This window comes from Amblyomma mixtum, chromosome 3 (genome assembly GCF_055824585.1).
Source record: "Amblyomma mixtum isolate Tamu chromosome 3, ASM5582458v1, whole genome shotgun sequence".
Taxonomy (NCBI): Eukaryota; Metazoa; Arthropoda; class Arachnida; order Ixodida; family Ixodidae; genus Amblyomma; species Amblyomma mixtum.
The window spans coordinates 264327670-264385697 of NC_143014.1; the positions used below are offsets into that span (position 1 = coordinate 264327670).

Sequence of the window (58028 nt, forward strand, 5' to 3'; positions counted from 1 at the left end):
AGAAATTCCCACATATTAATGATGCGCGTGCGCTCTATGGCTTGGCGGGATCTTGCTAACTGATATTGTGGCAGTGCCCTCGTGCTCGGCACAGCGTAGCAGACGACGCTCTGCCTTCGTGCGCGCGCGCGAACTCTCACCTTGTTGCACGCTTATCGCCATTATAAGGCGCTGACCAGCAGTTCGGTCGACGATCACGCCATATTATTAAAAATCAGGGCGGCTGTACATGCTGGTACCAGACAGATAGAGCAGATTTAGAATGAACGTATGCTCTCGCATGTCTACTAGGCTTAACTACGTTAAAGATTACCTGAATAGGGTCTTGGAGGTTGGCTATAAAATGCTTGCATTATGTACAATACAGGCTACCGAGCATTCATGCCGCATACATAACCTCAAAGGCAAGCCGATAATCTATGATACATTTCTAATAACTTCAGCTTCCGCGCCTCGCGGCTACCAGCGGTTTCTGGTTTTTGCCCCAAGCCACACGCAACGCGTCATGCAGCGCTCGTTACGTCAACAGCGGACTGCTGTGATTTTTCGCCATGCCAAATTCACGCAACCGCCCGAGGGGCTGAGTCAGTGGGGCCGGCGGAGGAGCGCCGTCATTTTAGAGCGCAAAAACAGACCAGAGTCGATGGAAAGGGGCGAAGATCCAGCAATGCATATTGACTACAGATAGCCCAGCTTCCACGAAACTAATTAAAAAATTCTTCTTGGAGGATATTTGTGAAGGGCTTCATTTAACATCCTAGGCATCCAGGTACGTTCTTGCACCCCCCATTTTGAACGCATGTAAAACCGTACCACTTTTTTTTTGTTGCAGCCAGCGACCAAGCTCTGTCCTGGCCTTTTGTCAGGGGTAAGACGCCTGTTTTTCGCTCCATGCATCTCCTCGTGGGCTGTGACAGCGAGCCACTATCATCACCGCTACTTTGGTGCTCTATGCCGGCACTGGGGGCGCCTCTGGGCACGGTGCTCTCCGTGCTGGCTTTTTCTGGATTGCTGCAGCGATTCTCTGCGCTGCTATAAGGTGAGTAAAGGTCCATATTCGCCTTTATTCTGGCGTCCACGTTTAACTCGGGTTGCATGCAGGTCGTCACGACCTGCATGCTTTTCTGTAGGTCATCAGCTATCCAGTGCAGATGTTTGAGCGGTCCTCTGAGTAGGCCGTGGAGCTAGAGCCAGCTTTTTCAGTTCATCATGAACACAACTACGGAAGAAATGAAAGGTCCTGAAAGCCGTTTTACTGATTTGCGTCTTCCCGTTCGATGCCTTTATTCTTTCTGAAACGACCGCCTAGGTTCCGCAACACCTGCCGTAGACACTTAACTTAGGACTACGCATTTTTTCCGAGATTTGTATTGGGGCCAGACATTACACGAAAAAGCGGCATTCTTCTGAGCTGTTCAGACTACATTGAAATCCACACTTATGTACTCCAATTGCGTGACGGCCGCATTATAAGACTAGGCACCCTCTCTAGAGAAATTCTGAAACATATGGCGACCAGTGGGAGTAGAGCACGAGAAAAAAAAAATTCGCTGTGGTTTGACCAATTGCCATCCCGAGTGGAATTGCGGAAGCAACGGCGCGAGAGTCGCAGTGGCGGCGGCGCCTCTGAGTCACCCGCGTAGCGGAAGAGTCCGCGGTGGATCCAGCGCCGCAACTGTGCGCCGTGTGACGTCACTCCTCCTGGAGAATGCACTGCTGGCGCAGCAGCGATGACACCTCTGAGTCACCCACGCAGCAGAGGAGTCGGCAGCGGCTCCGCGCTCCTCTGACGTCAATCGCTCCTCGCACTTGCGCGGCTGGGGCTCTCCGGGGCTCCGTGAAATCGCTCACACTTAGCGTAGTGTTGCTTTCGCAACTAAAGACTGCTAGTAAAATCTGCTGCACCCACTGGTCATGTGTAAGCTTTTCCGAATAGAGCATCAAAGCGTAAACGTGTGTATAGCGATGAGGTTTAGCCCTCAACCGTAACTGAAAATGAATTGGCAAAGAGATTTTTGAAGAAAGGAAATGGCGCAGTATCTGTCTGACATATCTCAGTGGACACCTGAACAGCAACATAGGGGAATGGAGGAAGGAGGGAGTGAAAGAAAAAGGTACCGTAGTGGAGGTCTCCGGAGTGATTTCGAGGATATTTAACGTGCACTGACACCGCACAGCATCCGGGTGCCTTTCGCGTTCCGCCTCCATCCAAACTAGGGTGACGCGGTCGGGTTCGGACCCGGGTTCACCGGCTGGGTAGGCGATCGCCTTAACCACTGAGACCCCGCGGCGGGTCCGTTACTACGGTTATTCATAATACAACATTTTGGACGAGTTGGTTACCTACATTCATTATTACAGCGCAAAGACGGCACAGAAGAAGAACGGGTCACAACAGCCCTGAAGACCCAAGACATCAAGCGGCCCGCGCACGCCCGGCGCGAATACCACAGCACCCGTCGTTACGAGCCCGAACAGGCGACGCCGCCTTTGATGGGCAAAGCGCCCGGAGCCGGCCGGCAGCCCAAGACGGATAGTCTGCTTCCTCAAACGGGTCAATGCAAAGAGCCCGCCGGGAACAACCGACGCATCAGCCCTTCGGATGACGCCTGCGCCAGGGGTCAACAGCAACCTGCCAGAGGCGGTTGTCATTCGGCCGGTCGCAACCGAAATCCTTCCAACCGCCAATCCAACGGCCACAGCCAGTGGAATAAGGACAGCTCGAGACCAGACAATCCGGACGGTGGAAATCGCGGCGGGGGTGTGGCCGCTCACCTCAATCCGGGCACTTACGGCTGCCAAAAGGCGACCGGAGCTTCCAGACCTACAAGCCCAGCCGACACAAAAGCAGCGACGCCTCCGCCGCCCCCGCCACCGTCTCGAGGACGACACTACAACAACAAGCAGAATGGAGGAGGCGGACAAACGCAGGCCTGGAGGCAGTTTTCTAACGCCAGACCGAGTCCTCAACCTGTAACCCCTCCCGCCGCAGCAGCGACCGCTGCCCCTAGGGCGGCAACAGCCTGCAACAACACCAACAGGTCTCCGACGCATAAGAATAAGGGCCCAGCCACTGGCGATCCTCCGTGCCTATCGCGAAGGTCCCGCCGACAGCAACACCAACAGGAGCAGCGGTCTGACTACAACCATACCCGCAACAGCCGGGTTAACGCTCTGGCGGCGGACACGTCTCTGCGGCAGGGCTCCCGCAATTTTTAGCGTTCTGCACGCGGGGCTGTGGCCGAGGTATCGCCGGAAGGTGCTGGCGACGATCTGCCGGACGATGGGTCGCGTAGGCGCTCCATGTCCCTCAAGGGGCTTTGGGAGAAAACCAACCTGACCATTTTTCGCCGGCGGACGTCGCAGTGAACGTGGTGCATGTTTGCACACGCCCAAGGCCGCCCGACTGCCGGACTGGAGCCATTCGTTTCGCCTGCATCAGCTGGCAACCAGAGTATATGCGGCCGCTTCTGATGTGACGAGAGTTTGGTTCAACTCGGTGTCACTTGATTTTAAGGTTATCGCTGTGCCCACAGACTCGTATTTAGCGCACTGGCAATTTTGCACGAACTGTCCTTGTGTGAAAAATGACAGAAAGCTATTTTACAGCGGACGGAGCAAAAGGTTGAGCTGGCGAGGATGAAATTGAAGGCACTGACTGTCCGAGCGCGTCGGGTTGCTGGCTTAGAATGACAGCTCTCCTGTACATACCTTAGGTGTTTCATGAACATACGTGACTATATTGACGTCCTCCCTATTTCGGCGCTGTTGTGTCCCCTCATTGTTCTGTGCCGGCCTGTGCCGCCTCATTGTATTTCTGTGCCGCCTTATTGTATTTAACCATCCAAGCTTTTCTGATAATTAACTAATTAATTTATGCCAATGAATCTTTTTTGTTCGCTTAACTATCACTGATGAAATGCATTACAAATCATTTCAAACTTTTTGTTTTATTCTAGTGCCTATTTTTGCACTGTTTTGGCTGTCAAGGGCGGTTTTCCCTTCCACTCACTATACCGACGTCCTCTCTATTTTGGCGCTTTTTCGACAATTTTGGCTCTAATTAAATAACTAATCATACTGTCGAAATATTTTTTTTTTTTTGAGAACATCGCAAGTGCTGCGGACACGTTTTGCAGGCACATTTTGGGGACACGTTTTTGTGACACGGCCACGCCGACGTAGCCTAGAAATGCCTTCGCATTAATAATACAATTCTACACGTTATCGAGTTTCCGAGCTCTTCCCGGTGACTTTTTCATGCTCGCACCTTCCTCCGTCGCTCGCACCTGGGTATATAAGTTGAGAGGTGGCTATTGGTGAGATTCTTTCAGACGTTAACCAGCTACCACGGCTACCAATAAACCAGCTACCAATAAACCGCGTAATTCCTGCGGGTCAGGAAGCTTCGCTCAGGCAGGTTGGGCTGGCGTAGGAGCGCCGACCTGCCTACGTGCAAAAAGTGACTGTACGTTTTCACTAAAAATTTTAACTACAGAAAACTCAGCTTCTATAAACCGAAGTAAAAATTCTTGCTGGTCAATATTCGTGAAGCGGTGGGCTTTAACAAGCCTGCATACTCCAACTTCATTTTACCACTTCACGAACCCCTTTAACGAGCTTCAGCTCTTACGCAGGTGTACACAGGGTGTTTCAGTGAACACTAAAATTTTCTGGAATACCCATTTTGAGGTGGAAATATGGCAGTGTTCGCGGACACCACAAAAGCAGTGCTTGGTTTAAAGTTGTAAGCTGGTTATCTAATTTTCAATAATGAGTCTTTAAACTACGAGAGTTCGGCACCTAGTTCCAATTAGAGGTTTGTAGCCGGTCGTTAGTAGCACCCATATTAGTTTTCAGAATTTAGAAAATGTGATTACCCTAGGCACGGTGGCTCGACAAATTCTGGCTGCATGCTGCGAATATAGATGCGCTTACGAAAGCATGCAAGCAAAGGAACCGCTCCAGTACACGAAACTAGACGAAAACGCGAACATTTGTTGCGCGACAGCGCCAAGGATAATCGTGTTTTCGAAATTCTGGAAAACGCTATGGCAATTACTGTCGACAGGCTATATATATCTCATTTCAACTAGGCACCTAACTTCATTAGTTAAAAGATATTTATTAAAAATTAGTTAACCAGCTTAGTGCTTCAAATGATTCGATGGATTTTTGGTGTCCGCAAAATCTATAATACTACACCGCAAAAGCCATAATTTTGCCCCAAAATAACTATATCTGAATATAGGCCTATTTTTGCCTCTTTTTGCAGAAAGGCATTCTGGTGTCAGCGAACACTGGTAACAATATGCGGCAAAAGCCATATTTTTTCCCCAAAGAAGCCTATGGCTGAATAGATTTTTGAAAATATACACACTGAAACACCGGTACATGGTCAAAGCCAAGAGCACCGTAATGCTTCCACTAACCTGTGGGATATGAAATTTCATTTGCCGAGACTTATGGAATGGAGGAAAAAGGAAGGAGGTCAGGGCTTTTCAGCAAATTAGAGAGATCTCTAATATGTTTTTTAATCTTCAAGGAGGTAACTGGGATACCCATGTAAAGTCATATTCACTGCAATTTACGGCTGAGAGATTCGGTGTGGTTCTGCCTACGTGCTCTTCCATAGTTTGCAATAGAAATGTTCGCGGAAACACGTTCCTATTGATATGTTGCAGTGACGGCAGTCCACCGGTCAGGAAGACAGCAACAAGACTTGCAAATGAAGGTCTTTATTTGGGCTGACTTGCCCCCGAAAAAGAACTAAAGCAACAAACGTGCACGTCAGTCGTCGAACTACGAATGCCCGCCGCACGATGCATCGCTGAATATAAAACCGGCAAAGAAACTTCAAGATAACAGGTCAAAATTTATGTCAATAACGTGGAAAAACGTAGACGCAGTTCTTCATCGCTGCGATCAATCGAGATTAAACAGGTCGCTTCTTGCCTGGCGAACAAAATTGATAACGGCCCACTCCTGCGGCCTTGAGCGCGAACGAACGGACGCTACGATGATACGTGGCACTATGAAGCCTCCACTTAAATACAGTGCGACTTCGCTCACTGGAGCGAAGTAAAATACCACACAGCGACGTTGCAAAAACTTTGAACAATGATTAACCGCTGTTAATCCCTGCACACCATTTCAGTCTCTTTTTTCTTCGTACTGCTCTCTCTGCTTTGCAACTTGGCGTCTAACCCAACATACTTTATAAACTCTGCATACGTTATGCGTTTTCTTTGCAGGTTTTACACAACTGCGAGGCATCGGTCTTGTTCCTACTGCATAACTAGCGAAACAGGGCGAGAACGAAAAACAAAAATTCACCTACCTAACATATCTTGGAGACACCGGTTGATCGTCAGCCTTCTTCTAGCAGCTCTTCCTTGCCGCTCTTTTTCCTTTTTTCCCCTTTGTTCCCCTCCCCAAGTGTAGGGTAGCCAACTGGGCATCGCCTGGTTAACCTCCCTGCCTTTCCGTCCTTTTTTCTCTCTCTCTCTCTCTTCTGTTACAGCTGCCCTCGCGTCATAAAAAGATCATCACAATGTCATCACCCATCACAGCTGATGCGTCACAGTTTACGCACGTCGACATACCGGAGGTGGTTCCTAGCGATAGCTTTTTTTTTAATATAAGAATTTATTGGGTACATATTGGTTACATAAATTCAGTATACAGGCGAGGGTCCCAAATTCAAGCGACTGTCATGGGACCGCCGGTAGATTAATACTAACTTGAATAAAAAACAAACAGCACCACAGACAGGGACATTTAGCAGTAATAACAATGCTAATAATAACAATGGCAGTAACAACAACGATAGTTTTTTGCAGGACTGCAACAGGGTGGATGAAGCCTCAGAAGAAAAAGCGTGCATCATTTCAATCGGGTATTTCTACGAAGAGCTACGGCCGCCTCTCTCACTGTATTTTACGCAAAGACATCAAGCAGTTTTTCACATATAATCCGCTCCTCTGCAATTGACGCTTGAACTGTTTTACAGTGAGGACCTATGTCGTATCTACATCGTATGTCTAACGGTAGCGTTTTTTTTATGCAGTATGGGGATGTTCCTGCTGATGGCTTCATGTTCTCGAGGAGGCCAGGGACCGTAAAGGAGCCCTGACGGTTCCTTTGAGATATTTTCAGTAGTTAATTATAGAATAATGCGTCAAACATAGTTTCGCTTATTGCATTACTACTGACACAAAATGTCATGGTATATCGATGTCCTTGCCAGTGGTTTTTGAACCACCACTTACATTTTTTCTTCTAAGCAAGAATTCCTCCGAAAGCATCCCCACACAGCCTCATCATGTAACCGCCTTTTTCCGAGGTTACGAAATTTGCAGGCGATTGGGGGGAAGCCCGTTAATTTAACAGCATGGTGGTCTCAGGCTTCTTCGAACTAACAGCATCTTACTCGAGTTACTCTGATCACACAAGACGAGATACTGCATCGGAGTGGTTACGTCGAGACTAGTGTTTGCACAGTAAAAATTTTAAAAATATTAGGAGACCCTAGAGCTCCGGGGTAAGAATATGAAACGATAGCATAAATGGGTTCATTCCTGTATGCGGAATCGGTCATTCTCTACATTTATAGCCGCTGGGGGTTCTCATGCACTCCTGGTGCAGTGGTGCAGCGGTTAAGGGATGCGCCACTGCCCATTGATAGCAAGCCGTGCCACCAGGGGGGTTGTGCGATTGCATGTTGGAAAAAACAGCGCCAAAAAGACGACCACGGAAGAAAGGGGACGCGCACGATGGTCCCCTTTCTTTCGTTGTCGTCTTTTTTGCGCTGTTTCTTTCGACAAGCAACCAGTCGAACTCGCCCAGTTTTGATCCTTGGTCTTGTGCCACCCGGGCAGCTCTTCTCGCCCAACCTCTCGCGACGAATAATTCATTTATTTGCCTCCTGCCGTGGTAGTCAGTTTCCTGATAATCCCGTGGGCAGGATGGGATCACGCCACAAGGTGGCCCACCTAGGTTGCCGCAGCGGCTGGGGCAACCGGCCGCTCCGAATGCGAGGGTAAAACAGTCGCCAACGCCGACGCCGGACAATATTTTTCCGACCTGGACGTACTAAAGCTTTCGCGATAAGAATGATTACAAAACTAACTTTACATTAATTAACACCGCTGAATGAAACATATCGCACAGAGCTTTTTTTGTCTGAACGGCTATGGGGATTTCTTTGGAGGCAAAATGCTTGAGACCCGTGCACTATGCGATGTGAGTGCACGTTAAGGAAACCTAGGTGGTCGAAATTATCCGGGGCTCTCCACTACCTCATCCTTCATAGCATGAGGCACTTTATACACACACTTAACAATCAATCAACACTTTTATATCACGTCTTACTAAATGAATGATTTGATGAGCGAAACATAATGCTTCAGTTGAGTACAGAAACACGTTGTACGGAGATATGGTTTTTAAGCTTCATGTGATTTGCGCGTAATATGTTTTCTGCTTTTTTTTTCACGCAGGCCTATACGACCAGAAGTGCCTCGCTGCCGCACACAATCTGTGTTGTCAGGTTTGTGTCGATCTTAGCATTGGGAAGTGCACACCGAGATCTGTCTGCAGGTGTAGCGGCTATTTGCTCACCAGTGCACACGGCAACGCGACTGCGGGCGAATATTACGGAATTTGTTCACGATTAAGGCTCGTTCACATGCAAGCGACTCTTGGTTCGGTAGAGTCCAGTGAGTCTTCTGCTATAATAATTTTGCGTATTGAAATATCTGTTATTGTGTGAAATAGAGGCATCGCTTATTTCAGTTGTATCGGGACGAATTAGCTATATCTGGGTGTTATACCGAGCGCTTCATAGCAGTTTGCGAATCGCTAGCCATAACAATTTTTCTGAAAAGCAATATTTTCTCTGAAAGCTTCGGAACACATTGAGGTTAGAAATGGGCATGATTACTTTTTCCCCGCTTGTCCGCGGCTGAGAGTTCAAACTGCCGACAGCATAACTGGTTAGTGCGCGCTACCGAGCGCACTTGAATTAAGAAACAATGAGAAGCAAGCTACGGCATTAACACCAGCAAGCCACAAAATACGCTAAGGAGTCGAGGTCGTCCGGCTAACCAACAAACTTAGCTGAGAATGCTAGACCACGCTGGGGATGTGCCATGAGATACCCCGTGGTCGGATGGGGCCAGCATGCCCCGCTCCGTGGGAGCGAGGGAACGCCACGTGGGAACGAGGCTTCGCCCCGGTGAAGAACAACAGACCAGCGCCGAAACGTCCTCGAGGGTCGACTTCGCGAGTTCGAAGAAGCAGAGAGTGTTCCTGTGACTCAGGCGCAATTTCTTGATAGTTCTAACTTTAGAGAATGCGATATTTTGGGGAGACGAACCCAAAGACAGAGAGCCGGGCGACTCCACAGAGCACAGAAGTAATCTCCTCACGGCGTTGTCCCGCTACTACTTATGCATGTAAATACCCTTAGGAAGCCCATTCACCTAACCGCACTAAACTGGCGGTCTCTTATGCGAGTTCTGAGAACCCCAGCTCAGGCATGCGCTTTATAAGATACCTTAAGTGCCTGGAGTCGCAGGCATAGAAGGCAACGAGGGTGCTGACAGCTAATTGAACACCAGCGCAAAGGGTCACATCTACGCTCAATGCATTTGCATGTGTGAAAAACGTGTGGCGTTTGCACCCTCTATCTTCAGAGATATTTCAAGCAACTAACGCCACAGCCCACATTAAACCATTCCTTAGGAACGGGAGTAGGTCTGCGGTGAGTTAGTGCTTGCTATTCTGGTAGTTTGCTCTTCAAAGGTGCGTAAACCCCTTTTCGGATGTGTTAATGGACCTTGCTTGAGTCCCCCACAACAGGTAATATTTCTCGCCTTTCTGTCGAGCGGGTGCGCATTAAGATAGAGACGACAATTACACCAAGTATTTGTATAGGATAGTAGTGCAAACACTACACCTCCGTACGAATTGGTACTTTAGTGAAAATAACAAGAGTAACAACCAGAAAAAAGTGCCACCATGAAAAGAAAAGCTTCTTGTAACTGAAGAATAATAAACTAAAGATTTCAAGCGTTGAAAACGCAGCAACGTTCCATGAGAAAAAAATTGCCGCAGATTTTGTGAACAAAGGCGGAGACCTTGGAGCCATGATCTACGACTGATGACTTGCAGAAGCCCCACCTCTACATTTACTATGCCAGCCGCATCAATCGGATCGCAATGGGAGCAGTCGGTATACGCCTCATTCCAGTTATTTGCCGCGCTTCGGCGGCGCCGCTCAGATGGTAGGACTGCTTGCGTCATGCTTGTGCATGGTCGCGCGGTGTTGGCTTTATGGTGATAGCTCTGTCCTACTGCTACACCACGCATCTGTCAGATTACTGCTTCCTACCCCTTCTTGTGAAGCCTTCGCCTAATCCGCGGCATGGCGCATTTTCCAACTTATGTCGGCTCGAACAGGCAGCTTTGCTCGCCGTTTGCAGAAGCGGGCTGAGGCTTTGGCGCAGCCTGTCACTTCAGGATGTCGGCTGGCATACTTCAGGCACCGCCTCAGGTGCTTGCGCCGCTTATTGCTGCTCCTTGCCTGACGAATAGAGCGTTGTAAGTTGTTACGTTCGTTCGTTTCGTGGCATCATCGGTAACGAAAATTGTTTTGCATGGCTAAATGATGCGGTCCGCGACACTCACGAGGAGTCCTCGAAAGTAGCAATAAAAAGGCACCGGTTACTTATGTTTGTTCACTTCGGCTGCTGCTTTCAGTTTTGTGTGAAGTGTGGGAGATGTTAAGGTCGTTTATATGGAGCTGAAGAACTTCGCTGCACAGACTGTAAAGAACAAGGGGACGTTTACGTGCATTCATTTACATATATTTACAACTATTTGGAGTAATAGCATATGCAATAGTTTGCGTGTATCTGCTGCTATATACATTGCCACTCTTTGTATTTATTTGCATTTATCCGTAGAGAATCGTGTCTATTTGCTTGTATTTACGCGTGCTTACAGTCATAAGAAATTTCAATTGCAGAGCAACTACTTTTACGTGCGAGGAGGACAAAGCATATCGCGTGCGAGTTGAATACAAGAGCGAACGACAAAAACACACCTAACGGTTGCCTTGAGGGGCCATTTCGCGCGCCATCATATGTTTGATCACTCTTTCCTGCGGCGCCGATCGACAACGGCGGTAGAAGAGCCGCTGCCTTGTGGTTCGACCTTTACGGTGACTGCGCTTGAATACGTGCTGAAGCAGGGCTTATTTCTGTTTTATCTGCCTCCATTTCTTCGAGGGTTTTTTTTTTCGTTTTCCATCGTTTTATAAGCGCCTGGTTGTAGTCAGGACCAGGCAGAACGTCCGAAATGCTTGGAATCAGCTGCTGCGTCATGCATTTCGCTTAAAACAATCGTATCTGTAGGCTGCCACGGGAAGAGAAAAATCTTTATCTAGTTGTCGTAACGATGACAGATTATCATAGAGAAAGAACGAATAAGAGAGGACAATCCCATAGACCACAGCGGCCCTATCGATTGTAGCGCACCTAGCGGTTGGTGAGAGCAACAGGACCGGACTTTGCTGTTTCGATTTCACTGGCGCGAATTTGAAATTGCTAACGCGGCACCCATTCGATCCGAAATTATTTGACTAAGTTGTACAGACAACATAACTATAAAACAGGCAGCTTTGGATTCATAAATCAACAAGGGCTCTTTCTGTGCGGCGGGCTTGTCTCCTGTACGGAGCAAGTGGTAATTTAATATGCAGTATTTAATAAACAGACGGAGTGTCAAGGAAACTGTTTATTCCAGGGCAATATAAAGAATGAGCACATAAAGGCTGCACCCAAACCGAGAACAGCATGGTACAGAAAGGTTAGATAGAAATATAACCCTGTTCCTTGATATACGCAAGTCTGAAAGTATTAACAGAGAAGACAAAAGACAAGTAGTCACTGTAGACACTAGGCACGGCGTGAAATCTTGTAGTGGAAACCCTGTATGTTGCATACAGTAGGCTGGCCGGCTTTCTCAGAAGGTCGTCTGTTTCAGTGCCCTGCACCCATGCTGTCATCCTGCAATGACGATGATGTACCTAGCGTAAGAGTAATTGCTTGAATAATATTCTTACACTTGGTATCACAAGATGTTTGTACCAGAGGCAGTTAATATAGCTACACTTTAAGGAATAAAAAATTCAGGGGTCAACAGCAAGCTTATGACAGGCACTGACCAAAAAGCATACCTTTGCTTTCTTGAGGGGGTCTTGTATTAACACCTACGCCGATTGAAATAATACGTATCAGACAAAGCGAACATTGTTGAGAGCCCTGCTTACATATCCTTTTTTGCCGCTTTTTTACGGCTTATCTAAAATAAAAAAAATGTTTAGTCGCTCCGCCACTGGAAGCGTTCGAAATAATCGCTACAATATTTGCTAACCTGTAATGGCAATAACTTACAATACTTTAAACTCAAATAAAGAAGCCGTTTTGCCCAAGCATTCCTATTATGAAGCTTGCGCTATAAATGTGAAAAAGCGATTTTTGTTTTCACCCTTCATGCGCAAATAGTAAGCGTAAAGAAATCCAAAACATAAGAAACCTCAACGCACCTACTGCCCCGTGGAATACGGAAGAAACTCGTCCCTGGCTTCTTGTGCGTTCTGCCGTTGTTCTGGCACCACTACAAAGAGCAGTAGTTGCCGTAGGAAGGGCCGCCGGTCGGCATGACAGGGTGTTCTGAAGGGTGTTAATGCATGCATCGACTAGTATGAATAATCAAAACAATACAGCAAGCCATAACTACGCTAAAAATTGTTTTCAATGTAACAGCAAATCTCGCCACAATACAATATCGCCTCCACACAAATACACGCAGTACATTTTGAGTCTAAATAGGAGCTGAACAAAGGCGCAGTTAACATGCACCCGAAACGTGCAAATACGAGCCCTTTCAGGATTTCCTATTATACGCGCCACGCCGCGCCTGCACAAGGATACGGAAATATGGCGTGCAATGCGCGATCCGCTTTACCTCGAGCAAAACCATACATTCGCATTTGTCACAGTAGTAAGGCCGAAGATTTCAAGACTGCGCAGCAATATGGCCTAACACTGCACCGCGCAATCAGTCTATGCTTACGTCATTCGTGCTGTGGGCCCCCCATGCCTTCCTCACACCACTCCCTTACAACCACCCACACGGCCAACCACCCGCGGCCAACCACCCACACGGTAAACAAACCACCCACACGGCCAACGCGGGTCTTACGCCGTATGTTAACAGCTCACTGCGATGTAAAAACGCAACAGTTGTTTGTGCTGACTCTTTATGTCAGTGTTTTCAAGCATAATTTTTGCAAGAAATGTGTCTCACCTGCTGTTCAGCACGACAGAAGTAGATTCTGCAGAACAGCAACACAAACGCAGCCGACGCCCACAATCACGTGCAAATGACAGTGCTGACGACGGTCGAAAAAAAACAACTTCGAAGCGTTTTTCAATAAATTGCTTCTTCATATATATGTTAAAATAGTGGCGTTGAAGCATAACATAGTTATTTAGCGACAAGAAGTGTGTGTGCTTTAATATATAAGAACATTTATTTTCGCGTTTGCGTCCTCTGGCGTTCGGTGAGAAAACTAGACGCTTGCGTAGCCGTGACGTACTTCCTGAGGCCAGTTTCTGCCGAGTGTCCTCTCTTTTTTTTTTCTTTCTCTATCAGATTATCCTGTAAAAAGTAGAGCTAAGTCTTGAAAGCACTTGATTGCTAGATGGTACTTTCGAAAAATGCCTTTTCGGGTACATTTACCATACCTTCTTTATTTCATTCTCCCATTTGCCTTACTGAACATGATTGAAACGCAAACCAATGCAGCAAAACGCATTAACAACTACTTTTACCCTATGATTTCACATTTGCGCCCAGCAACTTTAGTGGCTCTCCCGGAATGTTTCCGCGCTGCAGCTAAAAGATGAACATCATTCGAACAAGCCGCCACATTCTTCCGCCGTTGCAATGCCAACGCCGCTGCACTGCAATCTCTGTGACTCCTTTTTAAGCCAGCGCCTGCAGCGGCTCCATGAGGAGCAGAGCCACGAACGGCGCGCTCTGTGACGCGTTCGTACTTGACAGGCAGCCTGGTGATATTGAGAAATCCAGAGCGCCACCTCACGAAGAAAGTGAGAATTGTCTTCGTCCGCTTTCCGTCACCACTTGCTACTCAGATTGTACTACGCTACTCAGATTGCACGCTACTCAGACTGCACGCGTTACTCAGATTGCAGATTGCACACGCAGAGCAGGCGCGAAGACAAGCCGGCTAGGGAGAGTAGGAAAGGAGGATAGAAAAGAGGCTTGGACAGTGGGATCGACAGTATTCAGTAGGCATTGTCAAAACAGAGGAGGCGCTGCTTCTACAGCACCGGACGCATAGAACAATGCTCATATAATGTTGACCTGTAAGAAGGGAATCGGACACGAAAAATTATACCACAACGAGCTCCAATTTCGTGACGTAATTGTTCCTAAAGTAAGAACAATAAAGGCCTTCCATTAATCGGGGGAAGACGACACCGTTTTCTAACTTAGGCGAGGGACCCGACAATGCCCAAAGGGAATTCAACTCAGAAGTGCAACGTAATTTGCTTAGGCAGGAAGCCTAGCCCGTAAATGAGAAAAGAAAGATGAGCGGAAAGCGCTCGCTCCCTTCGACCAAGCGAGAGTGCCCTTCAGAGCTAGTACAGGCGAGGAGACACGGAATGCCCTACCTGCTGCGGACTCAGCACTTCAGGTCGAGCGCTGGAGGGAGCTAAGAGACGTCCTAAGCGTCACAGCTTCGGCCTGTATTGAAGAAGGATCGACCATTCCCGCCTTTGGTTCCACCTGTAGAAAACAAAATTACTGAATACAAAGAAGTGCTGCTTTGTCTAATGTACGCAAAAAACCAGTGCTTCTACTGATAGGCGGGCGTATACTGCGCCTTTAGCGAAAACGCAGCTTTATTACCTCGCTACTTACTCAATAATAAGCCGCATGGTAGTACTAACTGATGCAGGAAGACTCAGCTCCTTGCAATGATCAAGAAAGATGACACCGCGCGAATCCACTAAGAAATAGACGTGATGTGAAAGCGGGAACCCATTTCAAAAGGTAAAATGACATTGATTACGCGTGCGTTTCATAAGCGCTCCGAAACGTCGCGTTATAGGTTTTTGTTTTATCCAATCTTTTCAATGAGACCGTTCTACTGTTTTTTTTTCATTTTTTTTTCTTGATCGCTACATTCCTCTATAGGTCAAGCGCGTATACAAATTTTGTAATGTTCCTGCACGTGCCACATATTGTCAGCATTGTTTCTTGCCCACGCGCCAGAGAGGACAGGGAATAGAAGGCAAAGAAGATTACCTCGTGGTGTTCCCAAATTTTAGATTTAATTATACTCCATTCCCTGTACATGAGTTCGTTTGTATCCGCTATGCACCCTGGCCAATCCCCCGCCGTGGGTATGTGCCATTCAGCCCGAGGACATCATCATCATCATCATCGCTGGATGGGCTCTCCTATTCCTGTTGTTGGATTCACCCCAAAAGATCTTTCGTTGATGAGACGAGGCCACATTGTACGCCTGGGCCGTCCGCCGTACGTCCAAGCCATGGCTCGCAAACCCGGCACCGCTGATAGAGCTCCTCATTGCAACGGGAATGGCTGGGCGTCGCTGAACACGGAGCCGGACACTGCAAAGGCAGGGGTGGTCACACAACGACCAGCGCGGTGGCTTGACCTTGGCGGTCAGCGTTCTCCGAGCTCGTCCAGCGCCTGTCTTGTGTCCGGTTCAACATCTCGAAACGCCGGGAACATGGCGCTGGTGACGGCAGGCACCACTCTACTCGAGCACAAGGACCACGGATGTGGTGAGTTGGCCTTGAAACTTGGGAAAAAAAGACACCTTGGCGCAAATAATTTCACAAGGACACAAAAAGAGACGAGGAGACAACGGACAGGCGCCAGCTTCCAACTGTTTATTGCTCGAAAAAAAAAACACATACATTTATAGTCTCGCGCAACGCCCACATTTACACACCACGTGCCTTATCGCAGCCGTGACTTATCGCCTAGGACGAACATTACTGCTCAGAAAATCGTACTCCGCCGCATACAACTTAAACGAAGTGTCACTCACGTACAAGGCTGCATTTTTCTTTATGTGAAAGGCTTCCAATGAAAGCCTCGCCTGCTTGAATTTGCTCTTGGCTAGAATCCTCGCCTTTTCCAGTCGAGGTGCACACTTGCACGTGTTAACGTGGCTCACCAAAGTGGCGTATTTATCTTTATTATTCGCTACCTTTTTGTCATGTTCCCCAAGGCGTTTGATGATGCACCTTCCCGTTTGCCCTATATAGGGCAATATTCCCCCTGACCTATGGAATGTCCTATATAGGGCAAACGGTGAGGTGCATCAACGAACGCCTTGGGGAACATGTAAAAAAGGTAGCGAATAATAAAGATAAATACGCCACTTTGGTGAGCCACGTTAAAACGTGCAAGTGTGCACCTCGACTGGAAAAGGCGAGGATTCTGGGCAAGAGCAAATTTAAGCAGTCGAGGCTTTTATTGGAAGCCTTTCACATAAAGGAAAAGGCAGCCTTGTGCGTGATTGACACTTCAGTTAAGTTGTATGCGGCGGAGTACGATTTTTTTCGCAATTTTCGTGCTAGGCGATAAGTCACGGCTGCGATAAGGCACGTGGTGTGTAAATGTGGGCGTTGCCCGAGACTATAAATGTATCTGTTTTTTGTTTCGAGCAATAAACAGTTGGAAGCAGGCGCTTGTCCGTTGTCTCCTCGTCTCTTTTTGTGTCCTTGTGAAATTATTTGCGCCTAGGTGGGGTTTTTTTTTCCAAGTTTCAAGATAAACTCAGTGCAGTATCTTACGGTATTTAATACTTCCACGCAGTATGAGCTCAGGACCAGCGGCGTGGTTCTTCGTTCTCCCGGCGAGACCCGAGCCAGGCACTGCGCGAGGACCCATCGTTGAACTTTGAAACGTATTTAATAATATAAAAATAAATTTTGTGTGCAATTCTGTAAAAAACTTCATCTAACCATATCAACGCAAATTAGGTGTCTCTGGCCGTTCCAGTTTCACCTTAATATCATTTTGTGAGCCGCAAACAACAATTCAACCTAAAACAAAACATACGAAGAGCACTCCTGATTCTCTTCGAATCCTCGTCCATGCGTGTACTTAACGTACAGGCCAGTGAGGATATGGTAAGTATATGTTAAGGCCTAGGTATAGTTCGTCTCGTTCAACCCGTGCCGGAGGAAGTACTGAGGGGACGCAGAGCCTGATTCGCCACCTGCCGAAAAAACCCTTGTGCCCTTCTGCCCTCGCGAGAGAAGCGGTACACAGAAGTAACTCTTCTGCATCTTAAAATTCGTCCAAAATTTCTTGAGTGGTAGATGACGAGGCCACTACCCGTACAATGCCTTTAGTGCACGCTAGCTGCTCAGGAATAAAGGCTATAAAGGAATAGAATTGAGTGTATTACACTGGAGCAGATCCGATGCGCACTCCACCATGATGATGATGATGTCTCCTCAGGCTTATTGGCACATGAAAACCACGAGGGAATCTTCTTTGCCTTCTGCGCAGTGTTCTCTAAGGCGCGTGTGCAAGAAACAATGTTGACACTAGGTAGCACGTTCAGCTGCACGCCAAAAAGTTTAAAAGCAAGACAACAAGGGCAGGAAAAACCCAAGGAAGAAAAAGCCCCCTGGTGTCAGAAAAAATAAAAAGGTAAAATCCACTTATTGGAACACTTTCCTAATTTCAGTGAGAAGTTATCTTTTTCGCAGCTTATGAAGCGCTCATTTTTTTTATTTTACATTTTCAAGAGTCTTGCGCCCTAGACATGCTTATTTTTAAACGGAACATAAAATTTGCCTTTTACTGTTACCTGAATACACTTGCGCTAATTAGGGCAACGGACGACTTTCATTTGAGCAAGGTGCCGGGCTGAAAAACATTCCCAGTGATAAATGCAAAGAAATCCGCTCGCATAAGCTGGAACCAAAAGTGTTCTCACCGTTCCCGCAACGTTCTTGCGGGTGAAACTCGCCGTCTTCATTTGCGTTAGTGGCAATCGTACGACCACGAGACCATTGACAAAAATGAAGAAAAACTAGAGAGAATGTTTACTTCATTCGAATTAGGGCGAAAACATGGATTTCTGCGACGTAGAAGACGACGACGAACGGGCAGTGCCGCGGGACGGAGTGCTCGCGATAGGCCGTATGCGAACAAACAACGGAAGAGACAGCGGGCAATTTTGCTCATGGTTGCTACCCTGCAGAGTCATGCTTTCGCACAATAAAAGTGTCACTTATTTAGATTCTCCTTGTTGTCACCTGCAGTACCGTAAATTAGAAGCTGACAAAAAAGCTATAAAACTGGAAAACCTATGTTTCCCGAATGTTTGTCGATGGCCCATTGCGGGCATGAGCCATTAGAACGAAAATGAGTGATCCAAAGGGGCAATGTTTATTTTCCGATATAAAGTGCGCATCTTGGCATAAATTTTCATCGTCATGAGAATTTCCTTCGTTATTAGTGGTTAACGCTTCTCAAAAGAGAATCACGGAAAGCTGCCGTAATGAAACGTGGGCGGAGAAACATTTAAGCTTCCAAATGATTACCAGTAATATTACTAAAAAACGAGCGGTGTGTGGATGCATTTGCACGTTCCGGAGGCACTGCCCTAACGAGAAAAAAAGTGACTCACAGCACCTCCAATCCCCGAACGCTGCCGTTCTGCATATAGGCGTCACCCTACAACTCCCTCCTTCTCTTGCCGGTCTCGACTCCAGGAGTGCATCTTCGGGGAACGTCTGCATAAGGTGTGGCGTTGTTGGTAATTTGAGTGATGGATCAGTTACTTTTGTCCCCAGTGTACATCAGATATAGAATTTAAAAAATTCTATCATTTTCAGATCCCAACATCTGAGGTATATAAGAATGTACCACTTAAGAGTTTTCGCAGCTCTGACAATTTAAGTGCAGTTAATAATGACAGCAAAGGTAAACTTTTGTTTCGGTTTGAAGTAAAATGAGAGGCAAGACGAGAAGAACACACTAGAGAGCTGAATTCAACTTTATGTACTAAAATCCCCAAGCCTTTGTAGAAATTATTGCAAAAAGCATTCACCAAAGCTACAGAGCATCTGCACACGTTACCACTGAGCAAGATAGACAGGAGCGCCGACTTCGCTGTTAAGAGGGGCTCTGTTTTGCTATATCCGAGAGAGATTGGGGAGTCAAAATAGAGGACGCTCGGATTTGGCACTGATGCGCTCGCGGTGTAGACGCTTTCTTCTCCTTTTTTTAAAAAACACGCGCATGCATCATGGCATGCATCGCGGTTGTCTGCTGCGTGACGCTGCACTGGCGCCATCATCTGTGTCACCACAGTTGTCCTCTACTTCTGCCTCCTCCCTACAGCTCACCTGCCGTGTTTCACAGGCTCCATTATGCGCACACTCCACATGCTAACTTGTTCCCTTCTGTTCTTCCACTATTATCTCCTGTATTCCATAGACGGCCTTGTAGTGAGTGTCAGTACTGCATCAGGAAAAGAGAGAGGCATGCCGGGATGCGCGTTCGCCAAATGCAGCCGGTACAGCCAGCGATGACAGCGCCGCCCACCGGCAGGTAGCAGCCACCAGTAAGGCTCGTTATAAATATTCGTTCAGAACGACAGCTTGACATCGCCGCTATGGCGCAGTGGATTAGAGGCACGTTTTGCGTATGGGAGGTCGGCCGTTCGACTCCGCTCCCTGTACTGTAACTTTATTGTTTTCTTTAATTTCATTTCTTAATTTTTTTCCCTTTTAGGTCGCAAATCGTGATGCTTAGTGCCATATAACGCCGTTTAAGCGTTATTTAGGGAATAATTATCCCTTTTAGGTAAGCCGTTGTGACAATCTTCAGTCACCGTCATCAATTCACCGTGGTTTCAAGCCTTGTGGCTGTACAGGCTGCAGTTGGCGAATACGCTGCCGGGCTTAACGTCCGGCATCTGCTTTTGAGCTAACAGTCGAGCTTAGTGGATGGCGCTCGAATAATTTCGGCCACCTGCGGTTCTTTAATGCACAGCGACGTCGCACAACACCCACATACTGTGCGTATTTAGCAGATTTCCAAAACTCAGCTTGGAAGATGCAGGACGGGTGGCGGAATGGCTTTTCCCTGCCGTGCACACAAATTTCCTTCGCCATATCATGGTTTACAGCAAGCGACAAAACAGTTCATCGCTTGCCCTGTCTTACGGAGCACCAGCATTCAAATACCGCTGCACAGTATGCGCTTCTCCCGTCAGCCATGCCCTCTGCGTTTCGGGAAGCTCTTGGGTTCATTTGTCGTCTGCTACGACGCCCCAATACGAAGCCGATGGTGCACACATGGCTCGGCAACAAACGAGATGCATTTTGCGGAGCTGACTCTCCAAGTACCAAGTGTGAGTAACAAATCAAATTGCTTAATAGGAAGTGGCTGGCTTGTTGGTTCATCATGCCGAGGATTATAGCGCAGTAGCAACATGGTCAAGAAAGAGGTACACCTGTGTTTGCGTCCGTCTTTCTTGTCAATGTTGCTACTGCACTATAATCCTCAGAACAAAAGAAAGCCGGACGAGAGAGCTGAAAAACAAAGATTTTATTACGTCCTAAAGCAGCAATAACGCTAAGTTTATAAACACTTCAAAGGGCCAGGCATCGCACCTTGAAACTGAAATTTACCTGCACTCGTACGGACATTCTCACAGCTAATATCGACTAATTTTTTTTTAGGATTGAACTGTCGTTCAGGTTTCATATGCCGGTTGTTGTGCATCGGCCGATTCATCAAAGGAAAAGTGTTATCTTAGTAAACAAAGAGGCTATTGTGCGCTGATGGAAAAACATGATTCCCTTTACAGCTTCGTCAGAAGTAGACAACGCGAAAAACGGCATCCCACCGGCTTTTCGCCCAATGGTCGCACAGAATTTCGTTTCGTGGTAGTGTCGACAGGTGGCGCGTCGATAGGCTACTTCTGCAGAGGAAAAAGAGTACTCAAAGCATTTTCGTTGAGTGAAGGCGAGTGGATATAGAGAGTAGAGCGCAACGCTGGGCGCCGGACGTGCGCTAGCGAGGCCTTCCGAATGCATTGTGGAGCGTCAGAATCGGCACTGCTGTCTATCTTACTCCGTGAACGTCAGAAATGGCATGGGAGAAGCAAATGCGAAAGCTAGATTCCATGAAAAACACGAAAAAAAATTCTTCCCGAATTCAGTGAACTTCAATAACCTCCAAAAAACAATCAATACCAATACAGACAGGAAGCCAACGGGGCGCATCATTAAGCAAAAGAACAAAAGAATGCTAAAAGGAAAATTTTAGTGACAAACATTGCAGAATCCTTGCCAAAAAAAGGTAACTTGATAACAACGGTAAGAAAGTTAAAGCAAGGTTTTTGGTACAGAAATGATATCTAAAGAGCTATCCCGACGGCTTGTTATATTCAAGCAAGAAGTTTTGCAGGTTACTTCACAACATCGAATATTTCGACACCTAGGTTAAAGCTTCTAAGGCTTTTGCAGAGAAACATGCCTCTGATCTGTTAGCTGACAGTAACTAAAGAAATTTCCGTTGATGGATGTTTAAAGTTATGTGACGTTATGGTTGGTTAATGTTCCAAAGCAACTCAGCCTATGAGGAACGCCGTAGTCAGAGGCTCCAGAAATTTTGACCACCGGGGGTTCCTCAACGCGCACTGACATCGCCCAATACGCGGATCTCTAGAATTTTGCCTCAATGAAAATGCGACCGCCGAGATACATTGGTTCAGCTATGTTTATGTTATCAGAACGACATCTGCAGCACACCTGTCAATGACAGACAGTAAGTCTCCTTGCTTAGGTAGCAAACTACGAAAGTTAGCAACAAAAAATGATATCGGTCGATTTGATTCAAAGACCTTGATTCTGCAGTTATCACCGGAAATGGGCTGCTCTCGGCTTGATTGCACAAGACGGTCATGAATGTCATCGTATCTGTAAGTTCTCTCACTTATGATCAGCTCATCATATGACAACCTAAATTTGCGTTCGCCTGCATTAGCCTTTGCAAATTACCTCAACTTTACCCATGCCACTTGCAGTTTTGGTGAAATCTCTTCGTCGATGCATACTTTAGGTGTGGTTAGGTCCTTCAATTTCAATGCATTTTTCAGACGGAAATTTTCCTTTTGTATTTCAAGAACATCATTACTATCGGGGAATGGAAGTAGACTTGCGCCTACCAATACGATGAACGCGCTCATTTACTCCTGCCTCAACGCTTCAACGCTTCAGGCGAAAGCTTCACCACGGGACCTCGTGGTTCCATCGCCGAGTGCCTAGTTTTGACCTTTAGCTGAGTTTGAAGTCAAACCAAGAAAAAGAGAAAAGAATTGAATCAATGTCCATGACTCGGAGTGGAACCCGCAGCTGCGCGATCAGATCTCCTTTAAGGGCCGCAGAGAGAAACCATAAGGCTATCTTTCTTATGGAAATAGTGCCGAAAAGAAAAATGAAAGCATGCTTACGCCACAAAACAATACGTCACCTTACCCCTGCATGACCCCACCTTCCAAAACATCAAAAATCTGGGCGGCACACACATGCATCCAGTTAGGGCAGCCAGCTAGGCGCTATTGCAGGGCAGCATATACTTCCCGCAGCAAAGCGCATTCTTCACTACAAAAGATTTCGAAGACCGTGGTGATTCGGCATGGTGGTCCACCATGTGGCTCTTCCCCAGACTAAAAAGTCCCTGCAACATAAATAGGTCCTATGGCAAAAGACAGTTTTTCTCCAGAGGGAAAAAACGGATACTCTAGGGTGTGCGGTCAATGTCGTTAATTGTTTGTTGTAATGTGTCCCAGAAGAAAACCTCATCAGTGCACAGAATAAACCAACTGTCAATTGTCTCTGGTGTACTTCTCAGGGAGCAATACAGCGTATATGCCGCCTTCATGCTGAGGAAACCACTGAGCTATCGCCAAACCAACACGCCTCGTGTTAAACTGCACCATACTCTCGCGCTGTGCATGGAGGGCACATCTTCATCAACGTCCATATGCTCCGTCCCGCTGCAGTGCCCGCTTACCGTAGTCTTCTCCGCAGCAAAAATCATTGGTTTCGCTCCGATTCAAATGTACTAAACATTCTCTGTAATTTTCTGTTCCCAGCTCGGGTACGCCGTTCACTATAAAGTTATCTCGTCTAGGGCGATTGTTAAGGTACAAAGACTCGCTGTGTGAAGTAGAGGGCTCCTCCTTATGAGCAGTTCTCCTCCACAATGCTCACTGAAAGTGTTTCTCCTCAACCCCCCGCTGTCGCTTTCTAGTGGCAGCACCTATTCTATGTCAATTCCCGATGTCCACGGACGGAGACTTTCTGCACTTTCTCCAGAGGCATGTGCCATCGACGCACTCCGGCGAGGACGCTGTTGCCGTTGCCTTCCGCAGCTGCTATGAGGTGGCCGTCTCTCTAAAGACACCGCCATTTCTCTCTCGTACGACTGTCCAGTGCCTCGGCTGGCTTGGCGCTCCCGTGCTTCGGATGCGTCCTTGAATCGGATAATGCGGCTGTAGTGAGCTCCAGATCGGACGGCAATTCCTGCAAACGCCTAACTATAGAGACATCTGGAGAATCGGACAGGCGTGCCTGATGCAGGAAGAGTGCAAATAAATGGCGTTCACTCTGTTGTGATGGGATGAATAAATTTGCACTTCGTGTCACTATTTCTTCTCTGTGATTTGAACACTAGGAGCACGCGATGGCTGTTATCACTATGGGATTCATTTATTGTGCTCGCGAGCCAACCACGCACCACTGGCTGACGTCGCCTAGCCCTTGTATTTACTCCGCTTCTCGGAGGGTGTGAGAAGCGTCAAGTTACATTTCCTGACTAATGAAGGTCATTTTATTCATCATTGCGTGTGAATAGGTTCCATGCACGAAGGAGAAACCATTGGGGCATGTGTTGAGCTGTGACTCGTGACTGTTAAGTTTGTCGTCGTGCAAATATGCCTAGGTTTGTAAGACATCTGCATATTCACAAGCGTGCCCATGTGCATTACAATATAGTTCAGCGTTTTAAAGGCGGCAGTCAGGCGGCGATACCTAGTAAGAGTACCACTCGAGAGTAATCTAGCGTGAAAGGTGCGCCAGTGCGAAAGTGGTTCGTGGCACTGCTAGGAAGCCCGACGGAGCCGAGAGGACAAATGATAATACACACACAGCGCTGATCTTTCTAACCCTCCTTTAATAACAGCACTACATGGCTGCCTGCTCACCTCTGTGCTCGCCTTTTTTTCTTAGATGTTATTTGTAGAGAAGAAATGCAACTTGTCCAGATCGCAGTTTCCCACCTTGAAAAAAATACGCGCGTATATATTTCCGCGTAGCCTTTTTTTGGTATCCCGAACAGCATTGAAGGACAATAGACACCTAATTTTATAGCGCGTTTTCTTCTTTCAAATGATGCTTTATCAATTAGAATACATAGATCACCGCGTGGTTTTTGCCTACGACAATTAAATAACATATAATTGAATTTCTTCTTGCATGGTGTTTCGGTTTTATGAATGGAGCGGTGGCTCTGACGTGCACTTGATGTTTAGGTCGCATGTCAAACGAAGAAAGGGTCATATAAATACGGGTACATAGTTTTAACTCACTGCAACACCTAAATCAACCCGTTCCAGTAGTTAGAGCACACCAAATGACGTATCAGCAGTTATAATGCCTTTTTTGTGCCTTACGTGACCTAAACACCAACTACATGTCACAGCTATTGTTCGGTTAATTAAACTAAAACTGTAACAGGGTCGAGAACAAATGCAATTATAAAAAATTTAGCGGTCGCAGATGAATACTATAGGGTGATCTGTGTATATCAACATCTGGCGCTTCGTCTGAAACAAGAAAATATCAAGCAAAAATATTGTGCCTAAAGTCCTTTAACCTTTCAGTGAGGGCCGGCTTTGGACGATGCTTCTTTACGTAGCTGTTCAGAAAGCATCTAGCTGGCATTGTAATGGGCGTTTGAAAATGTGGAGGGAAGGAAGCTGCGGCTTATTTCCTGGCATCATTTAAAATCAAAGAAACAGTTGTGTATCTTGCTATGCATACAATATTGATTGATGTCAGTTTTCCTCAGCTATGCTCATTACAAATATAATACGCTTAATCATCTTTTACAAAGCTGCAGGTAGTTTATCACCATTTCAAACTTTTTACTTTTATTTGTGATCAGAACTGCACTCATGTTGTAATGTGAGTACATACCAAATTTACTCCTGTAATTTTCGTTACACTATCCGAACGAAATAGCAGACATATTTATAATGTTCATTAGAATGTAATCACGTTCTGGTGACCCATTAAAGGGAAAAATCGCTTAGTTCATTTTGCGAAATGTCGGAATTCGTCTCGGTTGTCGTGCCAACTGTGGGCCACATGCCCGCACAGATGCCTCGAGCAGTCTGCACGCTCGGGATTTCAATATAATATGTGTGTCAGTCAGTCTGCTTAAACATGAATTTTACTTCAGTTTTTCTGGCATACCTACCTTCTTTTTCTTTTGCTTCAGTGTTTTATGCCCTACGTTCAGGCATTTACAATTTGTTGCATTTACCTCCACGTGCCAGTCATCGCCAGCATTTACTCTTGCGCACGCACCTTCAAGAACACAGAGCAGAAGGCAAAGAAGATTCCCTCGTGGCGTTCGTTGCTCCCGCTCTCCTGTGCCAGCTGTCCGACTCAGGTTACAGGCTTTGTCGTCGCTGTGACGCGGCCGCGTTGTGCGCGTCTCCCTACCACCATTCGATCAACCAATCGCTTACAGACTACGCTCCGCAGAAGAGGCTCCTGATTGTACTGTGGTTGCTTGGCCGTCCCTGAACATGGAATCAGCCTCTGCGATCGCAGCGGCGGTGACACCACGACCAGCGCACAGTCTTCAATTTGGCGGTCGCCTACCTCTAAACTCGCCCAACGCCTTTCCTCTGCCCGGTTCACCCATCGGACACACGGGGCATTCAGAGCTGGCGATGGGCGGCACCACCCTGCTCCAGAACAAGGACCGTGGACCCCAACACAAATATCCCCCCGAAACTGCACCCATCCCGGCAGAGCTGTTACCCGACCTCCCAGTGACCGCCGCGGTGAGTCATTTCGAAAATGTCCTTAGTTCCTGAAAATAGACGCCTTGGCCGACATCGTATTCGGTCTCAACCAAGGGACACACCACATATCGAAACATGAGCAGGAAGCTCTCTAGGGTAGCGCTCTGAATGGTTAAGGTGCATTTTTTCCGCGAACCGACAGTTTAACACAATAAAAAAAATGCAGGCGGTTTAGCATTGGTAAGCGCGGAATATCGTGCAGTATCGCATTAGTTACGGGAAGTACTTAAGTTCCTGACACGCTAAATGCATTTGACCTGAATGTCTTTACTTGGAAGGTGTTTTCCTCGAATGTCTTTACCCAGGCCTTCACTCAGGTGAACGCCTGCTAGGTGTGCACAACTGGCATGTTGCAAACGACCTGCATTCCATACACCAGGCTTCAGGCACCCAAGTACGTGCGTACTGTACGTACCCATGCCTGAAATCGAAAAATGCGTATGTTAGTGCTAATGCAGTAAAAAATTAACCGGGGCACTTGACCTCCTACTTAAATGTATCACATGATTGCGTTAATCAGTCAGTGCCTCTAGGGGATTGGTCATTCTCTATTTGATACTCACAGGTCCCCGGAAGTCCTCCTACCACTCTAGCGCAGTAGTCCAGCGGTCAAGAAAAATTCAGGGGGCACTTTGTCTAAAGTGCGTAGAGGTGAAAGCGCTTTCCGAACCACTTTCGCTGCTTCTGTGGCACTGGTGGCGTCACATATAACTGAGTACTGATTGCTAAGTGATGACAAATCACTAATTAATGATTAATTACTGATTAATGCCTGAATACTAATTAACTGCTAATTAATGACGTTTAAGCTTCGCCTTTAGGAGTGGAACGCGACAGCGGCCTCTAGAATTTCGCCTCCATCGAAGGTCGGCCGCCGCGGCCGGGATCGAACCCGCGTCTTTCGGCGGGTCCTTCTTTATTTCGTCCTCCCATTTGCCTCCCCTTAGCTTTACCTTATAATTTCACGTTTGCACCAAGCAATTTTAGTGCCTCTCCCAGAATATTTACGCGTTGCAGCTAAAAGACGAAGATCATACGAACAAGCCGCCACATCCTTCCGCCGTTGCAATGCCAATGCCGCTGCACTGCACTCTCAGTGACTCCTTTTTAAGCCAGCGCCTACAGCGGCTCCATGATCACCACCGCCACGAACGGCGCGCTCTATGACGCGTCCATACCTGACAGGCAGCCTGCTGACCATGAGAAATGCAAAGCGCCGCCTCACGACGAAACAGAGAACGTTGCAAAAATTGTCTTCGTCCGCTTTCCGTCACCAGAAGCCACTGAGATTCCACTCTCCCCCACACATGCAGAGCAGGCGTGAAGACTAGCCCATGGGGGGGAGTAGGAAAGGAGGATAGAAAAGGCGCCTGGGCAGTCGGATGGGCCGTATTCGGTAGGCATTGTAAAAATAGAGGAGGCGCTGCTTCTACAGCACAAGACGCATATAACAATGCTGACATAATGCTGATCTGCAAGAAGGGAGTCGGGCATGAAAAATTATACCACAACGAGCTCCAATTTCCTGGCATAATCGTTCCTAAAGTTAAGAACAATAAATACTTTCCATCAATGAGGGGAAGACGAAAAGGTTCACTAAATTAGGCAACGGACCCGACATTGCCAGAAGGGAATTCGACTGAGATGTACATTGTGATCACCTTAGGCAGGAAGCCGAACCCGTAACTGGGAAATGAAAGCTAAGCGGAAAGCACTCGTTCCCTTCGAGTAAGCGAGAGTGCCCTTCAGAGCTACTACAGGCAAGGAGACACGGAACGCCCTACCTGCTGCGGAGTCAGCTCTTCAGGTCCAGCGCTGGAGGGAGCTAAAGTTTGGCGTAAGCGCCGCGGCTTGGGTGCTGTATTGAAGAAGGAACGACCATTCGCGGCGTTGGTTCAAGCTGCAGAAAACAAACATTATTGAATACAAAGAAGCCCTGCTTCGCCTAAATTACGTAAAAAACCAGTGCTTCCACTGATAGGCGGGCGCACTTCTTCGCCTTTAGCGAACACGAAGCTACATTACCTCGCTATACTTTCTCAATGATAAGCCGCACATAGAAGTAACTGATGCACGCAGATTCAAGTCCTTGCAACGATCAACAAAGCTGACACCGCGTTAATCCACTAATAGACGTGGTGTGAAAGCGGCACCCGTTTCAAGAGGTCAAATGGCATAGATTAAGCGTCTGTTTAATGAGCTTTTCACATGAAGTAAGTGATTCATTGCGGTGATACATGAGTTTTTGGTTTTTCCACTCCCGTCAATGAGATCGCTGTACTGTTTTCTTTTAATTTTTTTTTGATCTCTAGATTCCTCTATAGGTCAAGCACGTATACAAATTTTGTGGATGTTCCTGCACATGCCACCTATTGTCAGCATTGCTCCTTGCCCACGAGCCAGAGAGGACAGGGAGTAGAAGGCAAAGATGATTACCTCGTGGTGTTCGTTGCATGCGCTCTCCCATTCCGGTTGTTCGATTCATCCCAAAAAAAAACCTTTCGTCAATGAGACGTGGCCATATTGTACTCCTGGGCCGCCGGCCGTTCGTTCAAGATATGGCTCGCGAACCCGGCACCGCTGAACAAGCTCCTCATTGCAACGGGAATGGCTGGGCGGCGCTGAACACGGAGCCGGACACGGCAAAGGCAGGGTTGGTCACACAACGACTAGCGCGATGGCTTGATCTTGGCGGTGGGCCTTCTCCTAGCTCGTCCAGCGCCTGTCCTGTGTCCGTTTACACATCTGGAAACAAGGGGCACAAAGCGCTGTTGACGGCAGGCACCACCCTGCTCTAGAACAAGGACCGCGGATGTCGTGCGTTGTCCTGACTTTGGGAATTTACCCGTCCCTGCATAGGCAACTGACTTTGGGAGTGTCCCATCCCTGCATAGGCAAAAGTCGACAACCCGCCCACCGCCACGGCGTCTTTTTTTCCCATAAGCATGTTCACAGACTTTACCGTATAGATGCCGTCACCTATAGTGGTGAGCCGTGAATAGACTGCGTAGTCGCTTCGCTTCGGTTGCACATTTGCCCTTGAAACAATATTCCTATATAAAAATGGGGCCGAGCGCGAAAACAATTGCCTGAAACTCTACTACTTGAGTCCCCATTATTTAATATTGCAATTCACCAAGCGGTGCCCTTTTCGTAAAGAGCATGCCGTTGCGGCTCGCTCACACTTTGAATTCGACGTGAAAAGCAAGAAAATTCTTTTCGCTGCGGCGAACTTTCGAAGGTAATCCTGCATGAAAGGCCTATTACTACGGAACAGTTGCTGTCGGCGAAAAAGCTCGTTGCATGCGACTAATGAGTATGAATCTGAGAACAAGGTTTTACTGAATCCTTTTCGCCGTAACCATCTATCGAGACACCGCATTCACTCAGGTATCACCTGCGCACTGAATGTGAGCGCCGCAGGATTTTGGCGTGGCGAGCTTCACTCGTTCTTGTGCCCGAACGGCTATATGTTGTCGTTCCGTTAGTCTGTTCACTGCAGAGTTTCCAATGCCGGTTTTATCTGATCTTTCAAGGCGATAGCGTTAAAATTTTCGTCGTCATCATCGACGCTACAGGTGTTGTGGGCAAGAATTCGGCGGAGAAGAAACCTACGTTGGCTACCTTGGTAACGTGATTTCGTAGCGCCATCACAATCTCCACACCGGATTGTGAGCACACTGTACACCGTAGCAGGCGACAGTTAAATTAATGATTGGCCGCGAGAAGTTGCTCTGGACGAGCAGCCTGGGTCGCACAGGCCCTACCAGTGGCAGCACCTGCCATCGCAGGGCATTGAAGCATCGCTTAATCACTGCACTACTCCGCCAAGAGTGATTTGAGGACTCGCAGTGATCTTTGAGTGTAAAGCAGAGAATGCAGTTCCCCATAAGCAATTCCGCATTTATGTCATTAAGGCGGATCTGAGGTGTTTCCTCCAATTTTTCAAAATTTTAGCTCGAAAGCACTCCTTCAGACGTACCCACCTCGAGCAAGAATCTTGTGTTGTGCGACCAAATTAACTTGGGTAAGCTCGGGAAATATCGGTGGAGCGCCACGCCAGCTGTAGCCAATGGAAGGAGCGCGTGGCACCAGCTGCTTCTAGAGTGAAGAGAGGACGATGAATGTCAAGAAACGCGGTTGTGTGTACAGCCGCCCCGATTTTTAATAATATAGCGCGAGTGGCGACACAACTGCTGGTCACCGCCTTATAATGACGATAAGCGTGCAACAAGGCGAGAGTTCGCGCACGCGCACGAAGGCAGAGCGTCGTCTGCTACGCTGTTCCGAGCACGAGGCCACACGCCCTGCCGCAATATCAGTTCGCGAGATGCCGCCAAGCCGTAGAGCGCAAGCGCATGATTAATATGTGGGACTGCACGAGACGTGAATTCTTCCTCTCTCTTTTTTTTACCTATTACGGGAGGCCAGCCTGGCGATTAAAAGTTATGATAAGAAAAAATACAAGGAAAGAAATTCCCACATATTAATGATGCGCGTGCGCTCTATGGCTTGGCGGGATCTTGCTAACTGATATTGTGGCAGTGTCCTCGTGCTCGGAACAGCGTAGCAGACGACGCTCTGCCTTCGTGCGCGCGCGCGAACTCTCACCTTGTTGCACGCTTATCGCCATTATAAGGCGCTGACCAGCAGTTCGGTCGACGATCACGCCATATTATTAAAAATCAGGGCGGCTGTACATGCTGGTACCAGACAGATAGAGCAGATTTAGAATGAACGTATGCTCTCGCATGTCTACTAGGCTTAACTACGTTAAAGATTACCTGAAAAGGGTCTTGGAGGTTGGCTATAAAATGCTTGCATTATGTACAATACAGGCTACCGAGCATTCATGCCGCATACATAACCTCAAAGGCAAGCCGATAATCTATGATGCATTTCTAATAACTTCAGCTTCCGCGCCTCGCGGCTACCAGCGGTTTCTGGTTTTTGCCCCAAGCCACACGCAACGCGTCATGCAGCGCTCGTTACGTCAACAGCGGACTGCTGTGATTTTTCGCCATGCCAAATTCACGCAACCGCCCGAGGGGCTGAGTCAGTGGGGCCGGCGGAGGAGCGCCGTCATTTTAGAGCGCAAAAACAGACCAGAGTCGATGGAAAGGGGCGAAGATCCAGCAATGCATATTGACTACAGATAGCCCAGCTTCCACGAAACTAATTAAAAAAAATTCTTCTTGGAGGATATTTGTGAAGGGCTTCATTTAACATCCTAGGCATCCAGGTACGTTCTTGCACCCCCCATTTTGAACGCATGTAAAACCGTACCACTTTTTTTTTGTTGCAGCCAGCGACCAAGCTCTGTCCTGGCCTTTTGTCAGGGGTAAGACGCCTGTTTTTCGCTCCATGCATCTCCTCGTGGGCTGTGACAGCGAGCCACTATCATCACCGCTACTTTGGTGCCCTATGCCGGCACTGGGGGCGCCTCTGGGCACGGTGCTCTCCGTGCTGGCTTTTTCTGGATTGCTGCAGCGATTCTCTGCGCTGCTATAAGGTGAGTAAAGGTCCATATTCGCCTTTATTCTGGCGTCCACGTTTAACTCGGGTTGCATGCAGGTCGTCACGACCTGCATGCTTTTCTGTAGGTCATCAGCTATCCAGTGCAGATGTTTGAGCGGTCCTCTGAGTAGGCCGTGGAGCTAGAGCCAGCTTTTTCAGTTCATCATGAACACAACTACGGAAGAAATGAAAGGTGCTGAAAGCCGTTTCTTATCGTCCTTTCTCTTTACTGATTTGCGTCTTCCCGTTCGATGCCTTTATTCTTTCTGAAACGACCGCCTAGGTTCCGCAACACCTGCCGTAGACACTTAACTTAGGACTACGCATTTTTTCCGAGATTTGTATTGGGGCCAGACATTACACGAAAAAGCGGCATTCTTCTGAGCTGTTCAGACTACATTGAAATCCACACTTATGTACTCCAATTGCGTGACGGCCGCATTATAAGACTAGGCACCCTCTCTAGAGAAATTCTGAAACATATGGCGACCAGTGGGAATAGAGCACGAGAAAAAAAAAATTCGCTGTGGTTTGACCAATTGCCATCCCAAGTGGAATTGCGGAAGCAACGGCGCGAGAGTCGCAGTGGCGGCGGCGCCTCTGAGTCACCCGCGTAGCCGAAGAGTCCGCGGTGGATCCAGCGCCGCAACTGTGCGCCGTGTGACGTCACTCCTCCTGGAGAATGCACTGCTGGCGCAGCAGCGATGACACCTCTGAGTCACCCACGCAGCAGAGGAGTCGGCAGCGGCTCCGCGCTCCTCTGACGTCAATCGCTCCTCGCACTTGCGCGGCTGGGGCTCTCCGGGGCTCCGTGAAATCGCTCACACTTAGCGTAGTGTTGCTTTCGCAACTAAAGACTGCTAGTAAAATCTGCTGCACCCACTGGTCATGTGTAAGCTTTTCCGAATAGAGCATCAAAGCGTAAACGTGTGTATAGCGATGAGGTTTAGCCCTCAACCGTAACTGAAAATGAATTGGCAAAGAGATTTTTGAAGAAAGGAAATGGCGCAGTATCTGTCTGACATATCTCAGTGGACACCTGAACAGCAACATAGGGGAATGGAGGAAGGAGGGAGTGAAAGAAAAAGGTACCGTAGTGGAGGTCTCCGGAGTGATTTCGAGGATATTTAACGTGCACTGACACCGCACAGCATCCGGGTGCCCTTCGCGTTCCGCCTCCATCCAAACTAGGGTGACGCGGTCGGGTTCGGACCCGGGTTCACCGGCTGGGTAGGCGATCGCCTTAACCACTGAGACCCCGCGGCGGGTCTGTAACTACAGTTATTCATAATACAACATTTTGGACGAGTTGGTTACCTACATTCATTATTACAGCGCAAAGACGGCACAGAAGAAGAACGGGTCACAACAGCCCTGAAGACCCAAGACATCAAGCGGCCCGCGCACGCCCGGCGCGAATACCACAGCACCCGTCGTTACGAGCCCGAACAGGCGACGCCGCCTTTGATGGGCAAAGCGCCCGGAGCCGGCCGGCAGCCCAAGACGGATAGTCTGCTTCCTCAAACGGGTCAATGCAAAGAGCCCGCCGGGAACAACCGACGCATCAGCCCTTCGGATGAAGCCTGCGCCAGGGGTCAACAGCAACCTGCCAGAGGCGGTTGTCATTCGGCCGGTCGCAACCGAAATCCTTCCAACCGCCAATCCAACGGCCACAGCCAGTGGAATAAGGACAGCGCGAGACCAGACAATCCGGACGGTGGAAATCGCGGCGGGGGTGTGGCCGCTCACCTCAATCCGGGCACTTACGGCTGCCAAAAGGCGACCGGAGCTTGCAGACTTACAAGCCCAGCCGACACAAAAGCAGCGACGCCTCCGCCGCCCCCGCCACCGTCTCGAGGACGACACTACAACAACAAGCAGAATGGAGGAGGCGGACAAACGCAGGCCTGGAGGCAGTTTTCTAACACCAGACCGAGTCCTCAACCTGTAACCCCTCCCGCCGCAGCAGCGACCGCTGCCCCTAGGGCGGCAACAGCCTGCAACAACACCAACAGGTCTCCGACGCATAAGAATAAGGGCCCAGCCACTGGCGATCCTCCGTGCCCATCGCGAAGGTCCCGCCGACAGCAACACCAACAGGAGCAGCGGTCTGACTACAACAATCCCCGCAACAGCCGGGTTAACGCTCTGGCGGCGGACACGTCTCTGCGGCAGGGCTCCCGCAATTTTTAGCGTTCTGCACGCGGGGCTGTGGCCGAGGTATCGCCGGAAGGTGCTGGCGACGATCTGCCGGACGATGGGTCGCGTAGGCGCTCCATGTCCCTCAAGGGGCTTTGGGAGAAAACCAACCTGACCATTTTTCGCCGGCGGACGTCGCAGTGAACGTGGTGCATGTTTGCACACGCCCAAGGCCGCCCGACTGCCGGACTGGAGCCATTCGTTTCGCCTGCATCAGCTGGCAACCAGAGTATATGCGGCCGCTTCTGATGTGACGAGAGTTTGGTTCAACTCGGTGTCACTTGATTTTAAGGTTTTCGCTGTGCCCACAGACTCGTATTTAGCGCACTGGCAATTTTCCACGAACTGTCCTTGTGTGAAAAATGACAGAAAGCTATTTTACTGCGGACGGAGCAAAAGGTTGAGCTGGCGAGGATGAAATTGAAGGCACTGACTGTTCGAGCGCGTCGGGTTGCTGGCTTAGAATGACAGCTCTCCTGTACATACCTTAGGTGTTTCATGAACATACGTGACTATATTGACGTCCTCCCTATTTCGGCGCTGTTGTGTCCCCTCATTGTTCTGTGCCGGCCTGTGCCGCCTCATTGTATTTCTGTGCCGCCTTATTGTATTTAACCATCCAAGCTTTTCTGATAATTAACTAATTAATTTATGCCAATGAATCTTTTTTGTTCGCTTAACTCTCACTGATGAAATGCATTACAAATCATTTCAAACTTTTTGTTTTATTCTAGTGCCTATTTTTGCACTGTTTTGGCTGTCAAGGGCGGTTTTCCCTTCCACTCACTATACCGACGTCCTCCCTATTTTGGCGCTTTTTCGACAATTTTGGCTCTAATTAAATAACTAATCATACTGTCGAAATATTTTTTTTTTTGCGAACATCGCAAGTGCTGCGGACACGTTTAGCAGGCACATTTTGGGGACACGTTTTTGTGACACGGCCACGCCGACGTAGCCTAGAAATGCCTTCGTATTAATAATACAATTCTACACGTTATCGAGTTTCCGAGCTCTTCCCGGTGACTTTTTCATGCTCGCACCTTCCTCCGTCGCTCGCACCTGGGTATATAAGTTGAGAGGTGGCTATTGGTGAGATTCTTTCAGACGTTAACCAGCTACCACGGCTACCAATAAACCAGCTACCAATAAACCGCGTAATTCCTGCGGGTCAGGAAGCTTCGCTCAGGCAGGTTGGGCTGGCGTAGGAGCGCCGACCTGTACGTTTTCACTAAAAATTTTAACTACAGAAAACTCAGCTTCTATAAACCGAAGTAAAAATTCTTGCTGGTCAATATTCGTGAAGCGGTGGGCTTTAACAAGCCTGCATACTCCAACTTCATTTTACCACTTCACGAACCCCTTTAACGAGCTTCAGCTCTTACGCAGGTGTACACAGGGTGTTTCAGTGAACACTCTAAAATTTTCTGGAATACCCATTTTGAGGTGGAAATATGGCAGTGTTCGCGGACACCACAAAAGCAGTGCTTGGTTTAAAGTTGTAAGCTGGTTATCTAATTTTCAATAATGAATCTTTAAACTACGAGAGTTAGGCACCTAGTTCCAATTAGAGGTTTGTAGCCGGTCGTTAGTAGCACCCATATTAGTTTTCAGAATTTAGAAAATGTGATTACCCTAGGCACGGTGGCTCGACAAATTCTGGCTGCATGCTGCGAATATAGATGCGCTTACGAAAGCATGCAAGCAAAGGAACCGCTCCAGTACACGAAACTAGACGAAAACGCGAACATTTGTTGCGCGACAGCGCCAAGGATAATCGTGTTTTCGAAATTCTGGAAAACGCTATGGCAATTACTGTCGACAGGCTATATATATCTCATTTCAACTAGGCACCTAACTTCATTAGTTAAAAGATATTTATTAAAAATTAGTTAACCAGCTTAGTGCTTCAAATGATTCGATGGATTTTTGGTGTCCGCAAAATCTATAATACTACACCGCAAAAGCCATAATTTTGCCCCAAAATATTTATATCTGAATATAGGCCTATTTTTGCCTCTTTTTGCAGAAAGGCATTCTGGTGTCAGCGAACGCTGGTAACAATATGCGGCAAAAGCCATATTTTTTCCCCAAAGAAGCCTATGGCTGAATAGATTTTTGAAAATATACACACTGAAACACCGGTACATGGTCAAAGCCAAGAGCACCGTAATGCTTCCACTAAGCTGTGGGATATGAAATTTCAGTTGCCGAGTCTTATGGAATGGAGGAAAAAGTAAGGAGGTCAGGGCTTTTCAGCAAATTAGAGAGATCTCTAATATGTTTTTTAATCTTCAAAGAGGTAACTAGGATACCCATTTAAAGTCATATTCACTGCAATTTACGGCTGAGAGATTCGGTGTGGTTCTGCCTACGTGCTCTTCCATAGTTTGCAATAGAAATGTTCGCGGAAACACGTTCCTATTGATATGTTGCAGTGAGGGCAGTCCACCGGTCAGGAAGACAGCAACAAGACTTGCAAATGAAGGTCTTTATTTGGGCTGACTTGCCCCCGAAAAAGAACTAAAGCAACAAACGTGCACGTCAGTCGTCGAACTACGAATGCCCGCCGCACGATGCATCGCTGAATATAAAACCGGCAAAGAAACTTCAAGATAACAGGTCAAAATTTATGTCAATAACGTGGAAAACGTAGACGCAGTTCTTCATCGCTGCGATCAATCGAGATTAAACAGGTCGCTTCTTGCCTCGCGAACAAAATTGATAACGGCCCACTCCTGCGGCCTCGAGCGCGAACGAACGGACGCTACGATGATACGTGGCACTATGAAGCCTCCACTTAAATAGAGTGCGACTTCGCTCACTGGAGCGAAGTAAAATACCACACAGCGACGTTGCAAAAACTTTGAACAATGATTAACCGCTGTTAATCCCTGCACACCATTTCAGTCTTTTTTTTCTTCGTACTGCTCTCTCTGCTTTGCAACTTGGCGTCTAACCCAACATACTTTATAAACTCTGCATACGTTATGCGTTTTCTTTGCAGGTTTTACACAACTGCGAGGCATCGGTCTTGTTCCTACTGCATAACTAGCGAAACAGGGCGAGAACGAAAAACAAAAATTCACCTACCTAACATATCTTGGAGACACCGGTTGATCGTCAGCCTTCTTCTAGCAGCTCTTCCTTGCCGCTCTTTTTCCTTTTTTCCCCTTTGTTCCCCTCCCCAAGTGTAGGGTAGCCAACTGGGCATCGCCTGGTTAACCTCCCTGCCTTTCCGTCCTTTTTTGTCTCTCTCTCTCTCTTCTGTTACAGCCGCCCTCGCGTCATAAAAAGATCATCACAATGTCATCACCCATCACAGCTGATGCGTCACAGTTTACGCACGTCGACATACCTGAGGTGGTTCCTAGCGATAGCTTTTTTTTTAATATAAGAATTTATTGGGTACATATTGGTTACATAAATTCAGTATACAGGCGAGGGTCCCAAATTCAAGCGACTGTCATGGGACCGCCGGTAGATTAATACTAACTTGAATAAAAAACAAACAGCAACACAGACAGGGACATTTAGCAGTAATAACAATGCTAATAATAACAATGGCAGTAACAACAACGATAGTTTTTTGCAGGACTGCAACAGGGTGGATGAAGCCTCAGAAGAAAAAGCGTGCATCATTTCAATCGGGTATTTCTACGAAGAGCTACGGCCGCCTCTCTCACTGTATTTTACGCAAAGACATCAAGCAGTTTTTCACATATCATCCGCTCCTCTGCAATTGATGCTTGAACTGTTTTACAGTGAGGACCTATGTCGTATCTACATGGTATGTCTAACGGTAGCGTTTTTTTTATGCAGTATGGGGATGTTCCTGCTGATGGCTTCATGTTCTCGAGGAGGCCAGGGACCGTAAAGGAGCCCTGACGGTTCCTTTGAGATATTTTCAGTAGTTAATTATGGAATAATGCGTCAAACATAGTTTCGCTTATTGCATTACTACTGACACAAAATGTCACGGTATATCGATGTCCTTGCCAGTGGTTTTTGAACCACCACTTACATTTTTTCTTCTAAGCAAGAATTCCTCCGAAAGCATCCCCACACAGCCTCATCATGTAACCGCCTTTTTCCGAGGTTACGAAATTTGCAGGCGATTGGGGGGAAGCCCGTTAATTTAACTGCATGGTGGTCTCAGGCTTCTTCGAACTAACAGCATCTTACTCGAGTTACTCTGATCACACAAGACAAGATACTGCATCGGAGTGGTTACGTCGAGACTAGTGTTTGCACAGTAAAAATTTTAAAAATATTAGGAGACCCTAGAGCTCCGGGGTAAGAATATGAAACGATAGCATAAATGGGTTCATTCCTGTATGCGGAATCGGTCATTCTCTACATTTATAGCCGCTGGGGGTTCTCATGCACTCCTGGTGCAGTGGTGCAGCGGTTAAGGGATGCGCCACTGCCCATTGATAGCAAGCCGTGCCACCAGGGGGGTTGTGCGATTGCATGTTGGAAAAAACAGCGCCAAAAAGACGACCACGGAAGAAAGGGGACGCGCACGATGGTCCCCTTTCTTTCGTTGTCGTCTTTTTTGCGCTGTTTCTTTCGACAAGCAACCAGTCGAACTCACCCAGTTTTGCATCCTTGGTCTTGTGCCACCCGGGCAGCTCTTCTCGCCCAACCTCTCGCGACGAATAATTCATTTATTTGCCTCCTGCCGTGGTAGTCAGTTTCCTGATAATCCCGTGGGCAGGATGGGATCACGCCACAAGGTGGCCCACCTAGGTTGCCGCAGCGGCTGGGGCAACCGGCCGCTCCGGATGCGAGGGTAAAACAGTCGCCAACGCCGACGCCGGACAATATTTTTCCGACCTGGACGTACTAAAGCTTTCGCGTTAAGAATGATTACAAAACTAACTTTACATTAATTAACACCGCTGAATGAAACATATCGCACAGAGCTTTTTTTGTCTGAACGGCTATGGGGATTTCTTTGGAGGCAAAATGCTTGAGACCCGTGCACTGTGCGATGTGAGTGCACGTTAAAGAAACCTAGGTGGTCGAAATTATCCGGGGCTCTCCACTACCTCATCCTTCATAGCATGAGGCACTTTATACACACACTTAACAATCAATCAACACTTTTATATCACTTCTTACTAAATGAATGATTTGATGAGCGAAACATAATGCTTCAGTTGAGTACAGAAGCACGTTGTACGGAGATATGGTTTTTAAGCTTCATGTGATTTGCGCGTAATATATTTTCTGCTTTTTTTTTCACGCAGGCCTATACGACCAGAAGTGCCTCGCTGCCGCACACAATCTGTGTTGTCAGGTTTGTGTCGATCTTAGCATTGGGAAGTGCACACCGAGATCTGTCTGCAGGTGTAGCGGCTATTTGCTCACCAGTGCACACGGCAACGCGACTGCGGGCGAATGTTACGGAATTTGTTCACGATTAAGGCTCGTTCACATGCAAGCGACTCTTGGTTCGGTAGAGTCCAGTGAGTCTTCTGCTATAATAATTTTGCGTATTAAAATATCTGTTATTGTGTGAAATAGAGGCATCGCTTATTTCAGTTGTATCGGGACGAATTAGCTATATCTGGGTGTTATACCGAGCGCTTCATAGCAGTTTGCGAATCACTAGCCATAACAATTTTTCTGAAAAGCAATATTTTCTCTGAAAGCTTCGGAACACATTGAGGTCAGAAATGGGCATGATTACTTTTTCCCCGCTTGTCCGCGGCTGAGAGTTCAAACTGCCGGCAGCATAACTTGTTAGTGCGCGCTACCGAGCGCACTTGAATTAAGAAACAATGAGAAGCAAGCTACGGCATTAACACCAGCAAGCTACAAAATACGCTAAGGAGTCGAGGTCGTCCGGCTAACCAACAAACTTAGCTGAGAGTGCTAGACCACGCTGGGGATGTGCCATGAGATACCCCGTGGTCGGATGGGGCCAGCATGCCCCGCTCCGTGGGAGCGAGGGAACGCCACGTGGGAACGAGGCTTCGCCCCGGTGAAGAACAACAGACCAGCGCCGAAACGTCCTCGAGGGTCGACTTCGCGAGTTCGAAGAAGCAGAGAGTGTTCCTGTGACTCAGGCGCAATTTCTTGATAGTTCTAACTTTAGAGAATGCGATATTTTGGGGAGACGAACCCAAAGACAGAGAGCCGGGCGACTCCCCAGAGCACAGAAGTAATCTCCTCACGGCGTTGTCCCGCTACTACTTATGCATGTAAATACCCTTAGGAAGCCCATTCACCTAACCGCACTAAACTGGCGGTCTCTTATGCGAGTTCTGAGAACCCCAGCTCAGGCATGCGCTTTATAAGATACCTTAAGTGCCTGGAGTCGCAGGCATAGAAGGCAACGAGGGTGCTGACAGCTAATTGAGCACCAGCGCAAAGGGTCACATCTACGCTCAATGCATTTGCATGTGTGAAAAACGTGTGGCGTTTGCACCCTCTATCTTCAGAGATATTTCAAGCAACAAACGCCACAGCCCACATTAAACCATTCCTTAGGAACGGGAGTAGGTCTGCGGTGAGTTAGTGCTTGCTATTCTGGTAGTTTGCTCTTCAAAGGTGCGTAAACCCCTTTTCGGATGTGTTAATGGACCTTGCTTGAGTCCCCCACAACAGGTAATATTTCTCGCCTTTCTGTCGAGCGGGTGCGCATTAAGATAGAGACGACAATTACACCAAGTATTTGTATAGGATAGTAGTGCAAACACTACACCTCCGTACGAATTGGTACTTTAGTGAAAATAACAAGAGTAACAACCAGAAAAAAGTGCCACCATGAAAAAAAAAACTTCTTGTAACTGAAGAATAATAAACTAAAGATTTCAAGCGTTGAAAACGCAGCAACGTTCCATGAGAAAAAAATTGCCGCAGATTTTGTGAACAAAGGCGGAGACCTTGGAGCCATGATCTACGACTGATGACTTGCAGAAGCCCCACCTCTACATTTACTATGCCAGCCGCATCAATCGGATCGCAATGGGAGCAGTCGGTATACGCCTCATTCCAGTTATTTGCCGCGCTTCGGCGGCGCCGCTCAGATGGTAGGACTGCTTGCGTCATGCTTGTGCATGGTCGCGCGGTGTTGGCTTTATGGTGATAGCTCTGTCCTACTGCTACACCACGCATCTGTCAGATTACTGCTTCCTACCCCTTCTTGTGAAGCCTTCGCCTAATCCGCGGCATGGCGCATTTTCCAACTTATGTCGGCTCGAACAGGCAGCTTTGCTCGCCGTTTGCAGAAGCGGGCTGAGGCTTTGGCGCAGCCTGTCACTTCAGGATGTCGGCTGGCATACTTCAGGCACCGCCTCAGGTGCTTGCGCCGCTTATTGCTGCTCCTTGCCTGACGAATAGAGCGTTGTAAGTTGTTACGTTCGTTCGTTTCGTGGCATCATCGGTAACGAAAATTGTTTTGCATGGCTAAATGATGCGGTCCGCGACACTCACGAGGAGTCCTCGAAAGTAGCAATAAAAAGGCACCGGTTACTTATGTTTGTTCACTTCGGCTGCTGCTTTCAGTTTTGTGTGAAGTGTGGGAGATGTTAAGGTCGTTTATATGGAGCTGAAGAACTTCGCTGCACAGACTGTAAAGAACAAGGGGACGTTTACGTGCATTCATTTACATATATTTACAACTATTTGGAGTAATAGCATATGCAATAGTTTGCGTGTATCTGCTGCTATATACATTGCCACTCTTTGTATTTATTTGCATTTATCCGTAGAGAATCGTGTCTATTTGCTTGTATTTACGCGTGCTTACAGTCATAAGAAATTTCAATTGCAGAGCAACTACTTTTACGTGCGAGGAGGACAAAGCATATCGCGTGCGAGTTGAATACAAGAGCGAACGACAAAAACACACCTAACGGTTGCCTTGAGGGGCCATTTCGCGCGCCATCATATGTTTGATCACTCTTTCCTGCGGCGCCGATCGACAACGGCGGTAGAAGAGCCGCTGCCTTGTGGTTCGACCTTTACGGTGACTGCGCTTGAATACGTGCTGAAGCAGGGCTTATTTCTGTTTTATCTGCCTCCATTTCTTCGAGGGTTTTTTTTTTCGTTTTCCATCGTTTTATAAGCGCCTGGTTGTAGTCAGGACCAGGCAGAACGTCCGAAATGCTTGGAATCAGCTGGTGCGTCATGCATTTCGCTTAAAACAATCGTATCTGTAGGCTGCCACGGGAAGAGAAAAATCTTTATCTAGTTGTCGTAACGATGACAGATTATCATAGAGAAAGAACGAATAAGAGAGGACAATCCCATAGACCACAGCGGCCCTATCGATTGTAGCGCACCTAGCGGTTGGTGAGAGCAACAGGACCGGACTTTGCTGTTTCGATTTCACTGGCGCGAATTTGAAATTGCTAACGCGGCACCCATTCGATCCGAAATTATTTGACTAAGTTGTACAGACAACATAACTATAAAACAGGCAGCTTTGGATTCATAAATCAACAAGGGCTCTTTCTGTGCGGCGGGCTTGTCTCCTGTACGGAGCAAGTGGTAATTTAATATGCAGTATTTAATAAACAGACGGAGTGTCAAGGAAACTGTTTATTCCAGGGCAATATAAAGAATGAGCACATAAAGGCTGCACCCAAACCGAGAACAGCATGGTACAGAAAGGTTAGATAGAAATACAACCCTGTTCCTTGATATACGCAAGTCTGAAAGTATTAACAGAGAAGACAAAAGACAAGTAGTCACTGTAGACACTAGGCACGGCGTGAAATCTTGTAGTGGAAACCCTGTATGTTGCATACAGTAGGCTGGCCGGCTTTCTCAGAAGGTCGTCTGTTTCAGTGCCCTGCACCCATGCTGTCATCCTGCAATGACGATGATGTACCTAGCGTAAGAGTAATTGCTTGAATAATATTCTTACACTTGGTATCACAAGATGTTTGTACCAGAGGCAGTTAATATAGCCACACTTTAAGGAATAAAAAATTCAGGGGTCAACAGCAAGCTTATGACAGGCACTGACCAAAAAGCATACCTTTGCTTTCTTGAGGGGGTCTTGTATTAACACCTACGCCGATTGAAATAATACGTATCAGACAAAGCGAACATTGTTGAGAGCCCTGCTTACATATCCTTTTTTGCCGCTTTTTTACGGCTTATCTAAAATAAAAAAAAATGTTTAGTCGCTCCGCCACTGGAAGCGTTCCGAAAAAATCGCTACAATATTTGCTAACCTGTAATGGCAATAACTTACAATACTTTAAACTCAAATAAAGAAGCCGTTTTGCCCAAGCATTCCTATTATGAAGCTTGCGCTATAAATGTGAAAAAGCGATTTTTGTTTTCACCCTTCATGCGCAAATAGTAAGCGTAAAGAAATCCAAAACATAAGAAACCTCAACGCACCTACTGCCCCGTGGAATACGGAAGAAACTCGTCCCTGGCTTCTTGTGCGTTCTGCCGTTGTTCTGGCACCACTACAAAGAGCAGTAGTTGCCGTAGGAAGGGCCGCCGGTCGGCATGACAGGGTGTTCTGAAGGGTGTTAATGCATGCATCGACTAGTATGAATAATCAAAACAATACAGCAAGCCATAACTACGCTAAAAATTGTTTTCAATGTAACAGCAAATCTCGCCACAATACAATATCGCCTCCACACAAATACACGCAGTACATTTTGAGTCTAAATAGGAGCTGAACAAAGGCGCAGTTAACATGCACCCGAAACGTGCAAATACGAGCCCTTTCAGGATTTCCTATTATACGCGCCACGCCGCGCCTGCACAAGGATACGGAAATATGGCGTGCAATGCGCGATCCGCTTTACCTCGAGCAAAACCATACATTCGCATTTGTCACAGTAGTAAGGCCGAAGATTTCAAGACTGCCCAGCAATATGGCCTAACACTGCACCGCGCAATCAGTCTATGCTTACGTCATTCGTGCTGTGGGCCCGCCATGCCTTCCTCACACCACTCCCTTACAACCACCCACACGGCCAACCACCCGCGGCCAACCACCCACACGGTAAACAAACCACCCACACGGCCAACGCGGGTCTTACGCCGTATGTTAACAGCTCACTGCGATGTAAAAACGCAACAGTTGTTTGTGCTGACTCTTTATGTCAGTGTTTTCAAGCATAATTTTTGCAAGAAATGTGTCTCACCTGCTGTTCAGCACGACAGAAGTAGATTCTGCAGAACAGCAACACAAACGCAGCCGACGCCCACAATCACGTGCAAATGACAGTGCTGACGACGGTCGAAAAAAAACAACAACTTCGAAGCGTTTTTCAATAAATTGCTTCTTCATATATATGTTAAAATAGTGGCGTTGAAGCATAACATAGTTATTTAGCGACAAGAAGTGTGTGTGCTTTAATATATAAGAACATTTATTTTCGCGTTTGCGTCCTCTGGCGTTCGGTGAGAAAACTAGACGCTTGCGTAGCCGTGACGTACTTCCTGAGGCCAGTTTCTGCCGAGTGTCCTCTCTTTTTTTTTTTCTTTCTCTATCAGATTATCCTGTAAAAAGTAGAGCTAAGTCTTGAAAGCACTTGATTGCTAGATGGTACTTTCGAAAAATGCCTTTTCGGGTACATTTACCATACCTTCTTTATTTCATTCTCCCATTTGCCTTACTGAACATGATTGAATCGCAAACCAATGCAGCAAAACGCATTAACAACTACTTTTACCCTATGATTTCACATTTGCGCCCAGCAACTTTAGTGGCTCTCCCGGAATGTTTCCGCGCTGCAGCTAAAAGATGAACATCATTCGAACAAGCCGCCACATTCTTCCGCCGTTGCAATGCCAACGCCGCTGCACTGCAATCTCTGTGACTCCTTTTTAAGCCAGCGCCTGCAGCGGCTCCATGAGGAGCAGAGCCACGAACGGCGCGCTCTGTGACGCGTTCGTACTTGACAGGCAGCCTGGTGATATTGAGAAATCCAGAGCGCCACCTCACGAAGAAAGTGAGAATTGTCTTCGTCCGCTTTCCGTCACCACTTGCTACTCAGATTGTACTACGCTACTCAGATTGCACGCTACTCAGACTGCACGCGTTACTCAGATTGCAGATTGCACACGCAGAGCAGGCGCGAAGACAAGCCGACTAGGGAGAGTAGGAAAGGAGGATAGAAAAGAGGCTTGGACAGTGGGATCGGCAGTATTCAGTAGGCATTGTCAAAACAGAGGAGGCGCTGCTTCTACAGCACCGGACGCATAGAACAATGCTCATATAATGTTGACCTGTAAGAAGGGAATCGGACACGAAAAATTATACCACAACGAGCTCCAATTTCGTGACGTAATTGTTCCTAAAGTAAGAACAATAAAGGCCTTCCATTAATCGGGGGAAGACGACACCGTTTTCTAACTTAGGCGAGGGACCCGACAATGCCCAAAGGGAATTCAACTCAGAAGTGCAACGTAATTTGCTTAGGCAGGAAGCCTAGCCCGTAAATGAGAAAAGAAAGATGAGCGGAAAGCGCTCGCTCCCTTCGACCAAGCGAGAGTGCCCTTCAGAGCTAGTACAGGCGAGGAGACACGGAATGCCCTACCTGCTGCGGACTCAGCACTTCAGGTCGAGCGCTGGAGGGAGCTAAGAGACGTCCTAAGCGTCACAGCTTCGGCCTGTATTGAAGAAGGATCGACCATTCCCGCCTTTGGTTCCACCTGTAGAAAACAAAATTACTGAATACAAAGAAGTGCTGCTTTGTCTAATGTACGCAAAAAACCAGTGCTTCTACTGATAGGCGGGCGTATACTGCGCCTTTAGCGAAAACGCAGCTTTATTACCTCGCTACTTACTCAATAATAAGCCGCATGGTAGTACTAACTGATGCAGGAAGACTCAGCTCCTTGCAATGATCAAGAAAGATGACACCGCGCGAATCCACTAAGAAATAGACGTGATGTGAAAGCGGGAACCCATTTCAAAAGGTAAAATGACATTGATTACGCGTGCGTTTCATAAGCGCTCCGAAACGTCGCTTTATAGGTTTTTGTTTTATCCAATCTTTTCAATGAGACCGTTCTACTGTTTTTTTTTAATTTTTTTTTCTTGATCGCTACATTCCTCTATAGGTCAAGCGCGTATACAAATTTTGTAATGTTCCTGCACGTGCCACATATTGTCAGCATTGTTTCTTGCCCACGCGCCAGAGAGGACAGGGAATAGAAGGCAAAGAAGATTACCTCGTGGTGTTCCCAAATTTTAGATTTAATTATACTCCATTCCCTGTACATGAGTTCGTTTGTATCCGCTATGCACCCTGGCCAATCCCCCGCCGTGGGTATGTGCCATTCAGCCCGAGGACATCATCATCATCATCATCGCTGGATGGGCTCTCCTATTCCTGTTGTTGGATTCACCCCAAAAGATCTTTCGTTGATGAGACGAGGCCACATTGTACGCCTGGGCCGTCCGCCGTACGTCCAAGCCATGGCTCGCAAACCCGGCACCGCTGATAGAGCTCCTCATTGCAACGGGAATGGCTGGGCGTCGCTGAACACGGAGCCGGACACTGCAAAGGCAGGGGTGGTCACACAACGACCAGCGCGGTGGCTTGACCTTGGCGGTCAGCGTTCTCCGAGCTCGTCCAGCGCCTGTCTTGTGTCCGGTTCAACATCTCGAAACGCCGGGAACATGGCGCTGGTGACGGCAGGCACCACTCTACTCGAGCACAAGGACCACGGATGTGGTGAGTTGGCCTTGAAACTTGGGAAAAAAAGACACCTTGGCGCAAATAATTTCACAAGGACACAAAAAGAGACGAGGAGACAACGGACAGGCGCCAGCTTCCAACTGTTTATTGCTCGAAAAAAAAAAACACATACATTTATAGTCTCGCGCAACGCCCACATTTACACACCACGTGCCTTATCGCAGCCGTGACTTATCGCCTAGGACGAACATTACTGCTCAGAAAATCGTACTCCGCCGCATACAACTTAAACGAAGTGTCACTCACGTACAAGGCTGCATTTTTCTTTATGTGAAAGGCTTCCAATGAAAGCCTCGCCTGCTTGAATTTGCTCTTGGCTAGAATCCTCGCCTTTTCCAGTCGAGGTGCACACTTGCACGTGTTAACGTGGCTCACCAAAGTGGCGTATTTATCTTTATTATTCGCTACCTTTTTGTCATGTTCCCCAAGGCGTTTGATGATGCACCTTCCCGTTTGCCCTATATAGGGCAATATTCCCCCTGACCTATGGAATGTCCTATATAGGGCAAACGGTGAGGTGCATCAACGAACGCCTTGGGGAACATGTAAAAAAGGTAGCGAATAATAAAGATAAATACGCCACTTTGGTGAGCCACGTTAAAACGTGCAAGTGTGCACCTCGACTGGAAAAGGCGAGGATTCTGGGCAAGAGCAAATTTAAGCAGTCGAGGCTTTTATTGGAAGCCTTTCACATAAAGGAAAAGGCAGCCTTGTGCGTGATTGACACTTCAGTTAAGTTGTATGCGGCGGAGTACGATTTTTTTCGCAATTTTCGTGCTAGGCGATAAGTCACGGCTGCGATAAGGCACGTGGTGTGTAAATGTGGGCGTTGCCCGAGACTATAAATGTATCTGTTTTTTGTTTCGAGCAATAAACAGTTGGAAGCTGGCGCTTGTCCGTTGTCTCCTCGTCTCTTTTTGTGTCCTTGTGAAATTATTTGCGCCTAGGTGGGGTTTTTTTTTCCAAGTTTCAAGATAAACTCAGTGCAGTATCTTACGGTATTTAATACTTCCACGCAGTATGAGCTCAGGACCAGCGGCGTGGTTCTTCGTTCTCCCGGCGAGACCCGAGCCAGGCACTGCGCGAGGACCCATCGTTGAACTTTGAAACGTATTTAATAATATAAAAATAAATTTTGTGTGCAATTCTGTAAAAAACTTCATCTAACCATATCAACGCAAATTAGGTGTCTCTGGCCGTTCCAGTTTCACCTTAATATCATTTTGTGAGCCGCAAACAACAATTCAACCTAAAACAAAACATACGAAGAGCACTCCTGATTCTCTTCGAATCCTCGTCCATGCGTGTACTTAACGTACAGGCCAGTGAGGATATGGTAAGTATATGTTAAGGCCTAGGTATAGTTCGTCTCGTTCAACCCGTGCCGGAGGAAGTACTGAGGGGACGCAGAGCCTGATTCGCCACCTGCCGAAAAAACCCTTGTGCCCTTCTGCCCTCGCGAGAGAAGCGGTACACAGAAGTAACTCTTCTGCATCTTAAAATTCGTCCAAAATTTCTTGAGTGGTAGATGACGAGGCCACTACCCGTACAATGCCTTTAGTGCACGCTAGCTGCTCAGGAATAAAGGCTATAAAGGAATAGAATTGAGTGTATTACACTGGAGCAGATCCGATGCGCACTCCACCATGATGATGATGATGTCTCCTCAGGCTTATTGGCACATGAAAACCACGAGGGAATCTTCTTTGCCTTCTGCGCAGTGTTCTCTAAGGCGCGTGTGCAAGAAACAATGTTGACACTAGGTAGCACGTTCAGCTGCACGCCAAAAAGTTTAAAAGCAAGACAACAAGGGCAGGAAAAACCCAAGGAAGAAAAAGCCCCCTGGTGTCAGAAAAAATAAAAAGGTAAAATCCACTTATTGGAACACTTTCCTAATTTCAGTGAGAAGTTATCTTTTTCGCAGCTTATGAAGCGCTCATTTTTTTTATTTTACATTTTCAAGAGTCTTGCGCCCTAGACATGTTTATTTTTAAACGGAACATAAAATTTGCCTTTTACTGTTACCTGAATACACTTGCGCTAATTAGGGCAACGGACGACTTTCATTTGAGCAAGGTGCCGGGCTGAAAAACATTCCCAGTGATAAATGCAAAGAAATCCGCTCGCATAAGCTGGAACCAAAAGTGTTCTCACCGTTCCCGCAACGTTCTTGCGGGTGAAACTCGCCGTCTTCATTTGCGTTAGTGGCAATCGTACGACCACGAGACCATTGACAAAAATGAAGAAAAACTAGAGAGAATGTTTACTTCATTCGAATTAGGGCGAAAACATGGATTTCTGCGACGTAGAAGACGACGACGAACGGGCAGTGCCGCGGGACGGAGTGCTCGCGATAGGCCGTATGCGAACAAACAACGGAAGAGACAGCGGGCAATTTTGCTCATGGTTGCTACCCTGCAGAGTCATGCTTTCGCACAATAAAAGTGTCACTTATTTAGATTCTCCTTGTTGTCACCTGCAGTACCGTAAATTAGAAGCTGACAAAAAAGCTATAAAACTGGAAAACCTATGTTTCCCGAATGTTTGTCGATGGCCCATTGCGGGCATGAGCCATTAGAACGAAAATGAGTGATCCAAAGGGGCAATGTTTATTTTCCGATATAAAGTGCGCATCTTGGCATAAATTTTCATCGTCATGAGAATTTCCTTCGTTATTAGTGGTTAACGCTTCTCAAAAGAGAATCACGGAAAGCTGCCGTAATGAAACGTGGGCGGAGAAACATTTAAGCTTCCAAATGATTACCAGTAATATTGCTAAAAAACGAGCGGTGTGTGGATGCATTTGCACGTTCCGGAGGCACTGCCCTAACGAGAAAAAAAGTGACTCACAGCACCTCCAATCCCCGAACGCTGCCGTTCTGCATATAGGCGTCACCCTACAACTCCCTCCTTCTCTTGCCGGTCTCGACTCCAGGAGTGCATCTTCGGGGAACGTCTGCATAAGGTGTGGCGTTGTTGGTAATTTGAGTGATGGATCAGTTACTTTTGTCCCCAGTGTACATCAGATATAGAATTTAAAAAATTCTATCATTTTCAGATCCCAACATCTGAGGTATATAAGAATGTACCACTTAAGAGTTTTCGCAGCTCTGACAATTTAAGTGCAGTTAATAATGACAGCAAAGGTAAACTTTTGTTTCGGTTTGAAGTAAAATGAGAGGCAAGACGAGAAGAACACACTAGAGAGCTGAATTCAACTTTATGTACTAAAATCCCCAAGCCTTTGTAGAAATTATTGCAAAAAGCATTCACCAAATCTACAGAGCATCTGCACACGTTACCACTGAGCAAGATAGACAGGAGCGCCGACTTCGCTGTTAAGAGGGGCTCTGTTTTGCTATATCCGAGAGAGATTGGGGAGTCAAAATAGAGGACGCTCGGATTTGGCACTGATGCGCTCGCGGTGTAGACGCTTTCTTCTCCTTTTTTTAAAAAACACGCGCATGCATCATGGCATGCATCGCGGTTGTCTGCTGCGTGACGCTGCACTGGCGCCATCATCTGTGTCACCACAGTTGTCCTCTACTTCTGCCTCCTCCCTACAGCTCACCTGCCGTGTTTCACAGGCTCCATTATGCGCACACTCCACATGCTAACTTGTTCCCTTCTGTTCTTCCACTATTATCTCCTGTATTCCATAGACGGCCTTGTAGTGAGTGTCAGTACTGCATCAGGAAAAGAGAGAGGCATGCCGGGATGCGCGTTCGCCAAATGCAGCCGGTACAGCCAGCGATGACAGCGCCGCCCACCGGCAGGTAGCAGCCACCAGTAAGGCTCGTTATAAATATTCGTTCAGAACGACAGCTTGACATCGCCGCTATGGCGCAGTGGATTAGAGGCACGTTTTGCGTATGGGAGGTCGGCCGTTCGACTCCGCTCCCTGTACTGTAACTTTATTGTTTTCTTTAATTTCATTTCTTAATTTTTTTCCCTTTTAGGTCGCAAATCGTGATGCTTAGTGCCATATAACGCCGTTTAAGCGTTATTTAGGGAATAATTATCCCTTTTAGGTAAGCCGTTGTGACAATCTTCAGTCACCGTCATCAATTCACCGTGGTTTCAAGCCTTGTGGCTGTACAGGCTGCAGTTGGCGAATACGCTGCCGGGCTTAACGTCCGGCATCTGCTTTTGAGCTAACAGTCGAGCTTAGTGGATGGCGCTCGAATAATTTCGGCCACCTGCGGTTCTTTAATGCACAGCGACGTCGCACAACACCCACATACTGTGCGTATTTAGCAGATTTCCAAAACTCAGCTTGGAAGATGCAGGACGGGTGGCGGAATGGCTTTTCCCTGCCGTGCACACAAATTTCCTTCGCCATATCATGGTTTACAGCAAGCGACAAAACAGTTCATCGCTTGCCCTGTCTTACGGAGCACCAGCATTCAAATACCGCTGCACAGTATGCGCTTCTCCCGTCAGCCATGCCCTCTGCGTTTCGGGAAGCTCTTGGGTTCATTTGTCGTCTGCTACGACGCCCCAATACGAAGCCGATGGTGCACACATGGCTCGGCAACAAACGAGATGCATTTTGCGGAGCTGACTCTCCAAGTACCAAGTGTGAGTAACAAATCAAATTGCTTAATAGGAAGTGGCTGGCTTGTTGGTTCATCATGCCGAGGATTATAGCGCAGTAGCAACATGGTCAAGAAAGAGGTACACCTGTGTTTGCGTCCGTCTTTCTTGTCAATGTTGCTACTGCACTATAATCCTCAGAACAAAAGAAAGCCGGACGAGAGAGCTGAAAAACAAAGATTTTATTACGTCCTAAAGCAGCAATAACGCTAAGTTTATAAACACTTCAAAGGGCCAGGCATCGCACCTTGAAACTGAAATTTACCTGCACTCGTACGGACATTCTCACAGCTAATATCGACTAATTTTTTTTAGGATTGAACTGTCGTTCAGGTTTCATATGCCGGTTGTTGTGCATCGGCCGATTCATCAAAGGAAAAGTGTTATCTTAGTAAACAAAGAGGCTATTGTGCGCTGATGGAAAAACATGATTCCCTTTACAGCTTCGTCAGAAGTAGACAACGCGAAAAACGGCATCCCACCGGCTTTTCGCCCAATGGTCGCACAGAATTTCGTTTCGTGGTAGTGTCGACAGGTGGCGCGTCGATAGGCTACTTCTGCAGAGGAAAAAGAGTACTCAAAGCATTTTCGTTGAGTGAAGGCGAGTGGATATAGAGAGTAGAGCGCAACGCTGGGCGCCGGACGTGCGCTAGCGAGGCCTTCCGAATGCATTGTGGAGCGTCAGAATCGGCACTGCTGTCTATCTTACTCCGTGAACGTCAGAAATGGCATGGGAGAAGCAAATGCGAAAGCTAGATTCCATGAAAAACACGAAAAAAAATTCTTCCCGAATTCAGTGAACTTCAATAACCTCCAAAAAACAATCAATACCAATACAGACAGGAAGCCAACGGGGCGCATCATTAAGCAAAAGAACAAAAGAATGCTAAAAGGAAAATTTTAGTGACAAACATTGCAGAATCCTTGCCAAAAAAAGGTAACTTGATAACAACGGTAAGAAAGTTAAAGCAAGGTTTTTGGTACAGAAATGATATCTAAAGAGCTATCCCGACGGCTTGTTATATTCAAGCAAGAAGTTTTGCAGGTTACTTCACAACATCGAATATTTCGACACCTAGGTTAAAGCTTCTAAGGCTTTTGCAGAGAAACATGCCTCTGATCTGTTAGCTGACAGTAACTAAAGAAATTTCCGTTGATGGATGTTTAAAGTTATGTGACGTTATGGTTGGTTAATGTTCCAAAGCAACTCAGCCTATGAGGAACGCCGTAGTCAGAGGCTCCAGAAATTTTGACCACCGGGGGTTCCTCAACGCGCACTGACATCGCCCAATACGCGGATCTCTAGAATTTTGCCTCAATGAAAATGCGACCGCCGAGATACATTGGTTCAGCTATGTTTATGTTATCAGAACGACATCTGCAGCACACCTGTCAATGACAGACAGTAAGTCTCCTTGCTTAGGTAGCAAACTACGAAAGTTAGCAACAAAAAATGATATCGGTCGATTTGATTCAAAGACCTTGATTCTGCAGTTATCACCGGAAATGGGCTGCTCTCGGCTTGATTGCACAAGACGGTCATGAATGTCATCGTATCTGTAAGTTCTCTCACTTATGATCAGCTCATCATATGACAACCTAAATTTGCGTTCGCCTGCATTAGCCTTTGCAAATTACCTCAACTTTACCCATGCCACTTGCAGTTTTGGTGAAATCTCTTCGTCGATGCATACTTTAGGTGTGGTTAGGTCCTTCAATTTCAATGCATTTTTTCAGACGGAAATTTTCCTTTTGTATTTCAAGAACATCATTACTATCGGGGAATGGAAGTAGACTTGCGCCTACCAATACGATGAACGCGCTCATTTACTCCTGGCTCAACGCTTCAACGCTTCAGGCGAAAGCTTCACCACGGGACCTCGTGGTTCCATCGCCGAGTGCCTAGTTTTGACCTTTAGCTGAGTTTGAAGTCAAACCAAGAAAAAGAGAAAAGAATTGAATCAATGTCCCTGACTCGGAGTGGAACCCGCAGCTGCGCGATCAGATCTCCTTTAAGGGCCGCAGAGAGAAACCATAAGGCTATCTTTCTTATGGAAATAGTGCCGAAAAGAAAAATGAAAGCATGCTTACGCCACAAAACAATACGTCACCTTACCCCGGCATGACCCCACCTTCCAAAACATCAAAAATCTGGGCGGCACACACATGCATCCAGTTAGGGCAGCCAGCTAGGCGCTCTTGCAGGGCAGCATATACTTCCCTCAGCAAAGCGCATTCTTCACTACAAAAGATTTCGAAGACCGTGGTGATTCGGCATGGTGGTCCACCATGTGGCTCTTCCCCAGACTAAAATGTCCCTGCAACATAAATAGGTCCTATGGCAAAAGACAGTTTTTCTCCAGAGGGAAAAAACGGATACTCTAGGGTGTGCGGTCAATGTCGTTAATTGTTTGTTGTAATGTGTCCCAGAAGAAAACCTCATCAGTGCACAGAATAAACCAACTGTCAATTGTCTCTGGTGTACTTCTCAGGGAGCAATACAGCGTATATGCCGCCTTCATGCTGAGGAAACCACTGAGCTATCGCCAAACCAACACGCCTCGTGTTAAACTGCACCATACTCTCGCGCTGTGCATGGAGGGCACATCTTCATCAACGTCCATATGCTCCGTCCCGCTGCAGTGCCCGCTTACCGTAGTCTTCTCCGCAGCAAAAATCATTGGTTTCGCTCCGATTCAAATGTACTAAACATTCTCTGTAATTTTCTGTTCCCAGCTCGGGTACGCCGTTCACTATAAAGTTATCTCGTCTAGGGCGATTGTTAAGGTACAAAGACTCGCTGTGTGAAGTAGAGGGCTCCTCCTTATGAGCAGTTCTCCTCCACAATGCTCACTGAAAGTGTTTCTCCTCAACCCCCCGCTGTCGCTTTCTAGTGGCAGCACCTATTCTATGTCAATTCCCGATGTCCACGGACGGAGACTTTCTGCACTTTCTGCAGAGGCATGTGCCATCGACGCACTCCGGCGAGGACGCTGTTGCCGTTGCCTTCCGCAGCTGCTATGAGGTGGCCGTCTCTCTAAAGACACCGCCATTTCTCTCTCGTACGACTGTCCAGTGCCTCGGCTGGCTTGGCGCTCCCGTGCTTCGGATGCGTCCTTGAATCGGATAATGCGGCTGTAGTGAGCTCCAGATCGGACGGCAATTCCTGCAAACGCCTAACTACAGAGACATCTGGAGAATCGGACAGGCGTGCCTGATGCAGGAAGAGTGCAAATAAATGGCGTTTACTCTGTTGTGATGGGATGAATAAATTTGCACTTCGTGTCACTATTTCTTCTCTGTGATTTGAACACTAGGAGCACGCGATGGCTGTTATCACTATGGGATTCATTTATTGTGCTCGCGAGCCAACCACGCACCACTGGCTGACGTCGCCTAGCCCTTGTATTTACTCCGCTTCTCGGAGGGTGTGAGAAGCGTCAAGTTACATTTCCTGACTAATGAAGGTCATTTTATTCATCATTGCGTGTGAATAGGTTCCATGCACGAAGGAGAAGCCATTGGGGCATGTGTTGAGCTGTGACTCGTGACTGTTAAGTTTGTCGTCGTGCAAATATGCCTAGGTTTGTAAGACATCTGCATATTCACAAGCGTGCCCATGTGCATTACAATATAGTTCAGCGTTTTAAAGGCGGCAGTCAGGCGGCGATACCTAGTAAGAGTACCACTCGAGAGTAATCTAGCGTGAAAGGTGCGCCAGTGCGAAAGTGGTTCGTGGCACTGCTAGGAAGCCCGACGGAGCCGAGAGGACAAATGATAATACACACACAGCGCTGATCTTTCTAACCCTCCTTTAATAACAGCACTACATGGCTGCCTGCTCACCTCTGTGCTCGCCTTTTTTTCTTAGATGTTATTTGTAGAGAAGAAATGCAACTTGTCCAGATCGCAGTTTCCCACCTTGAAAAAAATACGCGCGTATATATTTCCGCGTAGCCTTTTTTTGGTATCCCGAACAGCATTGAAGGACAATAGACACCTAATTTTATAGCGCGTTTTCTTCTTTCAAATGATGCTTTATCAATTAGAATACATAGATCACCGCGTGGTTTTTGCCTACGACAATTAAATAACATATAATTGAATTTCTTCTTGCATGGTGTTTCGGTTTTATGAATGGAGCGGTGGCTCTGACGTGCACTTGATGTTTAGGTCGCATGTCAAACGAAGAAAGGGTCATATAAATACGGGTACATAGTTTTAACTCACTGCAACACCTAAATCAACCCGTTCCAGTAGTTAGAGCACACCAAATGACGTATCAGCAGTTATAATGCCTTTTTTGTGCCTTACGTGACCTAAACACCAACTACATGTCACAGCTACTGTTCGGTTAATTAAACTAAAACTGTAACAGGGTCGAGAACAAATGCAATTATAAATTATTTAGCGGTCGCAGATGAATACTATAGGGTGATCTGTGTATATCAACATCTAGCGCTTCGTCTGAAACAAGAAAACATCAAGCAAAAATATTGTGCCTAAAGTCCTTTAACCTTTCAGTGAGGGCCGGCTTTGGACGATGCTTCTTTACGTAGCTGTTCAGAAAGCATCTAGCTGGCATTGTAATGGGCGTTTGAAAATGTGGAGGGAAGGAAGCTGCGGCTTATTTCCTGGCGTCATTTAAAATCAAAGAAACAGTTCTGTATCTTGCTATGCATAAAATATTGATTGATGTCCGTTTTCCTCAGCTATGCTCATTACAAATATAATACGCTTAATCATCTTTTACAAAGCTGCAGGTAGTTTATCAGCATTTCAAACTTTTTACTTTTATTTGTGATCAGAACTGCACTCATGTTGTAATGTGAGTACATACCAAATTTACTCCTGTAATTTTCGTTACACTATCAGAACGAAATAGCAGACATATTTATAATGTTCATTAGAATGTAATCACGTTCTGGTGACCCATTAAAGGGAAAAATCGCTTAGTTCATTTTGCGAAATGTCGGAATTCGTCTCGGTTGTCGTGCCAACTGTGGGCCACATGCACGCACAGATGCCTCGAGCAGTCTGCATGCTCGGGATTTCAATATAATATGTGTGTCAGTCAGTCTGCTTAAACATGAATTTTACTTCAGTTTTTCTGGCATACCTACCTTCTTTTTCTTTTGCTTCAGTGTTTTATGCCCTACGTTCAGGCATTTACAATTTGTTGCATTTACCTCCACGTGCCAGTCATCGCCAGCATTTACTCTTGCGCACGCACCTTCAAGAACACAGAGCAGAAGGCAAAGAAGATTCCCTCGTGGCGTTCGTTGCTCCCGCTCTCCTGTGCCAGCTGTCCGACTCAGGTTACAGGCTTTGTCGTCGCTGTGACGCGGCCGCGTTGTGCGCGTCTCCCTACCACCGTTCGATCAACCAATCGCTTACAGACTACGCTCCGCAGAAGAGGCTCCTGATTGTACTGTGGTTGCTTGGCCGTCCCTGAACATGGAATCAGCCTCTGCGATCGCAGCGGCGGTGACACCACGACCAGCGCACAGTCTTCAATTTGGCGGTCGCCTACCTCTAAACTCGCCCAACGCCTTTCCTCTGCCCGGTTCACCCATCGGACACACGGGGCATTCAGAGCTGGCGATGGGCGGCACCACCCTGCTCCAGAACAAGGAGCGTGGACCCCAACACAAATATCCCCCCGAAACTGCACCCATCCCGGCAGAGCTGTTACCCGACCTCCCAGTGACCGCCGCGGTGAGTCATTTCGAAAATGTCCTTAGTTCCTGAAAATAGACGCCTTGGCCGACATCGTACTCGGTCTCAACCAAGGGACACACCATATATCGAAACATGAGCAGGAAGCTCTCTAGGGTAGCGCTCTGAATGGTTAAGGTGCATTTTTTCCGCGAACCGACAGTTTAACACAATAAAAAAATTGCAGGCGGTTTAGCATTGGTAAGCGCGGAATATCGTGCAGTATCGCATTAGTTACGGGAAGTACTTAAGTTCCTGACATGCTAAATGCATTTGACCTGAATGTCTTTACTTGGAAGGTGTTTTCCTCGAATGTCTTTACCCAGGCCTTCACTCAGGTGAACGCCTGCTAGGTGTGCACAACTGGCATGTTGCAAACGACCTGCATTCCATACACCAGGCTTCAGGCACCCAAGTACGTGCGTACTGTACGTACCCATGCCTGAAATCGAAAAATGCGTATGTTAGTGCTAATGCAGTAAAAAATTAACCGGGGCACTTGACCTCCTACTTAAATGTATCACATGATTGCGTTAATCAGTCAGTGCCTCTAGGGGATTGGTCATTCTCTATTTGATACTCACAGGTCCCCGGAAGTCCTCCTACCACTCTAGCGCAGTAGTCCAGCGGTCAAGAAAAATTCAGGGGGCACTTTGTCTAAAGTGCGTAGAGGTGAAAGCGCTTTCCGAACCACTTTCGCTGCTTCTGTGGCACTGGTGGCGTCACATATAACTGAGTACTGATTGCTAAGTGATGACAAATCACTAATTAATGATTAATTACTGATTAATGCCTGAATACTAATTAACTGCTAATTAATGACGCTTAAGCTTCGCCTTTAGGAGTGGAACGCGACAGCGGCCTCTAGAATTTCGCCTCCATCGAAGGTCGGCCGCCGCGGCCGGGATCGAACCCGCGTCTTTCGGCGGGTCCTTCTTTATTTCATCCTCCCATTTGCCTCCCCTTAGCTTTACCTTATAATTTCACGTTTGCGCCAAGCAATTTTAGTGCCTCTCCCAGAATATTTA

General features: G+C 47.2%; 1 pseudogene; it reads left to right on the forward strand.

Annotated features, from left to right (window-relative positions):
* The first annotated feature begins 15859 nt into the window (after positions 1–15859).
* LOC149354610 (uncharacterized) lies at positions 15860–34132 on the forward strand (annotated as a pseudogene).
* Positions 34133–58028: the final 23896 nt, after the last annotated feature.